The sequence below is a fragment of the Capricornis sumatraensis genome, chromosome 14 (genome assembly GCF_032405125.1).
Source record: "Capricornis sumatraensis isolate serow.1 chromosome 14, serow.2, whole genome shotgun sequence".
In the NCBI taxonomy this organism is placed as follows: Eukaryota; Metazoa; Chordata; class Mammalia; order Artiodactyla; family Bovidae; genus Capricornis; species Capricornis sumatraensis.
This window is the reverse complement of record NC_091082.1, coordinates 57,626,859-57,694,356: the sequence shown is the minus strand read 5'-3', so window position 1 is coordinate 57,694,356 and position 67,498 is coordinate 57,626,859. Positions and strand designations below refer to the sequence as shown.

Below are 67,498 nucleotides of genomic sequence, written 5' to 3'. Positions count from 1 at the left end.
ATAGGGGTGGGAGAAGCAGGCCTTCCTGGGGCCCAGGGCCTTCGAGTGGAGCTAGGGGGCCAGCGTCATTTTGGGTAAGTGGACACCTCTGTGGCTGGCAGAGGGAGGAAGCCCAGGAAGCAGAAGGCCTCCCTACCCCTCTCTTCCACCCTGTCCTGCTCAGGGACCCTTGAGCTGCACAGAGTGACTGCAGACCCCCTGGCCAGGCTAGCCTTTCCCCATGGCCTTCTCCACCCCTGGAAATGTGCCAGCTCTGTGTCCTCTCTGTTCCTTTGTGCCTGGCCCCCGAGAGGTGACACCGGGGCACCTGGGGCCCGAAGGTTGCACTCACGGCAGCATTTGTGATCAGCCAGGGTCCTCTGAGCCCCCAGCCCAGTCAGAGAGCTGCAGCCCCAGAGGGGGTTCACAGAGATCAGAGGTCATCATTTCCTCTCCTGGGTGGTGAGAACAGGAGCCAGCTGGCCTGTCTCCCCTAGGATTCTGCGGTAAGCAGCCCCCCGTTCCCATCATATTCCCTCTGGATGTAACCCCTAGCCGCATCCTCCGTGTGGCCCTGCGGGGAGGATCAGGGGTTCCAGAAAGTGCGGGGAGGCAGGTGGAGTGTGTACCCTTGGACAGTGTCTGAAGGGTCCCCACGGCCCCCTTTCCCAAGGCCCAACAGCTCGGTGCCCCTGCCCTGGCCTGTGCCTGCCCAGAGGCTGTGACCCTGTGCCTGTGGTGGCAGAGGGCTCATCCTTTCTCAGCCCAGGCAGTGTGTGCTGTGCCTGGGGTGCCCTGGCTGGAGGTGGGGGGTCTGCTGGCCTTGACCTCTTGTATGAGGTGAGTCCAGGGAGTGCAGTGAGCCCAAGGCTGGTCTGGGGTCCCCGGGGTTGGGCCTGTCACCCAGCCACCAGCAGAGCTGATGCGGCTGCTGTCAGGGAGCTGCTGGGGGCACTGGGAGGATGACCAGCAGGCTGGCAGCGACCCCTCCTGGGGGTGGCCAGGCAGGGACTCCCTCAGCTGGCACTTGGGGCAGGTCTGTGGGATCCCTTAGGTGCCAGAGGGGCCAGTGGGTAGAAGAGATGCCTGCAGACCCTCTAGGAGGTTCCTCGAGGCCCTCACTCCGTGCAGCTGAGAGCTCAGCTTACATAATCCCCCACCCTGCATACAGGTTGCCGTAAGCGGCAACAGCCAGGTTTGACAATACGAGTTGTAATTGGATTTTAATTTTTAATGTCTGCAGTAGATGAGCTGTGGGCCAATTTGTATATATTCTGCTACCTTGCACTTATTTGGACTACTTCATTAGCTGGTAACTATCCTGCCTGCCCTGCCGGCTACTCCCTTGAAGGAAGAGAGTCTGGGCCCGGGACCCATGGGTGGCCTACCACCTGCTCTCCTCCTGTCACTGCTGGGTCGACTGTCCCCTACTCTGTCCTGCACCCATGTCCACTGTAGCCCCCAGGCCCCACACGCTGGGAGCTGCTGGGAAAGGACAGCCCTCAGGGGCTCAGGGCACATACCCACTGAACCTGCAGATTTCTTGCGGCCCAGCAGGACTTTTGACCCCAAGGGCCACTGGACAGACAGGGCCCTGGGCCTTCTAGGGCTCTGCCTGCCCCTCCCAACTGCCAGACGCGTCCTGGGAGCCAAGGTTGGGGTGGGAGTCAGGACTCCACTGCCCAGTCTCCCAGGTGCTGGGGATGGGCACGCCCTGGGGTATCCCCGAGCCTCCAGACAGACCCTGGCCCTGGGCGGCAGCAGGACCTACACGCCATCGACTCCACCCCCTGCTGCAGCTCTAGGGGTCCCGGGAGGCAGGACGGCCTTCTCCCTGCACTGCCCGCCCTCCGGATTATTCTTAGGTCTGTTGTGTAACAGGCCCGCATCCATGGAACAGGGAGGGAGGGCTCCTGGGAGATGTCTCCAGCGCAGCCGCCAGCCAGCCAGTTTGTCCCTTCGCAGCCCAGTACAAAGGGACGAAGGAGGCCGCCTGGCTACCCAACTCAGCCTGACCCTGGGAAAGGGCCCCGGCCCGAGGGCATGTGCTCCCTGGGGCTCATCTGGCCTGGGTCTATGGTACCTTCCAGACCCTGCAGCTGTGTGTGTATGTGTGTGTATCCCTCTGGGGCAGAGTGGTCTGGGGGTCCACTCTGCTCCCAGTCTGCCCCCCAAGGCTCTTCTTCCTGTTTCTTCCCCACTCTGTGCTCCCAGCAGCCTCTAGGGTTGATCGCAGGGTCTCCACCCCCGCAGATCAGAGCAGCCTTCACGCCTCTTTTCGCAGCTCTTGCTCTGCATCAGACGGGTTCGGCCCGGGGCTCCAGGAGGCTCAGGCTGAATGGCAAACAAGCCCATCCAGGTGGCCCTGAAAATGTGTGGGGAAGGCCCTGAAAGGCTCCCCTAGCCTTCATCCTGTGGGGTCAGCAACCACTTCACTGTCTCCATCCCTGTGGGGCCTGCGGAGACGTGCATGGACCCTGGCTCTTGTACAGGGTTTCGCTCCCAGATCCTGGGGAAAAGGGTGAATGGCTGGCACATTGGGGGAACCCACCACGGGTCTGTCCCACCAGTAAATGGGACCAAGCAGCTGAATGGGTGTGGGGAGCACAGAGACAAGTGAGCCAGACAGGAAAGCTGTGATGGAAGAAGGCGGGGACCACCTGTGGGTGGGTCGAGGGGTGGGCTATGACTATGACCCCGGGCTTCATTTATGACTGAGACCTCAACCCCAGGAGGGCAGGGAGGGCGGTGGTAGGGGCAGTCTCTGAAATGTCCCTGCCCTACTCACGCAGGGAGGGAGAGCCTGGGGGAAACTCTGACTTGAGCGAGGCACCGGTTCTCCTGCCTGGCCTCCCCTGGTCCCCAAGCTGCCTCTGTCCTCTGAGTCATTCTTTAAAGGGGCTCCCTGCCAGGGTGGGAGGCTCCTGGACCTAAGGCTGCTGTGGTCCTTGTCCTGGTGGCTCCCAGACAGTCAGACCCTGGCAGAGGCCTCAAGAAGGTGTCTTATTTCCTGAACCCATGAGCCCAGAGGGTAGCATGAGTGCCCTGGGGCTTCTGGAACAAATGACCACAGACTGGGGGGCTTCAAATTACTGGTGCTATTCTCACACGTCCTGGAGGTGGGAAGTCTGAGGTCAAGGTGTCAGCAGGAGCTCGCTCCCTCTGAAGCCTGCATCCTCAGCCTCAGCCTCTGTCCTCACTCGGCCCAGTCCTCTGTGTGTCCTGTTCTCCTTCTTCTTATAAGGGCACTTGTTGGATTTAGGCTCCCTTGGGTAATCCAGGATGGCCTTGTCTCAAGATCCTTAATTTGATTACATCTGCAAAGACTTTTTCCAAATAAGATCTGGGATGTAGATACATCTTTTGGGGGCCACCATTCAGCACCCCACATTGGTCATGTTGTCTGTCTACCGCACCCACTGGTGGACACCTGTGAGCCAGGGCCTGGATCTCACCTCTCTGGGCCCCCCAGGCTGAGGACGGGGCTGGTGTGGGGTTCTCTGACATATGAGCAGGGCTGCCCAGCTGTGGAGCCCTGCCTGGCTGCCTCCTGGTTTCTGACACCCCCCTCCCCCCGCCCCATCTCTCCTTGGCTGAGACTGACTCCAGAGGCTCCTGGGGGGAGGTGTGGAGGGGGCCCTGGAGGTCCTGGCCTCCTGGGGTTTTGGAGACTGGGTGGGTCCTGGGCAGGGGCTTCATCCTCTTAGTGAATGGCTGCTCCCAGATCCCACCAGCCACTGGTCACAACACTCCCTGCGGGGAATCTCCCAAATGCCCCCGCATCAGAGCCTGACCCCTGCAGCCAGCGGTCTGGGGGCTCTAGTGCTTCAGTCAGCTGCTCTGACCAGGACCTTCTGGCCCTGGTGTGGCCCCTTGCAGCCCCAGAACTGTGTGTAGCAGGCCTTAGGTGTTAGCTGAGAGGATGGAAAACACAGACTCAAGAGAGGTATGGGCTACTACATACGTGTTGTAAACAGAATACCAGGTCAGGGATGGGTGGAGATCAGGTCCCCAGGTAGCTCTGCTTCCTGGGAGCATCGTCTGCTCTGGGCTTGCCCTCCCAGGATGGCTGGCATGAGGGGTGGGAGGGCCCCACCCCAGAGTGGGAAGGCCTGAGTCAGCTCCAGTTCTCCAGCCCCTCTGTGGCCTCGGGCAGGGACTCAACCTCAGTGTCTTCACCTGTGAAATGGGGAAGTAATAGCCTGCAGTGCAGTAAAGGAGAGGCTGTTTGTGTGTGTAGCTCTCTGCCCCACCCGAGCTGGGACCCCCTTGCCACCGCCTCCCATTCGGCTCTTGCCTGAAGAACTGCCCCCCTCGGCCTCTGCTGCTTCTGAGCGCCTAGGGCTGAGCGATGGCTGCTGGTAGCCTGCAGGTCTTGGAACTTGGGTGAGCGTGGCCACTTCTCTGTACCCAGAGCTCAGCAGAGCCCAGCCTCCACCAGGGCCCCTAAGGGAGTATACAACAACTTCCCAGCAGTGACCGGCATCCTGAGGCTGGTCGGAGGGTCTTGTCCCCTTCCCGTGCCGGAGCTGAGGGCCTGACTCTCCATCTGGAGTGAAGCCGGGGCCTTCTGCCCCTCCCGCCTCCCAGGAGACCTTCCGTGTCCTCCAGGCTCCCTTCCTTCCTGGGTGGCCTTTCAGCATAGGGTGTTGTTCTGGGCCAGTCACCAAATGGCCCACTTTTCTGGGAGCTCCCAATCGTCTTGCCGAGCAGTGAGGACAAGGGCCTCCTGGGAGGCCTGGTGCAGCCTTCAGAAAATGGAAAGGGGTGAATCTATAGCCTGGTCCTGAGCCCCACCATCTCCCAGCATTCCTGGACCTGCAGCTCCCCGGGCTGTGGGTTCCTGGGCCGGATGCTGGCTCCCCAAGCTCAGCGTCCTCACCTGTCACAAGGGATGTGGGTGATGGCAGGGTGAGTGAGTTAACCCGTAGCCAAGGTGAGGAGCCTGCCAGAAGGTGGTGATTGCTCCACTCGAGCTGGGACTTCCTTGCTTTCCCCAGGGGACATGGGTTCCTGTCACTCGGCCCCTGGAAGCAGGACCCAGGGTGCCAGGCAGCAGTTGGCAGACAGGGCCTGGTGGTCCAGGATGGAGGCCTCTGTTGGCCTCCACATCGCCAAGGGGCCACGGGCTCCCGACCCCCCAGGTCCCACCATCTCTGGATGGAGACGGAGTGGTGGGCCTGCCTCAGGTCCTCTGGGGGTCTGGAGGCCAGAGCTGTGTGTGCTCAGAGGGGCCACCCCCCACCCCAGTTATTTGAGGGGATGTCCATGGGTTGCAGCCTTCTGCAACAGGCCAGAAACTGTCACCAAGAATATGGCTTATGAAGATGGCTTTGGGGGCAGTGCTGGCCATATACTCCTGGTCCCTGGAAGCTCCCTGCCCCCTGCCTGGTAGCTTCTTTTCAGCCCCAGGAACTGGCTCCGTGGGCCAAAGCTCACCCCTGGAGCTGTAACCCTCACCGTTCCTCAGGAGAAGGGCCATGGGCAGCCCTGTAGGTTGGCGGTGTGGGACCCTTACCCAGTGCAAGGGCCGCCTGGAGAGGGTCCCCTGCACTTGGAGCAGAGAGCTCCCCTGTAACTGTTGATTGAGCCATCAGTGGATGGCCTCTGCCTCCTGTGTCCATGGGCTCTGGGCCCCCAGCCTGGCCCCTGGCCCCCACCGGGGCTGCCGGGAGGGGATGATTCAGGCTGAGCTGGGGGAGGCGCTGGCACCCGGCACTCCCTGTGCCAGTGTCTGTTCATGCAGAAAATATGTTCCGAGCCTGGGATCTTGTCACCCTCCAGAAATGCCAAACCTGGGCAGTGGGGGCTGTGTTCCCCGCAGCCTGGAGGGCAGGCTGAGCGGGGCCCCTCTGGGAGGGGGCACCCCCGGGGACCCCGTGGGGCTATGTCAGTCACTGTCTCACCCCCAGGCACCGTGTCCACTGGGTTTGCAAAAGGAGAGGTGAGCCCAGGGGACAGCTGGGCCTGGGTGCTGGATGGAGCCTTCAGGGAGCAAACGGGAGCTTCCCAGAGCAGTGCTGGGCTGGGGTCCCTGGGACCCACCCTGCATGCAGGAGAGCAGCCTGGTGGGAGGATGTAATCTCAGTTTAGAGGCAGCGCTGGACCTGGAGTGATCCCTGGGGAGAGGGCCGGCCCAAGTGGGATGTGAGGCTGCCCCCGCCTCATGTCGCCTCCCCCCACCTTGCCCTCCCCTCCTGCCTGGAGAGGCACCTAAATAATTCCTGTGTGGGGAGGCTTGGCCAGGGCTGTCCAGTCAGGTCGAGGCCTTGTCCCTCCTTCTAGGTCTTGTGAAACCCCCTTATGTGTATTTTTTCCAGGCCTAGAGACCTTGGTCCTGTTATTGCCCCATTTAAAAGTTGAGGACAGGGAGGCTGGGTGGGGTGACCTGCCAGAGTTCCGGGGCAGCAGGTGGCGGCGTAGGTGAGACCCTGGCGGCTGGTTGATTAGGACAGTCTGTGCCCACAGTAGGGACTCACTGGGTGCTGGTTCCTCTTCCTTTCATGGAAGGGGTCTCAGGGCCCAGTCATGCTGGCTGTGGTGTGGGGGTTGGGACCACTGCTCCTGGCACAAACAGGACCCTCCACCTTCGGTGCTGCCCTCTGGCTTTCCCCCCACCAGGAGGAGAGCTGTGCCCCAGGATCCAGTCCTGCTGCCCTGCTGGGGTTCTCATTCCTGTGCACCCTGCCCCCTGGGGTGCTGGCATCCCATTCCTGCCGACCCCGCAGTGGGCCCTGCCTAGGTGTGCGTGCCCCCCTCCCCCAGCTGGGGTGGGCTGCTGCAGCTGCCAGCGTCCCCAGGACTGTGGCCCACACTGGGCCAGGGGTGGCTGGGAAAGCCCTTTCTGCATTCCTCAGGTGGGGAGGGGTAGCAAAGGGAGCCCCCAGCCCCCTGTGAGCCCAAGGCTTGGAGTCCTCTGCAGCCAGCACCACCTGAGCCTTGCTGGGGGTGGGGGAGGCAGTGAGCATGGGATCTGGGCTGCTGGGTTCCACTCCCCCAGGGGTGCAGGAGGGGATGGTTGGGAGCCCACCCCAGGTCCGGGCACCTCAGCAGCACGCGGCTCCCGCAGGCTGTCTGCTGCAGAGCAGACCCCGTGATCACGGAGCGTTTCTGAGCAACCGCTTTCCAGGCCAGGCCGTGGCCCACTTCTCAGCTGCAGCCGGATTGGCGCAGCGGAATTCCAGAGCAGCAGGTGGCCATCCTCCCGGCCCTCGGGCAGCAGCAGGGGCTGGGCTCCAGCGAACCTCTGCTTACCTAGATGGGCTTGGGGGTGGGGGGTGGGAAGGGGCTCTGCTTCCCCAGAGCAAAGCCAGCCTGTGCCGTTCTGGGTGAAGCTGTGTCCCGAGGGACTGAGCAAATGGACGTCACCGTGGCCTATCCCTATTGCCATCACCCTTCCAGCCTGCATGGGCTGTGGCCTGCGTGGCTGCCCCCCCTCCCCCAGGATGGCTCAATGAGGGGTCATTCCATGAAGGCACCGAGTGTCCAAGTCCCGGCCCCTCATTCTGCTGGAGCTGGATCGGCAATGCCTTGGGTGGGCCTGGCCCCTTTACTGGGAGCAGGTGGCTTGATGGCTGACCTAACCTTTCTGGAAATATTGTGGTTGTGATCCTGGGATGTGGGGACCGTGAGGGCCCTTGGAGCGCCCCTCACGGATGAGGCCCCGAGTGTGGGGAAGGGAGGATTTGGGCACCAGTGAGGTGGGAGGGATTAGGGGCAGGAGAAGAAGGCGACGACAGAGGATGAGATGGCTGGATGGCATCACTGACTCGATGGCCATGAGTCTGAGTGAACTCCGGGAGTTGGTGATGGACAGGGAGGCCTGGAGTGCTGCGATTCATGGGGTCGCAAAGAGTCAGACACGACTGAGCGACTGAATTGAGCTGAGCTTCTCCTGACATGCAGGGCGGGGGGCTCTGGGTTGGCCTCTGCAGTGTCTGGGCCCTGCTGGCCTCTCAGTAGCTGAAGAGCTGCTAGACTGGGTTTCTCAGGTGTAGTCCTGGGGCTGGGGGTGCAGGGAGCTGGCCAGGCCCAGGACCTTCTAGTGTGGAAGTCGAGGCCAGTGGGCATCTGGGATTGGGCACCAGAGGCCGAGTTGGCGTCTCCTCCACCTGCCTCAGGCAGACATGCACCCGGCCTGGGAGAGGCCCACTGCCCCCCAGCAGAGTCAAGGAGAGCCCCCTGAAAGGCCCACCTATACCTCCCTCAGCTGTGGTGGGCATCAGCTGCCCCTTGGGATGGCGGGGGTGGTGGCAAAGGAGAGCAGGCAGGGGCTGAGGGCCCAAGGTGGGGCTGGGCTGGGTCGGGGAAGGTGGAGGTCCAGGCAGCCATGCCTTCCAGCAGAGGTGAGCTCGCCCAGGGTGCTGCCCCCCTCACTGGCCTCCCTGCTGGGGTAGGTAGCATCATCCCACGAGGTCTCAGGGGCAGGGTTGGGAAAGGCTGGGGTTCAGAGCCACGATCAGGAGACGTTTGGGTGCTCTGTCCACCCCTCTGCCCGTGCTGCTGCCCGGGGGCTCCTGTCAGCCCCTGGGGGGAGGACAGGGTCCCCCTCCTGCCTGTGCCCCCATCTTCACCCCTTACCTGTCACGGGCAGGGCAGGCATCCTCGAAGCAGGTTTGTGTGTGTTTGCATGTGCGTGTTTAGAGTATTTTTAAAGCGACTCTGCAGCTGTGCTCAGCTCGGCTACATTCTCCGGTGGGTGCTTGGCACGTGGCGCATTGTGGGGTTATTTTGGGCTTGGCATTATTGGGAGTTATATTCTGTGTCTGTAAGGAAACAGCATCAACACAGGCTGAGTTGGGAGGTACTTGATGCGTCTTAGGAAGCAGAGCCCAGAGTGAGATGGGGCCCTCGGGGGCTATAATAGGGGCAGGGCAGGTGTCTCCCTGGGGCTGCTCACTACCTCTGGCCCATGGGCTCTGATGGCCCTGCCCAGCGAGTCCTTCCCTGGTCCCCCTCGCAGGGGCTGCTCTGCAGAGACCTGCCGGCTTGAGCTGGACAGCCGAGGAGCCGGACAGGACAGGCTCTGGCTGGTGCCCGGTTCTGGGGGACTTTTCTCAGAGCAGGCAGATGGATAGGGAACGACAGAGGACCGGGGAGGGTCAGTATGGCCAGAGGGGGACATTAGGCACAGGGAGGCCACCAACCCATACCCCTCGGGTCTGTAGCCACAGTCAGGGTCAGCCAGCCACCTGACCAAATGATACATCACATCACAGCGCCAGACCCCTATTAGCCTTTGACCTCCTCCACCTGCTGCCCAGGACAGAACAGGAGGTGGGTGGGGGGTGCTTGGCTGCTCCTCCTAGAAAGACACTCAAAGAGCCACAGCTGGTTTCTAGGACACAACCCCCCTAGTCATGCATCAAGGCCCACCCAGCCCCACCAGCCCAGCAAGCCCATCACACACCCCACCTCTGGGGTGCCTGCTCCCACCCCATCATGGCCCCATGCTGCATCTGTGGCCCCCACCCGCAGGAGCTGGGGGCGTCCCGTTGCGGGAGGACACATGGCTGCGTGCTCAGTCCTGACCTCGTGTTCTCTATCATGTGCTCTCCTGTCTCCTCAAAAAGACCTAAATTGCCCCCTTGCACTCAGCTGAGCCTGAAAAAGCCCTGGGAGGTGACTCAGCCGTCACCACTGGGCCCCACTCCTGGTGACACACGAGGTCACTGGGGCTGCTTGGCCCATCTGAAACCTGCAGGCTCATCAGGTGGGGGCCCAGGCAGCCCCCCAGCAGTTGGCCTCCCGTGGAGCCCAGACTGCATTTGTGAGTGTCCCTTGGCCCTGCAGGGCGGGAGGGAAGATGGAAGGTCAGGGCGCTTGTCCATGTGGAGGATCGGGCTGGAAGCCGCCACCACCTCCGGCGCCTTCCCCTCATCTGGGCTTGTCCAGGGGTCTGGGTGGGAGGAGGGCCCTGGCTTGTAGCCCACCTAGTCCTCAGAGGACAACCCGTCCCATCCTTTCCTGGGTTCGGGGAGGGCTGTGCTTGGTGGGCGGAGAATGGGTCCCAGGGCCATATCAGCTCCCAGGTGGGAAAAGACCGTGGGGTTTGCCCTGTGACGGGGGCACCACAGGGTGGTCAGGTCCTTTGTCCAGCCTGGGTCCCTGGCTGCGATCCCCTTTCCTAAGGAGCCATCTCCAGGCTATTGCAGTGGCTTTTGGTCCTGCCCGGATGGTTATCACAGTGGTCAGTCCTTACCCAGGTGGTCTGGGGATAGGACACTCACAGATCTCTCAGGACGGGCCAGGTGGGGCCACCCTCTGAAGCCATCCTGGACCGACGGACTGGTGGCTCCATCCTAGGCAAACAGAAGTGCGGTCTGGCTCTGAGGGGCTGTTCTGGGTCAGCCAGCCTGCAGTCAGTCAGCCGATTGCCCACTCGGCGGTCGGGGGCAGGTGCAGCCACGGGGTGGGGGCTGTGAGGGACCTGGGGTTTGGGGGGCTTGTGCCTCGGCAGCTCTGAGGGCTGTGATATGGGGTTCCTGACCCCTCTGCCCTCATTTCCAGCTGCCAACAGTGGGTCACTCAGAAGTATGAGGCTCAGCTGCTCCCTGGGGAATCATGGTCTGCTGAAGTGGGGGATGCTCCCTTCTTGAGTCTACTGGGTGACTTCCCACCCCTGAGGGGCACCAAGAGATTGCAGGTGGTCAGTGAGGACTCCCTGGAGGAGGCAGCTTTCCTTGGAACGACTAGCCAGAGGCTGACCAGCGTTCCTTCTGTGTCAAGGTGGCACCTGCAGGGGTGGGAGGGTGGGGCCGTTCCCATCCCCACTGAGAGGTGCTGGGGGCTGCTCCCTGCCTCTGCTTGAACACCCTCAGTGACTCACTTGCCGGATAGGCCAACCCTCTTGCTTTTCTTTTTCTGTGCCTTAAGAGAAAACAAACATTTGCATGTGTAGCACTTGATGGCTGCGGGGGCCCACACAATTGCAGGGGTCCTGGGGTGCACAGGGCAGGGGGGCAGCAGGAGGCCAAGGTCATGGCGCCTGGGCTCCCAGTGCTATGTCTGTCCAGGGCTTGATGCCCTGGGCTGTGGGTGGAAACGCATGTGGAGGGAACCTGGGTGGCGATCATCACATGGCAGGGGGGTGACCTGTCACCACCCCAGGTTGTCGTCCCCGGGAGCCTGAAAGCAAAGGAGAGGCGACTACCCAGGGTCGAGGCTCAGGGAAGCTGAGCAGGAAGCTAATGGACACAGGGGCCCAGACTGCCTGTTCTGTGGGCATCGTCCTCTGCACAGAGTAGTGAGAGGGATCCCTCCACATCCCACCAGGCCCTGAACCCTTGGCTGCCTGGTGGGACCCCTGGTCCATTTGGATCTTGGTGTCTCTGTCTGAACGTGGGGGAAAGTATGATTTTCAGGTGCCCTGGTCCTGACTTGTGTGTTCATACCTCCCCCAGCTGGGTGTTCACACCTTTACCAGCTGTGTGTTCACACCTCCCACAGCTGTGTGTTCACACTTTACCTGGCCTGTGTGTTCATACCTCCTCCAGCTGTGTGGCCTCACCTCTGCCCAGCTATGTGTTCATACCTCCCCAGACCTGTGTGTTCACACCTCCCCCAGCTGTGTGTTCACACCTCCCCCAGCTGTGTGTTCACACCTTCCCCAGCTATGTGTCCCCACCTCCCCCGAGCTGTGTGTTCACAGCTCCCCTGACCTGTGTGTCCCCACCTCCCTGCAGCTGTGTGTTCACACCTCCTCCCAGCTGTGTTTTCACACCCCCACTCATCTCTTGAGCTGTGTTCACACCCCCTTCCTGAACTGTGTTCACTCTCCCAGCTGTGGTCACACTTGCTCCTAGATACCCTGCACCCGTCTTGCTGAGGGCATTGCCCACCTCTCTGAAGGAGGAGGGTAATGATTAGGGCCTCACTAACTCCAGTGTGGGGCAGGGGTGTGGAGGGACAGTGGGTCTGGCACTGGCTGAGGCCTCCGCAGACTTGTGCTCTCAAAAACTGGTACCCCCGCCATAGACCTGTCTTTATGGGACAGTCCCGATTTCATTCCCTGTGTCTGCCTCCTGTGTCCCTGGAGTCTTGCTGGGTTTGAACACTTGTGTGGATGCAAGCATCATCCCATTGGTGGAAAGCTGATTGTTGGCAGTGTCATGGTGCTAGTGGCTACCTCCTTGCTTTGGGGCCCCCTCTCCCAGTGACTGGGGTGGCCCTTGGACACTAGGATTTGGTGACACCCAAGGTGTCCTTGCCCGCATGCCGACCATGGCTTCATAGGACCTGGCTTCTCTTTGTAAAGGGTCAGTCCTGAAGGCCCCTTGTGGTCTGTGTCCAGACCGAGTTCAACATGTGTTGTGGGAAAACTAGGAATCTGGCCTGTGTCTCAAGCTTGCAGGGTGCTCTCTACGTGCCTGGAGCCCCTGGGGCTAAACCGTGAGCCCTTCCCTCCTGGCCCTATCCCAGTGGCCTCATCATCCCCCTGCAAGTCATCAGGGCAGACTCTACCCTCATCGTAAATCCTTTCTAATTCGCTTATTCAGCTTTGTGGTTGGAGACGCATGTGCTAATGCCCAGGATTTTTAAATGGCTTCCATTCTACCAATGAACACCCAGCAAGTGGCGGTCTGGATATAGCAATGGAGTAAATTTAGAAATAATTTGGACATGAAATTGCACCTCCGGGAAGACTGGGGCAGGCAGCGTTTAAAGGACGGTTTCAGGCCAGCTCCAGTGACAGGACTGTCTGTTCGTCCTTGGCGGGAGCAGGGCGGAAGCTGATGGCCAAGGAGGGGTCCAGTAACCCCTCCCACTCAACCCCCTCTGGCTCCTCTGTGCCCTGAGCTGAGTCCTGGGCCCAGAACTCATCTCACTGTGGTGAATGTGGTCCAGCTGAAATCTCTGCTTCTGTTCTGGCCTCCTTGTGCCCTCAGACCCCTCTCTGCCTGTCTGGGCCCAGCCTGAAGAGCGGCTCCCCACCCCTGTCAGAGGCGCTCCCCCATGCAGTGCAGTGACCTGTCCTCTCCCAGGGTTTGCAAAAGCTGATGGCTGCAGGGGTCCCCTACTCTGCATACCCAACCCAGGGCTCCTGCAAAGGACCTGGGACTGCTGGCCACTCCTCCACCTTCCCTGAACCGCAAGCTCCCTGAGGGTGTGGGCTGCTTCCACTTCACTCATCTCTCCCTCCCCAGCCCCAAGCGCAGTGCCTGGCACACAGCAGGTGCTTAATAAACATTGGCTGTTGGCTGGGGTGGGGGTCGGTGTGTGGCAGTGGAACAGGTTGGGGGATGGGTGAGGAAGGACAGCCCAGGGACACGGGTGGCCGAATGTGGCCGGAGCATGGGGATGCGTGCCACCTGTGCCCCTCTGGCCCAGGAGGATGTCCAAGGCTTGCGGGCCTGGTGGCCAAAGGCTGGGCTTGGCATGCATGTGCTTCAAATTTCAAAGATGTGTGTAGTTTTAGTCGATGCAAGTGGCCAAGTGGCTTTCCGTCCCCGTGCCCAGGGGCACACTGGTGCCAAGATGGTGCACAGCCTGGCGAGGCTGAAGGGGATGCCCAGGTCCTGAGGGCTGGCTCAGCCTGCTACAGGGTCAATGGTAGGCCGCTTCTGGGGTGTTGGGGGTTGCCTTGGGTGGGCTGGGCCAGCGGCTCTGCAGCCACATTTAGCCTGGAAACTAGCCCACTGTCTTGGTGCCTGGCAGCCATGGCTCTGCCCAGCTCTGCATGAGGGCGCAGAATCTAGGTCAGGTTGGTGCAGGGTGGCAGTGCCAGGCAGTGAGGGCAGTGCTGTTCCTGCGGGCTGTGTCTGGGGGCCGCAGCAGCCTGGGGCTGGGCCCTGGCCCAGTGACCTCGCCAGGACCCTCTGGTGATCTGGGCACAAGGCTGTCCAGGGGGAGGGTTGGGGGAGGTGAGTGGATGTGTGTCGTAGCTGTGGTGCCCGTGCCTGAGTGGGGACTGGGTCCGTGGGCAGCTGGGGGCCTGCACGTGAGGGTGGGGCCTTGGCCATTCAGGCAGAACCTTCTGGGAACTCCTCCTTCCTCCCCACTGTCTGTTTCCTCCTCTCTCTGCCAGCCTATTTTTCCTGCCTCCTCCCACAGGTTGTCCTGAAGTCCTAGGGATCTGGCCACATTGGGGCCTTGGCCCTCATCCTGTCCAGTGACCCTTGAGGAGGCTGTGGCGATGGGAACCTCCCTGGTCAGTGGGACTCCACTGGCCCTGCTGCCCCCTGAATCCACCGACCTCAAACCCAGCTCCTCCTTGCTGTGTGCGACTCTTTTTGTCCCTCTCCTGCCTGGGGACTGAGTGACGGACGATGTTTTTTTCGAAGGGTCGCCTGGCTCTGCCAGGCTTGGGGCCCCAGAAGGCAGGTTCATGCCCTTGTAGGGGCCTGGTGTGGGGGTGTGAGGGGTGGTGGGGATGCCAGGCCCAGAGCAGCACCCTTCCCACCTAGGACGTCTGCATCAGGGTCTCCTAGGCTGTTCACCCTGTACTCCACGATTCTGTCCAGTTCTTGGTTCCTTGGATCCCACTTTCTCAGTCGTCTTCCCAGATGCTCTCTGGAGCTTGGCCTGAGCTGGCCGCACACCTCACTGCTACTTCACACCCTGCCCCCATCTCCTCCCATGGCCTGTGGTCACTCCGGGCAGCTGTGGTCACTCCGGGAAGCTGTGGTCACTCTGGGCAGCTGTGGTCACTCCGGGCAGCTTGGTCACTCTGGGCAGCTTGGTCAGGCTGGTTGCCCTTAATCCTCCCCAGCCAGGCCAAGTGCTCCTCTGGGACTGCGACCTCAGGCCCAAGCCCTGGGCTCAGCTCATCACAGGGGTGATCCCACGAGGGGATCAGGGCCTGAGGGAGCAGGAAATCTTCATGGGGGGCATCTTGGAGCCCAGACAGAGGGGCTGACCCCTGCCTGGCCTCCCTGTGCCACTTAACTCTGCCTCCCCAGCTACTTCCCAAGGCAGGATGTTGCTCAGCCTGTACTGGTGTGTTGAATGCGTATCTAAGATGGTGGGGTGCATCAGGTCACCCATGAAGGCCTCCCGGGCTTCTCAGTCCCTTAACACAAGCCGTAACGTTTACAGAACTCTCAAACCCACCAAGAAAGTGATGCTAAATTGGCTTCATTGTTGAATAATTAATAAAACTTCCCCGGTGCTGCTGCTGGGCTGTGTGTCACTCCCAGCGGCGGGGCTGTCAGTACTGCCTTGTTACCCAAGGGACCACCTTTCCATCTTTAAACAAGCGCTCGACTCCTCGCAGAGGTGATTAAGACATGCGTGCGCGTGCTGGGCCGCGGGGCCCACACTGGAGGCGGCAGCAGGGACCAGTGTGGCTGTTGGGGTGACCCATCTGGAACGGGTGCTGCCTGGGGTCAGGGCCTGGGTCCTGGTCTCTGCTCTGCTTCTGCCTGGCCGTGAACCCTGGGCGAGACCCCTCTGCTTGGTTTTCCTTGTGGAAAAGAAGAGAGGTTGGACCTGGTGCCTTGAGGGTCCTGCTAACTGGGACATTCCGAAGCAGCCTTGGAGAAGCAGAATCAGGGACCCACCAGGGCATCTCTGCTATGTGCCGGGCCCCTGGTGCCTGTGGGCCCTCGGCAGAGCCTCACAGGCAGCCGGGCTGTGGCCGCACGCTGGTGTCCTGCAGAGGGTCCTGGGGCACATCTCCCTGGAGGTTCATGTAGGAGTTGGAAGCCGGAACCTTGAGGTGCCCCATGAAGGTTTCTGAGGGTTTCTTACTCCACCAGTGGGAAGGCGATTCCTCAAGGCTGTCTGCTCCTGAGGGCCGACCAGCTCTGTGGCGGCTGTGGCCCAGGCTGCCCAGCTGTCCTGCAGCCCAGGCACTGCTCAGGGCTGGGCTCCTCCCATGGTGGCCGCCAAGAGGGGTGTTGCACTTGGATCTGTGGCACAAGATGGCCTGGTTGCAGCTGCAACCTCACCTGATGCCCACTGCTCCTCCCTGCCCTCCAGACCTTCATCCGTGGCCTCAGCTGGGGCTCCAGGCTGGCCACCCCCTCAGCACTGCTGGAACTTCCTCAGTTACTGATGGGGAAGCTGAGGCTGGAGGGTCAGGTACAGGTTGCCACAGGCTGTGCTTGGGGGTGCCCACCATCCTCAGGGCACACACATGTGCATTCACATAGGCCCTTGGGGGTCCCCCGAGCCTGTAGAGACCCTGTCCTGGTCATGGCCCAGGTCTCCAGCCTTGCTCAGGGACAGGGCTGCCTGATGCATTTTTGGAGATCAGAGGTGTAGGACCTCTTCTGGCAGGACCCCAGGACAGAGGCTGTGCTGTCCCCTTTAAGTAAACCGTGAAACTCTTAAGTGGGAGGTGGGTTTAAGGCTGTGGAAGGGCACTGGTGGGCCATGGGAGCTGGGGACCAGGTTCTGCCCTCTGAGACTCTGCGTGGCCCCACCCCTCTCCGAGTCTCTGTCCAGTCTTTAGAGCCCCCCACCCCCAGCAGAGACAGAGCTAGGTGGAGACACTCTAGTGTCAGGGGTGACGGCAGTACACACACACGACGCTGAGCATGGCGTCAGCAGGAGGCGACCCCTGGTGTGTGTCGCAGGGGGATCAGGGCCGGCTCAGGTCTGGTCAGGGAGCCTGAGGCGGGGAGGATGGGCTTGGCAGGGTCCTGAGGTGGCCCTGGCTATCAGGAGCTGATAGTGAGTGGCTGCCCCCGTCCAGAGTCTGGTCCTAGGGGCACACGTGCAGTGTTTCCAGTTCGGGTAGGGAAACCACGGTGACACATGAGGTCTGCCCAACTTGCAGGCCTGCCTGGAAACCAAGGGCTCTGGGTCCAAGGCGCAGGCTGGCGCCCATGTCTTAGGGCACAGTCTCCTGGCTCCTCCCAGCAGTGCTTGGGAACCAAAGATTGGACCCAGCTGGAGCTCACGGCCAGATCCAGCCTCAGACTGGCCCCTGCCGGACACAGCGTTTTAGAGCTGGGATGCGGCCCCGCCCCAGAAAGTGGGGTAGAGAGGTCACAGTGCTGGGCTTGGTCCTCCTCAACTGTTCTGACCTGTGGGCCAAATGCACCGCCCAGCTCTGGGTGTCCAGGTCTGGGCTCCGTCCCCAGGGCTTGGGAAGCCCCTTTTTCCTTGTAACCCAGGCCTGAGCAAGGCCCTTGGTCCCCCAGTCAACCCAAAGCAGGTTGAGGCAGCCGGGCCTGATCCCAAAGCAGGAGTGTCACACATTGGAGGGGGGCAGGGGAGAGGGCAGTGTGGCCAGCCTGGAGGACAGAATTGAGGCTCACAGGCACAAGACACCCACCCCAGAGTGGGGGCTCAGGCAGGGGCCCTGAGCCCACTCCCCATCACCTGACTGTCCTCCTGTTTGCTTCTTCAAACAAGAAGGAAATCAAACTCCTGAACTGGGGACTGGTGGCCCTTCCTCCACGTGCAGCCCCACCCACACTAGCCAGGCCACATCACATGCTCCCAAAGGCAGAATTTTGCTTAAATGCCCAGAAAGGAGATTTAGGAGATCAGAATCTTAAGCAAATTAACATGTGCAGCAGGCAGCTTTTAATCACCGCCTTTAATCGCAGGCCCCAGTAACGGAAATCATCTCTCTGGGCTGAGCTCAGTGGGTGGGGCTGGCGACACCAATGGATTATTCATTAGAACCTGAACTTGAGTTTCATCCGGCTGCTCCACAGGGGAGGGCTAAGGGGCCTTTGGTCCACTCCAGGGAGGCGCGCTGGGCTTTCCGAGCCCCTGCCCCAGGGCCCTGTGGTTCGCCGACACCCCTGCCCCCTTGTCCTCCACCCGGCGCGTTCTCCATCTCAGGTCCGCCTTTGGTTTAGCCTGTCATCTCCTCTCCCTGTTCCCCACTTCCTGCCCCGGTTTCTCCCCTTCTGAGAGTTTGGGGCTGCTGGCCCATCCCCAGTGGGGACTGGACTTACCAAGCCCAGGTGTGGCTGCTGGACTGTCCCTCCTCGCTTTGCTCCCTGCCCTCTCAGGGGGCTGGGCGGGTGACCCTGGGCCCTCCCTGGGTAGGGTCCAGGGGGTGGTGGTGACAGCCCATGTGGCTTCATCCCCCATCCGTACTTACGGGCCTCGCCTGGCAGGAAGCCATCAGCCCCTGGGAAGGCCGTGGCTCAGAGAGCCCTGAGGAGCCCCCAGTCCTCTGCTCAGGCCCTATGCCTGCCTGGCCCCAGGCCGGGCACCCTCATCCCTGTAAACCTCCCCAGGATGCCCCTAGGCTGTGGGTCAGCCTTGCCAGACGGGGCTTTGGGCAGAAGCAGCAGCTTTCAAAGCAGCATCCTAGGGAGAGAAACCACTTGTGTTGATCTGGGAAATGTTTCCCTGCGATGGTGCTACAGCAGGTCGAACTGGAGCGCTACGGGAGAGGCAGGCTTTGCTGGGGGTCAGGGCTGAGGTGGGGGCGCTGCTCCACACTTGCCCTTCTGACTGTGCCCCTGCTTGGCTCCTGGCAGGGCCTGCCCCAGGCAGCATGCTAGGGGGCTATTCTCTGGTACCCTGCAGCCCCACCACCTACCAGACCACACAGACTTCAGTAGGCAGGGGAGGGGACAGGAGGGATTTGGATGCTAAGAGACTGGGCTGTCACCAGGGGCTCCTGGACCCTCACTGTTGTCATCCTGCACAACCCCCACCAGGACAACCAGTGAAATGTCACCCCTGAAGTGCTGAACCTTCATGGGGGCCCCTTGTGGGGGTGGGGTGACTTGTCCTGGATCTGGCCCACCTGCCTGGGAGGGGGCTGTGCAGTGATGTAGGGGATGCCAGCTGGGACCACATTTGGCTCCTGGGGGAATTGCATGCAGCTGCCCCTTCTGGCCCGGAGGATGGGAGTGAGGTCAGGGACAGCCGGGGTGGTGCCCGAGCCTCTGCTGGAGAAGTGCCTCCCTCACGCCCACCCCACCCCCCATCCCTGCCCAGGGTGCTCTGTCCCACTCTCTGTGGTTCCCAGCCTGGCCGTGGCAGTGGCAGTGAAGGGTTAAGGCGGGCGGGGCTCCCGCGGGAGGGGCGGTCCCGGCAGCAGCGGCAGCTCTGGCAGCACTCAGCTCGTTGATCGGGCATGGGCGCGCGAGGGGCGCCCGGTTCTGACGGACTCACGGGGCCAGCACGCTGCCTGGGGACCCCTCAAGCTGTTCTGGTAGCAGTGGGGGTGGCGCCTGCGGGCCATGGAAGCACCTGGGGACCCCGGAGGGCTCAGCCTGGACCAAGGTAAGGGGTCAGGAGGGGCTGGAGGAAGGCTGCGGTCAGCTCCTCGGGGAGCCTAGGACCGGGTGCTGAGATGCCCACTGGGGACCCTCTGACCCCACGTGGGCAATGTTTGACTCCCATCCACCCCCTACTCCGATCGAAGATCTCTGGGATGACCCCATTCGCATCAGTACCCACATATCCCTCCCTCTGCTTGCCACTTGACCCACGTCGTCCCTACTTGTGCTGGCATTCCACTCCCATGGGCAGTGGGAAAAGGTGCCTGGCAGAGCCAACACAGTCCCCAGCCACCGGCCTGCCCCCAGTGGGCAGAAGCCTTGGTGGGGGAGCAAGTCTGGGGTGTCCTGACCTGAAGGACTCTGGGGCTGAGCCTGTTCACTCCTGCCCCCATCCAGGGTGGTGGGGGCAGCCCCAAGCCTCTGTCAGCACCATGGACAGGGCAACGGTAGCCTCTGCCTGAGGGACCTGCCCATGGTTACTAAACTGGCACCTATATGGGCGATTTCCTGCTCAAATATGTCATGCTGTGTTGACCTGGGGGCCTGGGCACTGCCCCGGGCAGACAGCACAGGTCAGCAGGGGTGGCAGGAGTCCTCTGAGGCTGCCCGGAGCTGCCTGGCACAAGGAGCTTGAGTGTAGAGGGGCCAAGTGCTGGGGTGTCGGGGTTTATCCTGCAGGGATGGGATGGAAAGAACTTCTCGAAAGAGGGTCTCTGTGTGTCCCCAGTGCAGCACTTGGTCTGGACCAGGGGTAGGAAAGGCAGGGAGGGACGGGGGCCAGCCCCACGGCTGCAGCAGGAGTGACTCTGGCCAGACAACACAAGAAGTGGGGTTCTAAGTTAAGGGCTGGGATTCCAAGGACAGCAGGAGCAGCCTTCTGGTGACTTGTCTGGATCTGGTTGTTCTAGACCCAGTTTGTTCTGCCCTCTGATTGGCATGGGCATGAGGGAAGGCTGGGGGTGGGGGGAGCCTTGGAGAGCCTGTGTAGAAGGCAGGGGCTTTATTGCCAGCAGACTGAGCGTGGGTCCCTGGTGGTGCCTCTGATGAGCTGTGTGACCTCAAGCAAGGCACTGGCCCTCTCTGAGCCTCTTGTGGAAGAGAAGGACAGCATGGGATTGCCCTCATAGGGTGGCCTTGAGAAGAGTGTGCCTGGCCTGTGTGGCTACTCCAGGATTGCCTGTCCCCTCGCCTGCCCCTCCCCCCACAGCTGAGTTACCTTTTATGAATGAGGACAGTGTGGCTGGTGGCACAGATGGAATGGTAGTACAGTTCCCAGCCTGGCTGCCTGCTCATGCCGCCCTGGGAGCGCCCACTCCCTGACCACAGCCCCCAGGGCAGGGCAGGGCTTCCATGGCTGGGGGGTCCCTGGGGAGGTCTTGACCTAGCATGTTCCTGCCAGTCTGACCTGCGGGGAGCTCTGGCCTGGCCCAGCCTCCATCAGAGCCTCTGGGTGCAGGGTGCCCACTGCAGACCGTGTGGATGTGGCTGCTGCCATGTGGCCCCAGGACCTCAAGGTCGAGGCAGCCCCAACACGGCCAGGGTCTGCCACCAGCGAGGGAAGAGCCTGGTCCTGGGAGAGGAGTGGGCTGTCAGCAGCAGGACCCACTGAGAGCCCACCCTCCGTGCCCCATCCTCGGGGCAGAGGGCTCGGCCAGCTCAAGTAGGGGGCACGCAGCGTGGCCCTTCTCTGCCCTTCTCTCCCTCCCAGGGAGAGAACAGCCTCAAACGTGCAGCCGAGGACAGAGCAGATGGCTGGAGTCTTGGGTCCAGCTTCCATCTGCACAGCTAATGAGCGGATGGCGGTGGTTTGGGGCTCCTGGAAAGTCCGTGGCTCGGCCCCCTCTGGGAAGTGCTCGTCTCCTGGGGTGGGGGCGGGCGGTTGAGGGACTCGAGGCCCCTCCTGTGCGGAGCCCAGGCCGCTCCACATCACTGAGGGGTGTGGTGGGAGGGGCGTTGAGGAGGGGGATGAGTAATCGGAAACGTCTGTTTCTACCCGGGACTTCACTTTCTGCTCCGCTGCGTGGGCTCCCACCGGTTGGACGGTCTTCCTGTGTGGGGCAGGCCGGTGGGTGTGGGCCTCCAGGTGGGACAGCGGGCTCCCTCCCCAGGACAGGCTGCTTCCCCACTCCTGGGAAGTGTGGGGAGAGGAAGTGGGCCAGGGTTTCCACCCCCACCAGGCAGCCTGTGTGGAGGGGCTCAAGGTGGGGCCTTGTGCACCAGCCAGTCAGCCAAGGAGGGAGGTGAGCTGCTCTGAGTCCACCTGCTCCCATTGCACCAGGGCCCCTGGACCCCCTCTAGCTCTGTGTCCCAAGGGTGGGGAACACAGGCATAGTGGCCCAGGAAGTCTCCAAGCCATGAGGAAGTCACCCCCATCAAGTCCTGGGGGGTTTCCTCAGCTTGCTTAGATCCAGGGACCCACAGACACGCTTCAAGGTGACTCAGGGTGGTCTCTATTTCACATTGAACAGGACCCAGCCTGTCCCAGGCCTCGGGCTGCCTCAGCCAAGCTCTATTTCCTTCAGAAACTCCTCCTGGAGGTCGGGGCCCTGTGGTGGACCTGCCAGAGGGCCAGGTTCAGCGTCCTCCTCGGTCAGTGAGTGGCATGAGTGTGGGGTCCACCAGGCCCCCAGGGTAGGAGGCAGGAGTGGGCTGTGGGGCCAGCCCCCTGTGGGGAGGGTGGGCAGCTTCAGGAAGTCAGACTCTGGGGGCCCACCCGATCCTGGAACATCTTCTTGGTGCCTAGGCCCCAGGGCTCTCGAGGAAGCTGCCTGGAGGTGGCCGCTGCCCTGGCTGGGAAGCATGGCTGGGCTGGGGGGTGGGCCCGGGCATCTTGTTTCTCTGCTCCTTCATGGCTCTGTGCCCGCTCTGCCCGGTGGCCATCCAGCCCCACCAGCTGCTGTGCGGCCTCCCCACGGGGCCTGGGTGGGTATGGGGTGGGGGCAGGAATGGCTCATCAGTACACAAGGACCCCTCCCTCGGAGCTGCCCCCCCCAGCCCGGCAGGAGTTTCCTCTCCTCCTCCCAGGCAGACCAGGTTCCATCTGGTGACTTTTCAGGAAAGTGCCCCCCCTCCAGTGCCGCTGTGAGCTGCTCTCTCCCACTCCAGCTGCTCCTGTTGGCTCCCCGGGGCCCATCCTGATATGTGCTGGTCCACCTGGCATCCGGCCTTGCCCAGTGATGCCACGAGGGGACTCGGGAGCACCAGAACATGGGCACTGGGGCGCCTTTGAGGGCTGGAGGTCATGAACACTGCTGGCAGAGTCCTCTCCTGAAACCTGTGGAATGGGATGAGTGCCACTATAGCTGGGCAGGGGACCTGGGGCTGGCACTGTCTCTGGCTGGTGCGAGGCGACCCTGGCTCTGCTGCGTAGGCAGAGGAAGGCTGAATGTTGGAAACCCCCAGCTCCTGTGGTGCTCAGATGGCTCCAGGACAATGTGGGGGCACACTGTGTGGGAAGGGGCTTCTCCAGGGGGCAGGTGCAGGGCACTGGACACCTCCTGCCCCAGAAAGTGTCCTGTCCACCCTGTCCACTGCCACAGGAGGCTGTGGGACAGCTGTGGACAGCTTTGACCCCCGTGAGTGCTTCAGCTCCATCTCTCTGTTGGTTGGTGGACAGAAGGTTCCCACGGGCCCTCCTGAGACTGATCCTGGCAGGAACTTGGGCCACCAGCTGCAGAGGGAGCAGGGTGGTGGGGAGGCTGCTGCTGTCCCCGCCCAGAGCAGAAGCACCAAGGGCCTCTGGGCAGGTGGAAGGGACAAGCTCAGTCCGACTGGCCTGCTGGATGGAGCAAGACTGGCCGTCAGTCTGTCCCCATCCTCTAGAACACTCTTGATCCCCAGCTTCCTGAGATCCAGTGCACAGGCCAGCAGAGGGCGGGTAGTCAGAAACAGCCCAAGATGGCAGAGCAGGGCCTGGCCACTCACCCCCTGCCCACTCTGACCTTCCTCACTGCCCAACTGGGTGAGACACCAGGGCCAGGCCCCCGCCCACCAAAGGCTCCTCTTTCCGCTGCAGGACCGAGCTGCCTGCCTGTGGGAGGGGTCCTGCGGGAGGAAAAGGGCACAGCCTGGTGACAGTGTCTCCCTCCCCGGCAGCTGCCCCCACCACCAGCCCTCAGCCCTATCCCAGGACTGTCGGGGGCCAGGCCCAGGCCTTGCTGACCTAGCGAAGTGACCTTTCAGCTCCACTGCCTGGTGTGGATCCCGCAGGCTAGCCTGGGCTCTGTGCCCCCAGGCCCTGGGCACAGCTTCCCCGAGGTCTCGCCTGGGAGGGTGGACTTGAAGGCGCCAGCTCACACTGCCTGGTAAAATAAAAATAGTTGGGGAGGAGGCTCCCAGACGTGCGGGGGGTTGCGCTGCTTCTAGGCGTTTAAATAATCTCCGCCATATGTGAGTGGGCCCGTCCCTCCCTCCTGGAGGCGCCGGCCAGGGGCTGAGGCCCCGTGGGCGCTGGAGCCCGGCACACTGGCCCTGTCCGCCTTCCCCTTCTCCAGCCGAGCACTGTCTGAGCACCCACTGCATGCTGATCTGGGCCCGCCATGCAGTGTGGGGAGAGGGTGGAGGGCTGAGGACCCAGTGGGGGCCTGCAGAGGGGGCAGGGCCAGAGCAGCCTTGGGCCTGTTTGTCCCACTGTCACTGACTACACTGAGCAGAGTGGACGCAGGAGTGGCCTGTTCAAAGGTTCTTCAAGAAAGTGCAGAAGCCTCAGAGAGGGAGGGGATGGAGGCAGGCAAGCAGGAGGGATACAGGTTTGCCCCCTGAAAGGGGAGTGGATAAGGCAGGTGCCCCGCTTGGAGAGCCTGGGTGCCACAAGGGTCCGTGTGCATGCATGCGTGTGTGTGTGTGTGCTCGCGCCAGGAAGACTGTGGGTGTAATTTGTGGGTTTTGTTGGAAGATTAAATTGATTTTCCAGTCTTCCCAAGGGGGAGGTGGAGGTGCTGCCTGCCGTGTTAGGACAAGATCGATCTTGGCCATAAAAACAGAATTAAGCCAGAGCCGCCCAGCTTCTGACCGGACCGCGAGGGCACTCCCTCCTCAGAGCAGTGGCCGCCCGTGTCCCGTGGCCGCCGTCCTCCTCAAGGCTTGGGGAAGGAAGGAGTGAAGGGCTGGGGGCCACCTTCTGACAGCCGGGGGAACAGAGGCGGGGGACAAGGTGAGGCGCCTGAGGCCTCCACTTCCTGGCGGGTGCCGAGGCCAGGTGTCCCGGCCAGCAGTCCTGCTGTGGGGCAGCGACTGAGGCGGGGCGGGCCCCCGGGGCCTCTCCTCCGGGGGTTGTTGTGGGACTGAGGGCACTGTGCTCTCTCCTGGCCTCAGGAGGTGCCCTGCCCCCCTGTCTGCTGTGTCCTCTGGCCAAGGTCCCTCAGGGCTGCAGCTGGAGGTGTTGGTGCTGCCTCAGGAGGCTGAGCCTTAGAAGGTTGGACAGCCGGGCCAGATGCTGACTCCTTGTCACCTCCTGGAGCTGGCTTGGTGGCCTGGGCCCTGTGCCCACCCACACTTGAGTGCCAAGTCCCAGCCAGTGCAGGGGCAGAGCAGGACGGGCCCAGACTTCCTTGCCCAGGAGGTGGGGGTTGCAGAGGTGAATACACACGGTCCTGTCAGTAGCTGCAAGGTGGATGAGGAGCCTTGAAAAAGTCCCTGGGGTCACAGGACAGAGGACTCCAAACAGTGGAGGGGGTTTCTCAGGTCCTGGGCCCCAAGTGTGACTCTGAGGGAGTGAAGGGTGGGACTGGCTCAGGTGACTGTGTGGGCATGGGGTCCCAGATGGTGTTGCCAGCCTGGTGCCCTTGCTGGGGGTGGGTGGAGAAGCAGGGAACCCAGGCCTCCTGGTTTGGGGGACTGAGCCACTTGGGCTTGGGGCCTGTTGTGGGTTCGAGTCCAGCTTGGCAATTAACTGGGGCGTAGCTTTCACACCTAGTGTGCTCAGGTGCACATGGGGTGAGGCAGCAGCCCCAGGGGAGGCCCCCTCAGGAGCCTGTCCTGCAGTCTTGGGGCCTTCCTGGCTTTGCACAGTGGCTGCAGTCCTGTGCCCACCTGTCTCATGGAGCATCAGGGGTGGTGTGGGTGCCCTGGGCAGTAGAGGAGCCCTGGCTGCAGAGCCCAGAGTGAGGCTGGATTAGCCTGACCTCATCTGCCTGGTCAGTGCAGGATTATGGCCTGGGGCAACCATGAAGATGCAGGGAGTCTGGGAGGCGGGAGTTGTGCCCTTTCCCAGGGGCCTTGACCATGAAGATGGGGACCCAAGGCCCCCAGGTGGTGGTAGGAGACCCTTGATCAGCTGAGAGCCCAAGGGCATGACCTGAGCGGGGAGCCTTGGAGGGGATGGAATATGAGGGCACCCCCAGACTGCAGCCAGTGAGGCTCCCCATTGAGCCAATGAGGACCCCAGCAAGTGTCCCAGGCTGCCTGGTTTCCGGTGCCCTCTGTCCCAGTCTCTGTGGCCCAGGCCTGGCCCTGACTGTCTGTGCTGGGGAGGGAAGGCTGACACACTGCCTGGGAGCCATGGGTTTTATGGCAATGAGGACTCAAGGGTGCTGGCCCAGCACTGTCGCTGTCCCTGTGGGCCTAGGTAGGGGCACAGGGTGGCTGGGGCTAATGGGCCAGAGACAGGAGGAACGTGAGGTCCTCCCCGAGGTCAGCTGCAGTGACTCAGTGGGGTTCTGCCCTCTGGCCTGTGCCCCATTGTCTGCCAAAATGGCCTGCCCTAGGAGCCTGACACCCAGTGGTCCCTGGCCCATGAGAGGAGGGTGTGCCTCCTGCTTCACCTCTCCTGCTGCCCCAGAGCTGCCCACAGAGCAGTCGGCTTCTTCTGGGCTTGGTTGCCCCCAGACGCCCTTGTCTGGGCCTGAGCTGGGTGGCCTTGACTAGGCCTTGTGTCCAGTCAGCAGGCAGAGGATGGTCCTTCCTGGGCCCAGCCCTCCTCCCTCAGGACAGGTTGGTCGTGAGCCAGGCGGCTGACCCTGGCCACCCCAGCCTCCGGGGCAAGGCCTCCCGCATGGGAAGGGTGGGGTACACCGCCTCTGGGGGGCCTGAGAGTGTGCTCCAGTGGGTGGTCCCTGTGAGGATCATCACCCCAGGCCTCCCAGCTGTGTTCTCTGGGTCCCCAGGGAGACCACTCATCTGTCCTGCCTGTCTCTACTCAGCCGGTTGTAGGGGCTGGTGACTTGGGGCCTCAGATGACACTGCCAGTCCCTGCCGGTCCCCAGCTGGGAGTTCCCTTGGCCTAAATCCTCTGGCCAGCTGGGCCAGATCCAGGCTTGGATTAGCGCAGGGGATTGGGCAGAGAGTGGGCGGGGCAGGCAGTGGCGCTGCGGCTCTTCCACCTCCAGACCCTGGGTCGTGGCTTCTCCCAGGACCCCTCTGTGGCCCTGGAAGGGGGGCGGACTGGCACAGGGGCCATCAGAGACAGCGGGTGACAGTCAGGCCAATGCCAGAGGCATCTGGGAGCAGCCTTGCCGGGGAGCTGGAGGCCAGTGAAGAGGGAAAGAGGGAGCCGAGGAGAGAAGGGGGCCGCGTGGAGCCCCGGGGCTGCCCACCACCACCTGACCCACTGCCTAGGTAGGGTAGGGGGCTCCGGCCCTCCCTGGCCTCCGTGAACCCACCCCGGCCATCATTGGGGCATGTCCGTCCCCTGGCCGCTTACCCCCAGCCGGACCAAGGGAACCGTGGCCTGCCTGGCGGAGGCCCTCCTCTGGGTCGGCGGGAGCGTGGCTGTGTCCCCGCAGTGGCAGCTTGGCCCACTAGGTAAGGGGGCTGGCCTGTCTGGTTGGTCGTCTGGGGCGGGGACTGGTCTGCTCCTCCCTGCCAGAGCCCTGCCCAGCACCAGGGTCACTGGAGTTGGGAGGGTGGGGCCGCTCCTCGGAGTGTGAAAAGCTTGGGAGCTCCCACCACCCCCCATCCAAACCTGTAACCTCCCAACCCCTCGGTTTCCCTCTGAGGGTCTTGGGGCTCTGACAGCATCCCCTGGTCTGCCTCTCTGAGCCCCCCACCTTGGGGTCTGGAGGCTGAACCCCAGGCAGGCAGTGGGGAAGGAAGGGGTGGGGGAGTCAGGGGCAAGGAGGGGCCGAGGGCATGGTCCTGGTGGATGTACTGGCTGGACACTCTCTAAGGGGGTCCCTGGTACTTTGGGGTCAGTGGCACCTTCAGCCCCAGTGGGGCGAGGCCAGCATGCTGTTCAGACACGTTGGCCCTATAGAGGCCGACAGAGTGGGTGCCCTTGATTGTGGTGAGACTCAGGGCGGGGGGATGGGACAGTAGAGTCTGTCCCAGTGGGGCTGGCCTGTGGAGAGCCCAATCCAGGTTGGTCCGTTCCACCAGGTCTCTGTCCAGCTGGGGGAGTGGGGCCTGGCCCAGTTGTTCTAGGCCCCTGGACTGTCCCTGTCCTCACCCCCAGCCTCCTCCCTTCACCTGCTACTATGTCCCCATGGCCACACCATCCCCTCACCTCCTGGTGTCTCAGCAGAGCCCACTGCCTTCTGCACCCATCCCCACTGGGTGCCCCTGCTCCCCCCGCCCCGCACCCCCCCCCCCCCGCAGTCCACCATGCCTGCAGCTCAAGAACAGAGGTTGGCTTCCTCTGAGAAGTTCCCACTGCTTGGTCCTTGGGGCTGGTACTGCCACAGGTCTCCACACCACCTGAGGGTCTCTCATCAGGGGACCTCGTGGGTTAATGACTTGGTGCTTCCCCAGAGGGCACCTCCTGGTTCTGGGCCTTCTGTAAGCAGCTGTGAAGGGCCCAAGGAGGGCTGGGATGGTCCTGTCCCCAGGACTTCAGGAGCCTGGTACCTCTCCAGCCCTGGGGCCACTGTCCTGACCAGTATCCCCTCCCCTGGGACATGGGAGATGTTTGGGCTGCAGACAGAGGCTGAATGGATGGAGGAAGGAGGGTTGGGGGGGAGGCAGTTAGGCCCTGTGAGGAAGGTGAGGGCTCAGTACCTTCTGGGACCTGTGCTCTTGGGTGCACCCTCGGCCTCATGGACCTGGCTGGGCAGAGCTGGTCCGAACTCTGTGTGGACTCTGGCTACTGAGCAGGGTCCCAGATTGAATCTGTGACCTGAGGCAGCCCTGAAGGGGTCTGAGTTTGGTTCCCTGATGGGTTGGGGGTGGTCTCTGCACCCCGTGAGCATTTGGGGGTGCACCTGAGGCTGCAGTGATCAGGGGGCTGCTGCAGCACTCACCGGTGCTCCGTCTGTCTGTCTGTGTCGGTCTGTCTGTGTGGCGGCTCGGTGGGCCTCCAGTGGAACGATGTATGAGTGCCATGCAGGCGGGGACGCAGATGGTGAAGCTCCGGGGCAGCTCCAAGGGCCTGGTCCGCTTCTACTTCCTGGACGAGCATCGCTCCTGCATCCGCTGGCGGCCCTCACGCAAGAATGAGAAGGCCAAGAGTGAGTTGGCTGGTCCCGGGGGGGTGGCAGGAGACCCTCCTCATGCAAGAATGAGAAGGCCAAGAATGAGTGGGACAGTCCTGGGGCAGGAGACCCTCCCAGAGCAGCCACCAGGCAGTGGGAGGGGTAGCAAGACCCTGAACCCTGAAAGTCCCCAGGCCTGAAACATGGGCTCAGCTGGCCTTGGAGAGCCGCAGTGGCCTCTGGATGCAGTCAGGGAGGGAGGGCCCCGGCCTGCTGTCCACCCAGCAGATCCTCTGGGGCTCCGTGGAGACTGGGTGGCACCCATGCCCTGCCCTGTGCCGGGTGCTGGGAGGGGCTAAGAGGCAAAAAGACCTTTAGTCTGGCCCCCTGGGCACTCTGAGGACAGGACCCGGTGCCCAGTGCTGGCCCAAGCAGCTTGGGGCATGAGCAGCCGGCAGGGGCATGGAGGCTGCAGGGCTGCCTGGATGGGTCAGGAGGGTAATGAGCTGTGAGGATTTGTGCAGGGACCTTGCTGGGGGTCCTGCTAGTCAGGGAGGGACACGTGAGCCCTTGCAGGTGACAGAGGGGACTTTGCCGCCCCTCCTCTGGCTCTGGCAGCTGGAGACATGCAGATGTGCCAGGGCAGGGCCTGAGCCCAGTGGTTGCTACGGGAGCTGCTGCCATCACGGGGCCCAGGAGAGACGCGCTGTGGAGCCCCCTAGCAGGGTGTCTTGGAGGAAGGGGCTGGGACTGCTCTGAGCCCTGGGGAGGTGGAGTCACCGTGAGCCGTGCAGGCAGGAGCCCGGATGCTCCATCGGGAGGCGCTGTTTCGGTGCTGGGCTTGCTGTGGGAATTTAGCCCACGTGACTCTGGTCTTTGGGTGTGAGGTCGTGACACCACCTAATGGCAGGATAACTTCATGTCATGCTGAGTGATGAGAAGGACACCAGATGGCAAATAGAGGGGAGAGGTGGATAGGGTCATGGTGGCCCCTCTGGGGAGGGGGTGGTAGGTCGAGGCCAGCAGGCTTAGGGTGGGGGAGACCAGCTGACTCTGGCCTTGGAGGGGTCCTTGGGAGAGAGGAACGGGGTGAGAGGCAGCTATTTCCTGACCGTCAGCATCCCCTAATCTGGGGGCCCTGAACCTCTGGCTCCTTGCCAAAGACGTGTGAGCCACAGGGAGCTGGATGGAGAAGCAGGCAGGACAGGCCCCCTCCAGGCAGGGCGTGCAGGGGAAACAGGAGCCCCTGGGGAGGGGGCAGTGAGGGCAGAGGACAGAGGAGTGAGGCCACCCTTCACAGTGTAAGTTGGGGAGGCCCACCATTACTGCACCAGACAGGGTAATGCCCAGAGTGGTGCCAACCCCGCCTCTGGGAGCAGGCACCGGGCGCTGGGTGTAGAGGCAACAGGGGCCAGGCAGAGCGTGTGATGCTAGGGGTCCCTGGCTGTGCCAACTTCAGGGCACCTGCTCCCAGAGGGGCTGCTACCTGTGCCCTGTTATCTGTGAAAGGACCCTGCTGGGTGCACAGGAACAGACCCTAAGGATGACCTCTGAGCTCATCTCTTCCTGAGGATTCATTCTCTGAACACAGGCTCCACGGAGCTCCAGGCACTGTGGCCAGTAATGAAATTCTTCCTTCAGCCTGATCTGGCGCATGCCAAGCGGGACCCCACCGTCCCTGGCTCCCACCTGCTGGCGCTAGAGTTTATCACAGAGATTGCCACAGGCTCTCGGCCATGCTGGCCAGCAATTGCCTTCCCAGGATGAGAGGCAACTGGCCGGAGCTTGACAGATGGAATTGGCTTGTCTGGTTCTCCTCACTCCAGATGCAGAGGACAGACCCAGGGTGGCTGGCCAGGAGAAGGCGGCCCTTCTCTTGGGGAGGATGGACCTCTTTCATGGCCAGAGGCAAGGTGGGCAGACCCCAGGGTCAGAGCAGAGAGGGAAGAGGTGAGCTCACCAGCCCCAGCATATCTGTGATATTTCCTTCTCCCCAAGGGTGGGAAAGATTTCCCTGATGCTGGGAAAGATTGAGGGCAGGAGAAGAGGGCAGCAGAGGATGAGATGGCTGGATGATATCACTGACTCAGTGGACATGAGTTAGAGCAAACTCCAGGAGATAGTGAAGGACAAGGAAGCCTGGGGTGCTGCAGTTCATGGGGTTGCAAAGAATCAGACACGACCAAGCGACAGAACAGCAACACCCCAAGGGCCCCTTGAAATGCCCCCTCCCCTAGCCTCAGACAGGAGGGAAATCCTGGGGAGGGCTGTGACCGTGCTGCACCCCTCTGCCTCTGCAGTCTCCATCGACTCCATCCAGGAGGTAAGCGAGGGGCGGCAGTCTGAGATCTTCCAGCGCTACCCTGACGGCAGCTTCGACCCCAACTGCTGCTTCAGCATCTACCATGGCAGCCACCGGGAGTCGCTGGACCTGGTCTCACCCAGCGGTGACGAGGCGCGCACTTGGGTCACGGGCCTGCGCTACCTCATGGCCGGCATCAGCGACGAGGACAGCCTGGCCCGCCGCCAGCGCACCCGGGACCAATATCCTTGTGTGTGGCGGGCGGGAGGGCCCCAGGACGCACCCTCGCTGTCCACCTCGGTGGGCTCCCCACCCCAGCTGGCTCATGTATTTGGGGAAAGGGGCACTGGGATGAGGTCCTTCACACCTCCCTGCCCAGGAATGGAAGGGGAGGGGAGGTATGGCTGGCCCTGCTGGACCCACGTTGGTCCCTAACTTGGCCCCAAAGTGGCTGAAGCAGACATTTGACGAAGCCGACAAGAACGGGGATGGCAGCCTGAGCATTGGCGAGGTTCTGCAGCTGCTGCACAAGCTGAACGTGAATCTGCCCCGGCAGAGGGTAAAGCAGATGTTCAAGGTAAGCCCAGACCCAGGTGTGTGTCGGGAGCAGCCCCACCCTCTCCGAGCTGCAGAGGGTCCTGGGCAGTGCCGTCTGAGCTGAAGCAAATAGCAAGGCAGCAGCTGGTCTAGACCTTTGCGGGGGCGGTCAATCAGATACCCCAAGTTGCCTCTGGCTGTGCCGGTTCCCTGCAGCAGCTCCCAGGGCCTCCCCTCGCCGATGGACTGGGCACGTGGCAGGTGCCTGGCCGGAAAAGGAAACCACTCACAGGGCCTGTACCCTCGTCCCACCCCACCCCAGGACTCCCCAGCCCCGATGGGGGGCAGAAGCTCTGCCTTGCAGGCAGCAGCGCTGGTCACCCACTGCCTCCCCTGTGGTCCGCTGCCACTGATGTTAGCAGTTATGAAAATGCATCCTCAGCTGAGCGGCTGCCTTTATTGTCTGTAATGAGTTTCTTTCTTTCCGGAACCCCTGCTGGGATTGGGGAGGAAGGCAGGTGGTGTCAGCGGGTCCTGGTTCTGGGTGGGGCTGGGCCAGCAAAGCCTGCCCTCATTCAGGACTCGCTGTCTCACTGCTGCTGGGGAAAGGGTTCTGTGAGCTTGAATGAGGCGCCATGCCCCAGCACACATGCACACATGCACACATGCATACGCACACACACACATACAGAGAGAGACACAAACATGTGCATACACATGCATGTACACACGCACACAGAGAGACACATGTGCACGCACAAACACACATGCACGCACACAGCCAGCTGCCCCTCCAGGCGCAAGCCCTGGCAGCTCCCTACTGGGCTCCTGTGATGGACAGGAGGTCATGCTCGGCTGGAGTGAGGGGAGCTGGCCAGCTCAGAGTGTGTGGGTCTGTGTAAATAGCAGGGGTGGGAGGGGGGCATGGTGAGCTGGATAATCTCAGATGCTGGCTGAGGACTGGGGATCTCACATGGCCCATCCTGAAGGCCCAGTGGGGACAGAGCCTGCCTGGGCAGTGAGGAACTGGCAGGTGGCTCAGGCTTGCAGAGCCGTACTCCCACCTCATTCTCTGCCTGCTCTGCCTCTGGGAGCAGCTCGGGGATCAGCAGTCCCTTCCAGAACATGAGGCTGTGCCAGGGGCCAGGCAACAGGGCTCAGATTGGCCTCGGAGACAGGACGAAAGATGAGTGTACCTCATGGAGTGGGCACAGGCTTCTGGCACCTTAAGGTCAAGTCCTGGCTTGAAAATGCCCCCGCTGGGAGCTCCAGGGAGCCCACACCCCTGGCCCCTCTGGGCTCAAGAGGGTCACACGCAGAGCTCCCTGAGCAGCCCCAGGCCAGGTGGTGTCTGGGCACTGTCTAGACCATTTTGAGAAGCACCTGGAGATGGACCAGCAAGAGAAAAGGACTGGCGAGGATCTTGAGAGAGTCCAATGGAGGCTGTCACCAGGAATGCTGACCTCAGACCCTGGGCAGCTCTGCCCCCAGTGGCTGTTGTCCCTGGTGTCCCCTGAGCACCTGGGCCTCCTGGCCCATCTGCGTGGGGCTCTACATGGGCGCTCAGGGACCCAGGGAAAGAGGGCTAACCTCCATCCAGGCAAAGCCACTCTGATAATTAACATCAATTTTATTGTCGAGAAAGCTCAATGTTTTTTCTATTGCCTGGAACTGCCCTAATCAAAGGATAGATCTGTGTGGTGGGTAAAGAGAGGTCTGAGCATAATTTCGTTAAGTCTAAAATAACAGTGGAATGTGGGTGAGGCTGGTGTGGCCCCTGGGCCTCCTGCATGATGAGCACACTGGGTGGCTCCAGGCCTGGCTCAGCAGCGTGGCTCCGGCCAGTGTGTGCTTTCAGCCACGGTGGTTTCCTTTCGTGGATAGGAGAGTGGCTGTGGGACCACGTTGGAAGCGATTCCTTGGGCCGAGGGGTCAGAGCTATCCCTTTGGGTCCAGAGGGCCTCATCATCCCAAAGGGTTTTCAGTCATGCCTTGGGCATGCTGTCCAGCTCAGAGCCCATAGGGAGGCCAGATGACCCTGTGGGTGGACACTCAGCATATGGGCATCTCTGCCAGCTTCAGCCTCGGCCCCAGGAAGGGCTCCCAGCCCAGCTCTGTCCCCAAGAGGCCCTTTGACTTGCAGGGCGTGTCCCACCCGCTCTGAGATGCAGGGCTGCCCTCAAACGGCAAACACGGGGTCCTCACTGGTATCTGCTTGCCTCAGCACAGGTGACTCTGGGCTGGGTCCTGTTCCAGCCATGGCATGGGCACCCCACCTGGGTGATTGCTTCTGGAGGGAAACAGGATAGCTGGGCGCCCACCTTGATGTCAGGCCACAGGGTCAGGAGAGGCAGGGCCAGACTTCCTGAGAGCCCCACTCTCTCTGGGCTCGGGGACTTGGGTGTGGCTGTGGCCCCCTGGCTTGTGGGTGATTCTCCTGATTCAGAGGGGCCTTTTTGCAGCCGTCCCAGATGGTGTGGCCACAGGAGGAAAGACGTGCAGACTGCGCGCAGGGCTGGCGAGCACTGCTGTCCATGGTGCTGAACCTGGTGTCTGTTTTTTGCCAGGCAGTCACCTCCCCCACCCCATCCCCACCCCCACCCCCACCCCAGCCGACAGGCCAAGGACCCGACCTCAGCACTCAGGGCCTGACTGCCCCGTAGCACCTCTGGCATCCTCTGGGCAGCCTAGACTTCGTTACTGAGTGCCTTGTCCTCTGAGTCTGCCCCTGGCCTTCACTCTTGGTGTCCCCAGAATCTGACATCTCAGTGCATGCTTCCTGAGCTAGTGGATTCATGAAGGAGCCTGTGGTCTCATTAGCAGCCCAGTGGGCTTGCCTGGGGCTGGGGTTCCTGTGGGTATTGTGTGAGCTGTTCGCTGAGAAAAGTGAGGACAGTGGCTGAGATCAGGGGCCTGTCATCTCTGCTGAAGAGATGCTGATAGAGGCTGAAGTTGGGGATTTCTGCATGCCTGGTGGCCCTGTGCCTTTCTGATCGATGGACGACCAACTGTGATTACAGATCACAGCCCAGTATGGGCACTGGGTGGATGTTGTTGGCTGAAGGTGGGGGGACATTGTCGGGTTCAGGTGCAGGTTGACTTTGGAAGGCTAGGAGAGGAGAAAGTAGGGTGAGATCTGTGTTAATGGATCACGTGGTGGCTTCTTGGGGGGAGAGGCAGAGTAAGGATGCTGCTGTAGGGCTTGGGGAGCATGATGAGCCCTCCACGAGCCTGTGTTACAGGCAGTGATGTTGGGAGGGGGAAAGGTGATTCTTGACTCAGGGTTGCCTGAGGAGTGGGGGGCTTGAAGGCCCCCTCTCAGTCGAGGCCCAGGATGGGACATGAGGGGATGCAGAGACATTGCGTTACAGGAGGCGGACACGGATGACCACCAGGGGACACTAGGCTTTGAGGAGTTCTGTGCCTTCTACAAGATGATGTCCACACGCCGGGACCTCTACCTGCTCATGCTCACCTACAGCAACCACAAGGACCACCTGGACGCCACTGACCTGCTGCGCTTCCTGGAGGTGGAGCAGAAGGTGAGGGCCCCCCAGCAGGAGCCAGGCTCCTGGTCAAGGTGGCCTCCCCTCAGCCTCCCTGGGCATTTGAGACTGTCCACAGTGTGGGAGAGGAGTGGGCACCAGCCTGGCATTTGAGGCCATATACTGGACTGGCCCAGGCTCTCATTGGCCACCTTGCCGCCAAGCAGGTGGGGAAGGAGGACAGCTCGGCTCTGACCGTGCCCCAGCCCAGAGCTTGACCACAGCCCCGATTCTAGCGTCGAGCATTTCCTGGCCTAGGTTCCATGGCCCAGCCTTCCCACCTGGGCTCACACCCCCAGGGTTCTGCACCCATTGCCAACTCACTCAAACATTTGTCCAGCAGACATGTGGATGCCTGTGGGGGCCAGCCGAGTATGCCTGCCCACTGTCCTAGACCGCAGGCAGCTCCATCCCTCCAAGAGGCATTTTCTAACTAAAGCTCAGGGCCCAGAAACTCAGGGGTCTGGGTGGAGGCCAGGTGCTCCCTGCTCTGGTGGACAGAGGCTGGAAGTCCGTGGAAGGGGAGGGGAAGGTCAGCATCCTCTGAGGAGACAGCACTCACCGAGGGAGTGGGGAATAGGGGTGCTCAGACACAGACCGCATAAGCACTGCCCCAGGCTGGTGGGAGAAAGCCATGGGGATCAAGGTCCAGGCCTGTAACTTCCTGGGACTCTTTCAGAGCCACTTTTGGAGTAACCTTCAGGCACCAGCTGCCTTGCCCTTCTGGGGTCAGACTCCCTGGTCCCAGGACTTCTCAGGGCCCTCATCCCACCTGCCTCACGTGCAGTGTCTGCTCATGGTGATGGCCTGGGGGTGACCACCACTGGGAAGGGCTGGGGGCTGGATATCGGGAACCAGGAGTGGCTGTGGACTCATCCTGGGTCTGGGTGGTGTTCACCTTGGACCTCTTGCCAGTGTCCTGACCCGGGGAGCTGCCCCCACACTGTGCTCCTGGGTCCCCTCCCCCCAACTGCCATCACACGGTTTGCTGAGGCCTCCCTTCTGCCTTGCTGATGGGGACATTGGGGTTTGCCCAGGCAGGAGAGGTGGGTACCAGGCTGGCTGTGGGCAGTGTTGGCATGAAGCTGAGGGGCAACTGTCCCAACAGCTTGCATACCTAGGGGTGGAGGAAGGGAATGGGGCCCAGTGTAGGAAGGGCAACAGTGACCCCTTGCTCCCTGACCTTTGCCCTAAGCTTTCCACAACTCTCCCTACAGTCTGGGGCCCAAATCAGCTGGGCGGTTTGGCCTTCTGGGTCTGCAGCTGCTCCAAGCTCTGACCCCATCTGTCTACTCCACTATCCATACCTGCCCCAGATTCCTGGGGGTGTCCAGGAAGCCCTACTGGTGGGCCTGTCTCCAAGAGCTGGGGGTTCCTCGGGGCTGCACTGTGGGGCCCTAAGAATCGCTCAGCCTCTGACATGGGGCCACCTGGGCTTGACTGTTGTGTGCAACTTTCTTGAGAAGGACTTGGGCAGATGGCAGGAGGGGCCAGCTGAGCCCCCTCCGCTCCTCCAAGAGGGACACTGTCCTGGCCCTCTTGCACCTTCTCATACCAGGCCTCACTCCTGCTAGCCCACCCTGAGATCCCCAGCATGGTGTCAGTGGGGGATGGCCCAGCTGATGAGGCCAAAGACCCTCCCCCTGGCAGGGATCCTTAGCCAGTGCCGGCTCTTCCAAAGCCAGGGGACCCTCTGTCTTCTGCTGGCCATTGAGTCCCAAGTCTTGTGACACTAGGGGTGGCCAGTGAGCCCCCCAGTGGGGGGAGCACACTACGAGGAGCAGAGTCTCAGCCCCGCCATGTTGGCCCCTGGGCGATGCAGTGGTCAGAGGTGGGGTGGGAAGGTTGGCTGTGGTGGAGGAGGACGAGGGGCTGCCTGAGACCAGCTTGGTCTCAAGCCCCTGCTCTGGCCTAGATGACGGGCGTGACCCTTGAGAGCTGTCGCGACATCATTGAGCAGTTTGAACCTTGCCCAGAGAACAAGAGTAAAGGGGCAATGGGCATTGATGGTGAGTGGGTGCCACCCTGGCCCAGCTGTGCTGCCAGTGGGGTGCCAAGGGGGCCACATGCCATGAGGGTGGGTTGCCTCGAGCTGAGCCCAGTGCGGGACTGGCACACGGGGGCTGAACCCCTCGCTGCCCCTCCACCCATGCTGCTCCCCACAGGCTTCACCAACTACATGCGGAGCCCCGCCGGCGACATCTTCAACCCAGAGCACCGCCGCGTGCACCAGGATATGGCGCAGCCGCTGAGTCACTACTTCATCACCTCGTCTCACAACACCTACCTCGCGGGCGACCAGCTCACATCCCAGTCGAGGGCGGACATGTACGCCCGGGTCCTGCAGGCCGGCTGCCGCTGTGTGGAGGGTGAGCGCTGGGCTCCGGGGCCCTGCACCCCCGCTCAGCCCTGGGGCCCTCTCCAAGGAGCCCTGTGTCTGGCAGGGGCTGGCATAGGTCTCTCTTGGTGTTAACTGTGGAGCAAGAAGACTGCCTCCAGTTAGAGCCCATGGGCTGTGGGTCCCTGGGCCTGGTGGTCCAGTTCCTGGAACCCACTGAGGTCTGCCTGCCTGCAGTGGACTGCTGGGACGGGCCTGATGGGGAGCCCATCGTGCACCATGGCTACACGCTGACCTCCAAGATCCTCTTCAAAGACGTCACTGAAACCATCAACAAGTACGCCTTCATCAAGAATGAGTGAGTGACTGGGACTGAGGGGCTGGCCCCGGGGGGGTAGGTGGGGAAAGGAATCAAGGGGTTCTTCCTGCCCCTCCCCCACATCCTTTCTGGGGAGCAGTGGTTGTAGTGGCCGAGAGGCTGGTTTCGGGCTTTCTTGTTGAGGATGAGAGGCAGGGAAGGGGTGGAGGAGGGGAGAGGCGGTGGGTGCAATAGCAGCACGGACTGGGAGGGGCGTGTGTGTCAGCAACCCCACCCCCACACACTCGGTGGCAACACCAGGTGTCAGACGCCTCCAACAGTGGCTCTGGCACTGACTGTCCTTAAGAAGCTACCCTGCGTCCAGACTCACTTCGCTGTCACTCAGCTGTGGCTATAGACACTATTGAACAAAATCCAGTTTAGTTTCTGAAAATAGAAGACTGCCTCCCCACACTGTTAGTTACCCCAAATCAGTGAAGTTCGCAGGCGAGGGAAGAGCTAATTGAATGACGAGAAGGAGACTGACTTAAGAACTAGAAACAGAGGGGTTCCTCTGGGAAGACCTGGCCCAGGCTCTGTCTCAGAAGGGGGTGGGCATGGGGGCCCTCTGCAGGACAGCCTGGCCTCTGGAACTGCAGGTGCGGGGGCATCCTGGGCAGTGGGACTGGGACACACAGATCTCCTGAATCTGCCAAAGAGCCAGGGGCCTGCTGGGGTCTCAGGATGGGGCTCACACCTCCCATGCCAGCATCATATTTACAGGCACTTGGTTCTCGCCTGAGAACTGAGGTGAGAAGCACCATTGTCCCAGGTACTGCCTCCCTGCATCACAGGATTCACCCATCTCTTGTTCTAGTTTGTGACTTCTAGGTTGGGGTCACTTACATTTTCTAAAAGGATTATGTTGCCTTTTGACAAAAATCCAAGTAACTGTGCACATGACTGAAAAGAATAAATCAAACAGCTGAAGAGCCTATTACAAAAATGTCCACACTGCTCTCCTTACCTGTACCACACAGGTCATAGCTGTGCCAGGCTGGATCTCCCTCCTTACAGGGCCAACCCTGGGCCCCAGGGCCACACACTGGACAGTGTCTCCAGGATCTCGGTGGTTGGGAATCTTTCTCACAGTCTGTCCATTGCTCCACATTGCATCTCAGTTCAGTCTACATCATTTTTTGACCCCATTTTATGACTTGCTTGAATGTTTCCTTTTGTTTTCCCTGGAGTTTCTAATTGCCTTTGATTTTTTTTTCTTATGGGGAGAAGTACATGTCTCCTTTACCCACCCTCAAGGTCTCCTGGTTCCTTCCTCCACACTCAGTTGGTTTTAAAAAAATTTTTTATTTATTTGTTTTTGGTTGCGCTGAGTGGATTCTCTTATTGCAGTGGACAGGCTCCAGGGCACTCAGGCTTCAGTAGTTGTGGCTTGTGGGCTTGGTTGCCCCAAGGCATGTGGAATCTTCCCAGACCAGAGATTGAACCCATATCCTCTGCATTGGCAAGTGGATTTTTAACCGCTGGGCCACAGGGAAAAGTCCTCACCCTCCTAGAGTGGCTGGCAGACACATCTCTCCTGGGCTCCTATGAAGAGCCCCCCTCCTCATGCAATGTTGCAGGTGACCTGCAGTCCTACGTGGTGGGACTTGGCCTTCCCCCAGCCTCATCCTGCTCCTTCCATCTTGGGGCCACAGGTACCCAGTGATCCTGTCCATCGAGAACCACTGCAGTGTTGTCCAGCAGAAGAAGATGGCCCAGTATCTGACCGACATTCTTGGGGACAAGCTGGACCTGTCATCAGTGAGCAGCGAAGATGCCACCACGCTGCCCTCTCCCCAGGTGCTCAAGGGCAAGATCCTGGTGAAGGTGAGACCCTGCCTGCCCTTCCCAGCACCTGCATCCTGCTGAGCCTCTGACCTCCGACCTCTGACCTAGGGTCAGGGCAGGACAGGGCTCTGCTTCAGACTAGCTGGGGTTCCACACCATCTGTGATAGATTTGAGGGGTCAGGACAAGACCTGCCCCTGCCCTGGCCTCCATCTCCCCAGGGAAGTCCATCAACCTGGAGCCCTCAGCATGCACACCAGGGCATGTCCTTCCGGTGATGCTGCTGCAGGGCTGGCCCTGCCCCTGGCCTGAGAGCCACAAGCAAGCTTGGGAAAGGCGCCCCGCCTTACCTGCTGCTCCTGTGGGAACTGGCCTCCTAGCACTTTCCGCAGGGCCCCTCTCATGGCCCACCTGCTCCCCCAGGGCAAGAAGCTCCCAGCCAACATCAGCGAGGATGCTGAGGAGGGCGAAGTGTCTGATGAGGACAGCGCAGATGAGATCGATGAGGACTGCAAGCTCCTCAATGGGGATGTGAGTGAGGAGGGGGGACCTTCTTCCCAGATGGGGGAGCCACAGCCCTGAAGGGCCAGCTCATGTCCTGATTGTGGGATGGAGGCAGCAGGAACAGAGGGGCATGGGGCAGCTTCAGGGTAAGTTGCACAGCTGCCAGGTTGCTGGGCATGCAGTCGGCCTGGGCCACAGGGGTCCCCCCTGCCCAGCCACCCCCCCACAGGATACAAACCCTGAGTTCCCAGTGAGCGACTGTCACCTCTTTTCCCAGCATCGTGAGACTGGGGCAGTGCTGAGAGGCTGAGGAGTCAGCACCAGCCTCAAGCAGCAGAGGAGTGGGCCATGGGGAGGTGACCACGGGGAGGTGAGGGGTCCTCTAATTAGCATCCTCCCTTTTCTGGGCGCTGCTGAGGTATTATTTCTCCCTGAGGGGCCATCGGATGAGAAAGCAATTGTGCAGAGCTCTTGGCCCTTCTGGCTAATTGTTTTAGAAAGCCCCGAGGCAGTGGATTCTTCCCGCTCTGGGTGGGCCTGTGCATTTCCCTGCCTGGCCCGAGGCAACGGTAAACCCTACATCTGCACTGGCCCCCTTGCACCCACTGTACCCTGGGTGTCGGGGTGCCCAGATACCCTGCCACACTGGGGCTGCTCCCCACCCCCATTCATATCCTCCAGACACAAGGTGGCTGGTGGTCGGTTCCCGATCTTGAGCTGCCCTGAGCGCATAGTGGCAGCTAGGCGCCCGTGACTCGTCTGCGGGTCCCAAGGCAGCGTGGTGCAGCTGAAGGAGGCGGGCGTTGGAATCAGACGGGCCTGGGCCTGCTGGCACTGTCTGGGGCCCCAGGACAAACTGCACACCTACTGTGCACCCTAGGGGGAGCAGGAGGGGTGAGGACCAGCACCGTGATGCAGGAGTGAGCCTGTGGTCAGTGCTAAGTGTGAGAGGAGAGGGGGGGTGGCACTGGCCCTGCCGAGACCCCGCATGCTGTCCACACTGCCGCCGGAGGCGGGGGATGGAGGCCAGTGATTGGCTGCCTCTCGCAGGCCTCCACCAACCGCAAACGTGTGGAAAACATTGCCAAGAGGAAACTGGATTCCCTAATGAAGGAGTCCAAGATTCGGGACTGTGAAGACCCCAGTGACTTCACCGTGTCCACGCTGCCCCCACCTGGCAAACTTGGGCACAAGGCAGAGGCCAAAAAGGTGAGAGCCCTGAGGCCATGAGGGGGGTTGCCTGCAGCTGGCACGTCAGGTCTCTGCACACCCACACACACACACACCTACATCCACCTGCACACACACACCCATGCGCACACACACTGCCCCTGGGGCATATATCCACCCTGGCTCCTCCAGGAGCTCACACCTGGCTCTTCCGAGTCTCACCTCTAGAGACCTGCAGCCGTCAGTGTCACAAGGCGGATGGCCACAGTGGGGCCGCCCCATTGGTATGGATGACGGTTTGTCCATAGAGGTCTGTGGGCAGCTCCTCTAGCCCCCACCCTCCCCACCTGTGGGCAGGGGTGGATGGCAGCCCCCTAGGCACTTCCAGCCCCTCCTAGAAGAGGACTTGGGCGTGGCCTCGGGGGTCTGGTGGTGATTGGGAGGAGCTCAGAGCCCAGTGAGTCCTAGCAGCTGTCCAGCTGCCCTCTGCCTGGAGGCCCCCAGCCTCAAAGGGAAGCGTGGCTGAGCTCTGGGAAGTACCTTCAAAGGGAGAACAGTCTGGGGTCTGTCAGGGCAGACGTAAAGCCTGCGGGCCAGGCTGGGCTGGCCAGGACCAGCAGCTGTGGGGCCGTCTGGAGGGACTGGCCGACACTGGAGGAGGGTCACATCAGCAAAGTGGCCTGGGGGGATCTCCGTGGGGGCTGTGATGGGCAGGGTGGCTGGCCTAGGGCTAGGAGGGTGCCAGGTGGTCCTGCAGACCCCATTTTGCAAGACAAGACACATCTGGCTCTGTGTGCTGGTGGGAGGGACTGATGTGGCCCTGCTGCCCACACCCCCCACCCCCAAGGATGGAGAGGGGTGCTGTCTCCCTGCCAAGCTGGGGTGCCAGGGGAGGGGGTGGTGACAGGGGATTCCGGCCCTGGCTGCAGCACTTCTTCAGGATGCTGGGCCAGCATGCACCTCTCTGCTCTGTACCTAGATTCAGGGGGACTGCTGTGCTGGGTGACCACGGGGTTTCAGGTGAGGGTTATCGAGCCAAGAAGTGTGTCAGCCTTGCGGGCTGCAAACACCGTGAACACAGATTCCCATGCCTCTGCCAGTTCATGGGTTTCCTGAGAGCCTCCGTTACCCAGGGTCTGTGGCTTGGGCTTTGCACCAGTGCCCCTCCATGTAGCTTACCAACTGGTGGGAGACAGGACTCCCTGGAGGGTGGAAGAGGGGACTGGAGTCAAGAGAGCAGTGGAGTTGGTTGGGGGGTGACTCCCGGGAGCTGCCAGGTGCCCCCTCTCTAGCACGTGAGCAGAGAAGGCATCCAGGGGGATGGGCCTGTGGCTGTCTGTGCCCCTTTTTGCTGGGCTTGAGGGCCTCCTATCCCTTGCTCTAGATCCAGGCTCCCTGCCTGGTGACCAGAATCCAGACCTGAAGGGCTCCACTCATCTGCTTGGTGAGGCCAGCGGACTGAGGGGGGAGCATGTGCAGGGGCGCCCCCAGGGGTGTGTGTACAAGCTCATACGCAGAGTGTATACGTCTTGCTGAAACCCCTCCCTGACAGGGAATGTCGCTGCAAAACCAGCTCCTGCCATGGTGTGGTAGGCACACCCTGAACAAAGCTGGGAGAGTTGTGGGGGCATCTGTGGAAGGGGCTGGGGGGCAGCTGGTGGTGGCTGCAGTGAGTGGCCTCAGGGACACAGGCACAAGCTTCCAGCCACTCCAGGAGTGTAACTGAGCTTCAGCATGGGCTTCCCTAGATGTCTCAGCAGGTAAAGAATCCACCCGCAATGCAGGAGACCTGGGTTTGATCCCTGGGTTGGGAAGATCCCCTGGAGAAGGGAATGGCTACCCACTCCGGTATTCTGGCCTGGAGAATTCCATGGACTGTATAGTCCATTTTGTTGCAAAGAGTCAGACATGACAGAATGCCTTTCACTTTCATGGATGACAGCTTTGGGCTTCAATGACAGAGGACAGAGGTGGACAGGCCACAATGTTGCCAGGACTGGGCCCCCCCGGTGAAGGGGGCAGGGACCGGGAGGGGAGCTGCTCATACGTGTTCTGTAAATGGTGCTGAGGAGGCTTGGTCCTGTGGCTTCAGGAGACTCGCTGCAGCCCCAAGTGCAAGAAGTGGACGGCCACAGCCCTGGGGACTGTCTAAAGAGGTAACACCTCTGCAGCTGTGAGAAGCAGGTCAGGGCTCCTGAGCTTGGGATCCTCGAACGAGGATTACATAAGCAGGCACTCCACGGAATATTCCAGACACACTGACGGTATTCATTATGCAATCACCATCCATGGAGAAGAACTGGGCACTTAGTGAGTTTGGAGTGGGACATTGTGGGGAGCTGATTCATCCAGGCCCCTGCTTCTGGCAACCGCCTCTGTGTACCCTATGTGGGTGGGGACTGTGCCTCCTGAGGGCCTGGGGCAGCAGCCAGCCCAAGGCCCAGCTACCCCCTTCCTCCAGGCCCCTCTCAGCTTCCCCTGTTCCAGGAAGGAGCCACTGGGAGGAGCTGCCTGCCCATGCCCCTCGGCCTGGTCTGAGGCTGGGCTCACTCGGCCCCCTGTCTGTCTCTGCTTCCAGTTCGAGGAGGACGTGGAGATTGGGGAGGAGGCCGGAACCAGCCGTAGGAACAGCCGACTCCTCGTGGGCAGCTTCTCCAAGCGCAAGGTCTGCCCGGCTCCCAGGCAGGGAGCCTGCCCCTATGTCCCCCAGCCAGAGGTGGGGCGGGGGCTTCTTCAGCCCTGAGGGTCCTTGGGATTCCTGGCTGCCTTCTTGGGCTACAGGTGCCAGGTGTGGAGTCTTGGTCAGGGCTGGATGGAGCAGGTGTCTCGATGGCTCTCCCTTAGTCAACAGTGGCCAATACCCAGAGCTCAGGTCCTCCAGGGCCTAGGTTGAGCAGGGCACTGCAGAGGAGGGGCAGGCCCAGCTGCAGCGTGGGTGCCAGGACCCCAGGTCAGCAGGTCCTTCCTTCCCCAAGCCTGAGGCTCCACCCATCTTGACTCTGCCCTCCTTCTGCACAGAAAAAGAGCAGCAAGCTGAAGAAGGTGGCCAGTGTGGAGGAGGGGGACGAGGACCTGGACTCCCAAGGCAGCCAGAGCCGGGGGTCAGTGCCCACCTCCATCCTTGGCCCTTGAAGAGACGGCTGCATCGAATGTGCTGAGGCCGTTGTTCTGGCAAAAGCAGGCATCATATGCGCGGGCTCAGAGGCAGCATGGAGGCCCAAGGCAGCAACCCCAGGGTGCAGGGCCGGCAGCTCCCTGTGCTCCTTTCCTTAGGATTGGTCAGGGTCGGTGCTCTTGCGGGGGTTCAGCACCTGCCCCTGCCCCCAGCGTCCCCTCTCAGTGCATCCATGTGTGACCCGAGCCCTGGAATACACAGGCACGGTGGGCGCCTGATGGACGCTCGCCAGAGCTTCAAGGGGAGGAGTGCGACCCAGGTCCTGACCCCAACAACCCCCTTCTGCAGGGCCGCTAGGCAGAAGAAGACTATGAAGCTGTCTCGGGCCCTCTCAGACCTGGTCAAGTACACCAAGTCTGTGGGCACCCACGACGTGGAGACAGAGGGTGAGGGGTCGCTACAAGTGGGGCTCTGGGAGGGGCGGGGGCCATTGGGATGAGGGCAAGGCCCTGGGGGCCCTCGGGGACGCGGCCACTGGGGTGGGGCCGTGGAGGGGGTGGGGTCATTGAGGGGCCCGGGAGGGGCGGGGGTCTGGAGGTGGGCGGTGCCACGGAGGGGCAGGGTCATTGGGAAGGAGTCCAGTGGGGGTGCTCCCAGACCCGGTGCCCTGAAGGTACCTGTTCGGCCCACAGTGGCGTCCAGCTGGCAGGTGTCCTCCTTCAGCGAGACCAAGGCTCAGCAGATCTTGCAGCAGAAGCCGGCGCAGTACTTACGCTTCAACCAGCACCAGCTCTCACGTATCTACCCCTCCTCCTACCGCGTGGACTCCAGCAACTACAACCCGCAGCCCTTCTGGAACGCCGGCTGCCAGATGGGTGGGTGCCTGGGCCCTGGGGCGGCAGAGGAGGCTGGGCAGCGAGGGAGATGTGGCCGGGTTCTCCACAGTTGCTCCGCTTAGCTCTCTTGCCCCTGACCTGGGAGAATCTTGAAGGTATCCAGTCACACTCACTAGGATGGCACTGGTGGGGGCTGCGGGGGTGGGGGCCTTAGGACCCCAGGGTAAGGTGGCAAAAGACCCAGTCTGGCCAAGCTCTGCCCCTGTGCAGGGGCCGCTGTGCAGGCTCTAGGAAAGTCCTGCTGGATCGCAGGGCCCTGGTTGTGCCCAGTGTGACCCTAGCAGACTTGGGCTCACTGGCAGTGCAGAGGTGGGATGCGTGCACCCCGCGCTGACCCTGCGTCCTTCCTGGCAGTTGCCCTGAACTACCAGTCGGAGGGGCGGATGCTGCAGCTGAACCGGGCCAAGTTCAGCGCCAACGGCAGCTGTGGCTACGTGCTCAAGCCTCAGTGCATGTGCCAGGGTGAGGAGGACACAGTCCCGGAACCCCCACCCTGCTGGGATCTGGAGCCCCTCCCCAGCTTGCCCCTACATGAGGGTCCCCGGGTGAGGCGCCCCGGAGCGAGGTTGGCGGGGCACTTGCTGCTCCTTCTCAGACCCTCGGCTTCTCCTGTGTGTGCTGAAAGCAACCTGTGGATCTTTTCCTGCTGTCACCCTGGACCCTATCACCGGGCACCCAGTCACCCATCCAGAGGCAGTGTGGCCTCGCATCCACACTGAGCCCCTGTGGTTCACCCATGGAGGAAACGAGCTGGGCGTCCATCACGGGGTGGTCACAGAGGTGACCGGCCCCTCGGCACCCCTGCACTGGAGCGCTGCCTCCCCTCCCCCTCCTGCACCTGGGACTCCGTCCGGTCGACTGGGGAGAGGTGGGAGTGGGTGCCTTGGGGCTGCCCCAGAGAGCCGGTGGAGGGCTCACCCTGCCTGCTCATCCTCTTACCCTGGCCCCCCACAGGCATCTTCAACCCTAACTCTGAGGATCCCCTGCCTGGGCAGCTCAAGAAGCAGCTGGTGCTGCGGATCATCAGTGGTCAGCAGCTGCCCAAGCCACGGGACTCGATGCTGGGGGACAGAGGGGAGGTAGGCAGGAGGGCCTGGGCAGGTGGGAGGGCCTGGCTGTCGGCCTGGCCCGCGGTGCTACTCTGCCCTGTGTACCAGATCATCGACCCCTTCGTGGAGGTGGAGGTCATCGGGCTTCCGGTGGACTGTAACAAGGAGCAGACCCGAGTGGTGGATGACAACGGTGAGCATTTGGGTGGGATGGGGGTGCAGGAGGGGCGTGGGCACCCAGAGGCCAGCCTGTGCCCCTAGGCCCCATCACAGCTCCTGTGCTGGTGATGCTGGTCTGACCAGGTAAGGAAGGTCAAGGGCTGCAGCCTGTAACTCACATAACTGCCCAGGCTGCCCTCTCGGTGGGGAGCCCAGTGACAGCCACCTGGCCTTCCAGCGTTGCTTCTCTGTGCCAGCAGCCAGCCCAGGAGAAGCTGCTGGGGGAGGGTGTGGGCCCAGGTGGTCTCTGGGTTGGAGCTGTGATGGGGACAGCCTGCCTGAGAGGTGGGGATGGGACAGAGGTGACAGACACCTCCTCCTGGTGGCCTCCAGGATTCAACCCCATGTGGGAGGAGACCCTGGTGTTCACGGTGCACATGCCCGAGATAGCGCTAGTGCGATTCCTCGTCTGGGACCACGACCCCATTGGGCGTGACTTCATTGGCCAAAGGACGCTGGCCTTCAGCAGCATGATGCCAGGTGCGCAGGGGGCCCGTGAGGGTGGGGGAGGGCAGAGCCTGGGGCCAGTGCCGCTATAGTGAGTCCCCTGAGGGCCAGCAGAGGCCTCTAGGAGGGGGTGAGTTGGCTCCTGCCTAGCCTGGGCCTGGGGACACCGAGAGCGCTGAGGAGGAGAGTTCAAGGCCACAGCACTGTGTGGCTGGATGGGGGAGGGGAGCTCTAACCTCAGCTCCCAGAGGAGGAAAAGATCCTTGCAGCTGAGGCAGTCCTGGGAGGCTTCCTGAAAGAAGCAGAGTCCCCAGGACCCGGCTTGTGGGTTGTAATCAGGGCCTTGGGACCTTTAAGTAGAGTGTGAGGCTGGGGTGAGCATGCCCCCTGCTGTTTCAGGCTATCGGCATGTGTACCTGGAGGGGATGGAAGAGGCCTCTATCTTTGTCCATGTGGCCGTCAGTGACATCAGTGGTAAGGTGAGTGCCACCTACAAGGTCACTTGTCGTAAGGGGCATACCAGCCCCACCCTACCCCCTCCATCCTTGTCCCTGGTGGATATCTTGATGGGCCTGTGTCTCCATCCAGGAAGGGGTTGGCGGGGCTCCCGATGCACCTCCGCCAGCCCTACCTCTGAGACATACATGGTCCTTCCCAGGCACCCCTGGTCCCTCCCGTCTCCCCTGAGTCCCCCTCTACTGCTTGGGGCCCCTGGTTCTCTGTCCATCCTTGAAGGTGTCTGCCTGGCTTTGCCCCCTGTCTTCCCCTCACCCCAGCACATTTACGCCAGGAGTGGGTCTGCTCCCACTTCCCCAGTGTGCAGAGGCCAGGGGTCCCCAGTTCTGTGTCCGGGGCCCAGCGGGGCTGTAGGAGGTGGACTGTCAGGCACACACGGGGGTCTGCGCGTCTCCCAGCACTAACCGTCTCTCTCCTGCCTCGCTCCTCGGCCCCGGGTGCTGGCGGGGGCCCCGCAGGCCTCGCAGCTCCATCGTGTACCCATGGTCGCCCTGTCTGTCCTGTGTCTCCGTCTCCTCGCTGCACGCCTGCTGTCGGTGTCTCACGGCCTCACTCTGTCTCTTTGGTCTTGCAGTGGGCTTCTGTGTGTCCAAAGTCTACTTTTAGAAGCACAGCTCTGTTAGGAGCTCGAAGGTACCCCAGCGCGGGGGCGGCGTGGCCTGCCCGCCCCCACCTGCATGCTCAGGCCACCCCGTTAGCATCTGTGATTCCTGATAGCATTTTGCAGACTGTCAGCTCATGTGATGTGGGTTGGGATGTGGTTCTGGGTCCCGTGGGCCATCCTCAGGCACAGAGCAGCATTTACGAGGTAGGTCCAGGACTTCAGCCAGGCCTCCCGTGTGTCTGCCCCAAGGTCCGGCCCATCTCTTCCTGCCCCTCCCTAGGTCCTCTAGCTGCTGGCCCTCCTGGTGCCTGTGCTCTTCCCTCCCCCTCCTTCTGTGTGCACCGCCCTCCCCCCGCTCCCCCCTCCCCCACTGCCTGCGTGCCCCTGTGATCTCTCTGTGCCTCGATGCCCCGTGCTGGGGGCGGGGAGGAGGGGAGAGGCCCCAGGAACCAGGAGCTCTGAGCTTGAATTCTGGACCTTCCTCTAAATGACTTTCTCGCCAACTCTGACCAAATTGCTCTGGATTTGGGATCTTGAATCAGGAAGCTGATTCAAGTGCTGGCCACTAACACCTCCACCCTGAAGTGCCCTGTGTCGTGGGCACCATGACTGTTTGCAGGGTCTCTGCATGCGAGGACCCAGTCGGCCTCTCTGGTGTTGACTGAGACACTTGCCGGCTGGTCCTGGGGACCCTGGCTGCCCTCCCCAGGCAGGGAGGCTATGGGGAGAGGCCTTGCAGGGACTTCTTGGGCTCGGCTACCCCGGAAGGCCCTGGGCCAGCATTGGTTCAGGGGGCATCAAACGAGTGTGGGCCCTGCTCCTGAGGCCCCATGACCAGAGAGCAGGCTAAGGCTGGAAGCATGGCCTGGTAGGATCCTGGAAAGGCCTCCTGGAAGATGCAGCACTTCCAGGCAGTGGGCCGGGCAGGGGACTGGGCGAGAGCACGGGGCTGCACCTGGCTGTGCTTGCTGCCTCGGCCACAATGCTTGGGGTGGGTGAATGGGACCAGGGCTGCTCCACTGGGTTCTCACTCCGCTGCACTCTCTGCACCAGCCCTGTGGCAGCCTGCCCTCAGAGCTGGGGGCCAAGGGCTGGAGGGGTGCAATGTGCAGTGGGCACAAGGCTGGAGCCCAGGTCTCTGCTTAGGAGACCCTCCAGCCCTTCCTGGGACACTTGCCCTGAGACCTGCAGCCCCTCCGCCAGCGACCACTCAATCCACCCTGTGCAGGCTGGGTTGAGGCTACAGATGCAGCCGCCGCTGACCCTGGTAGAGACCCCCTTGAGATCCTCCTCCTTAGGCTCGGCCCCGAGTGGTGCCCCAAAACGAGCTGGTCCCTCGGGCTGCACCCTGTGGAGCTCAGCTGGACGGGGCTGGGCAGTCTCCAGCCCCCAGTGTCCGGCTCTCCCCTATGTGTCTCCTTCTCTTGCAGGTCAAGCAGGCTCTGGGCCTAAAAGGCCTGTTCCTCCGAGGCCCAAAGCCCGGCTCCCTGGACAGTCATGCTGCTGGGCGGCCCCTGCCCCGGCCCTCTGTTAGCCAGCGGCTCCTGCGGCGCACAGCCAGTGCCCCGACCAAGAGTCAGAAGCCAGGCCGCAAGGCCTTCCCAGAGCTGGTCCTGGGCCTGCAGGACACGGGCTCTGAGGGGGAGGCTGGCGATGTGGCACCTTCCAGCCTTGGCCCCACCCCAGAGGCCCCAGCCCAGGAGGAGCCAGGCAGCCGCAGCCCCCGAGGTAAGGCGCCGGCAGAGAGGAGTCCAGAGCAGGAGCGGCCCCCGCGGGTGCCCACAGGCCCCGGGCCTGCCGGGATGGCTGCCACCTGCATGAAGTGTGTGGTGGGCTCCTGTGCCGGTGAGGATACCGAGGGCCTGCGCAGGGGGCGGCTGCCCAGCCCGGGGCCAGAGGGTGGGCACTCGGCCATCAGCCAGCAGCCCCGTGCCTGGGAGGACTCGCTGGGGGCTCCCCACGCTGCCCCTGGGAGAAGCAGAGGGGCCCCCAAGGGCTCCAGGGCCCGGCAGCCTGGGCCGGGCGGCAGCGGCTCCGTGTCCTCGGACTCCAGCAGCCCGGGCAGCCCCGAGGGGGCCACCCGCTGTCCCGAGGGTGCCCGCAGGCAGGCTGGGGCCCTGCAGAGGGAGATGAACGCCTTGTTCATTCAAAAGCTGGAGGAGATTAGAAGTAAATCCCCCGTGTTCTCCACCGGTAAGACCGGATGCTCCTCGGCAGCGTCCCCATGCTGGCCCCGCCCCGTCCCGCATGGCCTGGCCAGCGTCCCGCTGCGCTTCCATGTCCAGAACTGTGGCCTTCGTGTGCTCTCTGTGCTCCATCAGCTGGTCCCGTGGGCCCCGCTGCCCCCAGCTCCCTGTGTGCCTACGATGTGCCCTGTGGGCCTGACACCTCTGAGGTTGGGAAGTGACCCCAGGGTAGGGACTGGGGAGTCTGAGCTGGGCCCTGCTTGCCGAGACCTGGAGGCCCAAGCATGGCCTCTGGAGACTAGCTCCAGTGCCAGGCCCAGCCTCCCTCCTTGGCCTGACTGCCAGGACCCGGGGCCAGTTTCCAGGCCTTTCTCCTGCCTTTCCCCAGCCCTGGCCTGCACTGCAGTCCTCTGGGAAGACTGGCCTGGGCTCCTGGAAGGGGCTCGGAGCCTTGACACCAGGGCTTCAGCTTGCAAAATATGAGGGGAGAAGATTGCAGGTGACCCTCAGCCCCAGGGACGGGGACACGTGTGAGCAGCTCTGTTTTGGACCTTCCCCTTGCCCCTGCCCTCAGGGGTGGTCATGACAGACCTGTTTGTGGCCCCTGGTCACAGGGAGCAGACCCAACCTGGGGAGGGTGTGCTAGAAGCTGAGCCTCCCTCCTGCACGTGCCCAGCCTCCCCTCCTGTGTCCATGGCCAGCCCCACACCTGCTGACCACCCTGTTCTCCTTTCTGTCCCCACGCTGCCTCCCTAGTTAGGAACTGAGAGCAGCTGAGTGCCAGGTAACAGGGCCCGGCCCCAGTATGCCCTGCTGCCCTGGCCTTGGGAGGCCCCTGCCTATGGGCATAGAACCCAGTTCCTTCCCCAGCAGCAGTAGAACCAAAGGGTGGGCTGGAGGGAGGGGGGCGTGGGGGCAGCTGTATGCATGTGGAGGGGCCTGAGTGCGGGCATCCTGTGGGCATGCAGCCCCGGGCCACCCCCAACACAGGCCTCTCCCTCTCCCCCACAGAGCCCCGCCCCTTCTCCATGCAGAGGTCGGTCTCCTCGCTGTGCAGCCTGGAAACCATTGCCGAGGAGCCAGCCCTGGGTCCCGGGCCCCTACTGCCAGGGGCAACTCCCCCCAGCCATGCCCCTGGAGGGCCCCAGTGCTCTGCAGGGCCCGGCGCCCACTCGGCGAGCCACCCAAGGGCGGCTCTGGAAGCTCCCAGGCCCTTCCAGCTCCGGACAGGGAGCCAAGAGAGTGCTGAGCCAGCCCCGGGAAGCAGGCAGTGGGCATGCAGCACTGGGGGCCCTGCTGGGGCCTGCAAAGGGGCCCCCAGCGGCCATATAGAAGGCAAGGGCCACCCCCGGGCTCTGGGCCATGTGCCCAGAAGGGCCAAGAGCGAGGGGCAGGTGCCCTTGGAGTCTCTGGGTGGACAGTGGCCCCTGGCCGGGCCCTGCCCCGCTGTGTCGTTGGACGCCACTGGTGGGGACCGGCTATGGCAGCGGCTGGAGCCAGGCAGCCACCGCGGCAGCGTGTCCTCATCCTCCAGCCTGTCGTCCAGTGACACGGTCATCGAGCTTGCCCTGCCGGGCCTGGGCCTGGGGCTGGGCTGCGACAGCCTCCCAGGGACCCTGGCAGGACGTCTGCCCCTGCGGCCCTGCTTGGCTCCATTTGCCCGCCTGGACCCACCTGCTGTGACCAAGAGCAAATCCAACCCCAACCTGCAGACTGCCGGCCAGCTGCCTGTGGGGCTGGACGGGCTGCAGCCCCTGCCCCTGGCCCTGGGGCCACCCTGGCGCTGCCTCCACCTGGCAGGCCTCCCGGACTGCACTGTGGCTGCCAAGTCTAAGAGCCTCGGGGACCTGACTGCGGACGACTTCGCTCCCCGCATGGAAAGCCTGAGCTGTGGCCTGGGCCTGGCTGGACAGAGGCCGGCCAGGCGGAGGGCGCGGCCGGATGCCCTGACGGAGCAGCTGCGCTGGCTCACGGGGTTCCAGCAGGCTGGGGACATCACATCGCCTACCAGCCTGGGCCCTACTGGGGAGGGGGTGGCGGGCGCCCCGGGCTTCCTGCGGCGCTCCTCCTCCCGCAGCCAGAGCCGTGTGCGCGCCATCGCCAGCCGGGCTCGCCAAGCTCAGGAGCGGCAGCAGCGGCTGCGGGGTCCACAGGGGCCCCCGGAGGAGGAGCGGGGCACGCCTGAGGGTGCCTGCTCTGTGGGCCAAGAGGGTTGTGGGGATGTGCTGGCCCCTTCCAAGGGCACCACCCACCAGCCCTTAGGTGCTGCCGCCACTGGCCTTCTGCTCCGATTTTGACCAGCCCGGGTGCCCACCGGCACCCCCCCGCCCACTGCAGTCCGGGCCTTGGCAGGCCAGTGTTTGCTCAGGATGGGAGGCTGCCCGCCTGTCCCTGGTGTGGCTGTGCCCTTTAGCCCCCGCCCCTCCTCCCGGGGAGGAAGGGACCCCCGTCCCAGGACCAGGTAAAGGTTCCATGACCTTTTAAGATTTACATACATATAGAGGGATATTTAAATTTTTTAGAGACAAAAGCTTCTACAATATGAAAATGGTGCCGTGTCCCCACTGTTCCCAGACTCAGCCGTGTGGCGTGTGCGGGCACGCGTCTGCCCGGTCCTGCTGTGCCAGGCCTGGTGTGCTTGTCAGGCGCCCAGGGTGACCAGAGCATGGCCGTCCCCACAGACTGCTGGCTGGCTCTGCACAAACCCTGCTCTGTATGGGACGTTGTATACGCTTGTAAACTCCTGAACACAGCTCCAATAAACACATCCGTGCTTGCCCACGTGGGCTCCTGGCTCACTCCCTCTCTGGCCACGTACCCAGTGTTCCTGTTCTCTTACCTCTGTCCATGGATGGTTTGGCTGGACTTTGCCCAGGGCCAGGGCCACAACCCCAACTACCCTGTAGCCTGCCCCCCCACCCAAGCCCTGCTTGTCTTCTCGGGGGCAGACGCTGGCTCTGCTGGGGACCCTGGACTGAGGCCCCCAGAGAAGTTCTGAGCACACGCTTCCAGGACTGCCCCTCCCTGGAGAAGCTGGGGAGCTAGCAGGGTCCTAAGGACGTCTGTCCACTCTTCCTGCTGAGAATCTGGCTGGCACAGGAGCCAGCTGAGGTGTTAGGGGCCACTCCAAGCCCCTCTGCAAGGGACAGTGCTCCTGGGGTACTGGGGTGGCCCCGCCCAGGCTCAGCTTCAGGAGGCCATGGGCCCGCACCAGGACCAGCTCTGTGGTCTGGGCTGAGGCCCTGGAGGCCACGGGCCAGGAACAGTGTCTGAAAGGCTGGGTGCTGGTGGGTGTGGATGACCTGGGGTGGGTGTTCTCTTGCCATGTCCCTCTGTAGGCCCCAAGAACCTGTGCTGGTCACTTGCCCACATTCAGCAAAGGCCTGGGGGTGGGCAGCTGTACTGGCTCCACTTTCCTCCCCCCAGGCCCCACCAGGCCCCTGGGGAACTGGCAAGGCTGCCTCCATCCTCCGGTTGGTCAGAGGGGCTCAGCCTGTGGAGCTGGAGCCCAGCCTCGGGAGGCAGGGGGCTCCAAGGCAGGGCATCTGGGCTCCCAGGGTCTCTGGAACAGTGGTGGTGTGGACATGAGGGACATAGCCTGGGCAATCTGTGGGGCTTGTTTAGCCCCAAGTGGGTGCTGCCTCTGTGGCCAGTTAACTTCCAGAGGCTGCCCTGGGCTCTCAAAGGCCCAGGGCCTTCTGCTCCAGCTGAGAAAGGGAATGGGGGTCGCAGGAGGAGCAATGGGCGGGGCAGGTGCTCAGAGCCCTGAAGCCCTCACTGTGCAGCCCCTCAGGCTGCTCTGGCCTGTCCAGTGATGCTCCGGGGCCCAGCTGGACAGGTGGAAAGACCTGTGAGGGGTCATGACCCAGGCCAAGTGGGGCTCTGATCAGACCCCTGGAGCCCTGCTGGGTGCCCTCTGCACAGGGAGCCCCAGACCAGCCAGGACAGTGCTGCCCTCCCACCAGGGAGAAGGGAAAATCAAGGGGTGGCCTGGGCAGAAGAGGGGCCAGGGCAGACCTCACAAAGGTAGCCACAAGAAGCTGAGGCGTGCCAGGGGTTGAGGGGAGTGTTGGGGTGGAGCTGGGGGAGCCCTGGAGGAAAGGGCCTCTCAGGGACCACACAGTGGGCAGGCCTGGCTGGGCCCTCTGCTCCCCCTGGCGGCCACTCACAGGAAAGCTGGCCCTTCTCTGCTGACCCAGTTAAGAGCTCTGAGGAGCACCCAGAAGCAGGGCCAGACTCAGGTCACCTGGGGTGGCTGCTGAGGTGTAAGACATGTCACATACCTTGGGGTTTGGTGTAGGTCCCCGACCACAGAGCTGAGGCTCCTGGAATGGGGCACAGTGCCCCAGCTCCCCAGGCCCAGCAGCACAGGTTGTGAGGGGGTCTTGGGGAAAGAGGACCGGGCTCCGGTCCCTGCAGGGACAGCCTCACTGGCCTTCCTCATCCCGCCTGTCCTCACGTTGCTGGGTTCTCCAGCCACCCTGGGTGCTGGGCAGTTGGTCCTTCCCAGTGCAGAGGGTTGTTCTGAGGCCGGAGCCTTGGCAGCAGGGCCTCATGTAACTCTTCACTCCCGAGACCCTGGCACACGCAGGCAGCCTCGCAGCTCCTCCACACCCACTTCTGCAGTGACCCATCTGCAGCTCATGTCTGGCAGCCTGAGGGATGGGTCCGGAGGGAGAGGAGTACCCCCCAGAGCTGGGCAGGGCTCTGAGCCCGGACGCCCACATGGTCAGAGGTGCTCTGAGCAGGAGAACGGACCCATCACCAAGCCCAAGGGCCCTCGAGGGTCCTCGAAGCCAGGGCCTCCTCTCAGCAGGCTCTTGAGTCAGGAGAGCTGCTCAGAGCCCAATCTGTCCCTGGAGCCATGGAGGGCAGGCGTGGGGGGAGGTCTTCTCCAGACACTCTAGAGGCCACCTAAGGAGAGACCCCATTGCCGGGCTTCCCAGGAGGGTGGACGGGCCCCTGTCACAGGAAACAGCAAAGGCACAGGCGCTCCGTTCTCACTCTGGAAACTCTATTTGCTGCGCCCCGACCTCGGCATCCTGTCAGAGGCGGATATGTATATATATTTATATATATATATATATGTATATATATATAAAAGATTATTTAACAGTTAAATAGATTCCAATACGAATGTCTCATGGGACAAAAGTTGTGTCTTCCACCACGAACACGGCAGCATTAAAGGAACACTGAGCCCAAGGCCATGAGCACTGGGCCCACCCCGGCGCACCCAGCTCCGAGTCACTGAAGCACAATATAAATATTTTGATTTGAACACGGTTCCCTGTTGCAGTCGAAATACATTCCTGACGCGTGACCAGCAGAGCAGCCCAGGGGCCGCGCCTCACTCAGCTGGGACCTCATACTTGAAGATGACGCTGAAGAGCTGGCCGCCCAGCCGCTCGGCCAGCCAGGAGTTCTTGATGACAGCCAGCTTGAGGCTCTCGCAGCACAGCGCCGCGTGGTAGTTGGTGTGGACGGCACGGCCCATGCCCTCGATGACCACCAGGTCGGCACTACGCTCCCGTACCAGCACGGCCAACCCCTTGTCCAGGCGGCTTTGGGGAGGAAGGAGGCAGTGAGTAAGGTGAAGGCAGGGGCCTCGAGCCCTGCACTGAGTCACACCCCGCCTCCTGCCAAAGGCAGTGACCCTGAGCCCACCAACTTTATGGGCCCTGAGTCCAGACTGCTCCCCAGACAACCAGCCAGGCAGCCGCCCTCCCAAGACCTGGGGATCAAGGCTTCAGGGACCCGCGGCAGCTGCACTTTCATTTCTACAAGGTGGCTTGTCCTGAAAACTGGGCCCTCATGATGCTTTTCTATTTACATAGGGTTTTATTGTTCCCCCCACCCAGGGAGGGATGAAGTCCACACTTGAGAGGCGTCACAAGAAGAGACGGAGAGGCTGGCATCCAGAGCCCAGACATGTCACCTTTACATGGGTGGTGCCACCTTCTAGGAGCCCTGGAGGGAGAGCCCTACAGCCATGAACTGATTATCCGAGGGCGACTACCCCCGGTGAAGATGGCCCCGCCATTTACAGGGGGACAAAGGGCCCCTGCCCTCTCCGCCCACCCTCCCAGGTCACCTGCCACCGGGCTGCGGCTGGCCCTGCTGACTTCTGCCGAGCCCAGGGGGCCTGGGAGTGGAGGGCCACCTACCTGAGGTCCAGGCATGGGGAGCTGGAGCCTGTCTGCACCAGCAGGAGCCTCTCTTCTCCGAGCGCCGAGCTGCCAAGCACAGGGGTTGGCACTGTGAGGTGACGCCCCAGGAAGCTGCCCCACTGCACCCCTGCCTCTGCCCCCTCGGGGTGCCGGGCCCAGCCTCCCACCCAGCTTACTGGATGACGGGGTCCATGGCTGCAATGCGCTCAGCCACAATGAGGGACTCGCCGTAGGTCACGTCGTTCAAGGCGGGTCCCGAGTTGCACGCCAGGATGACCTGTGGCAGGACGCCCAGCTCTTTAGCAACCATGATGGTGCCGGGCCAGCCTGGGCTCACCTGCCCGCCCCGCACTCCCCACCCTGGGGGTGCTGCTGGCCAAGAGCATGGCTTCTGGTGACCTCTCACAGCCTGGACAGCTCTCAGGTCAGGCTGACCAAGGTCAGGCTGACATGAGCCCTGGAACCCGACACATGGGGTCTCTTCCTCTCCTCCCGCCATGCCGCCGCCTCCCTGGCACCTACCTGCGCACGGAGGAGCCCAGGGCAACGCCAACCCCACCGGGCGCAGGCGCGCAGGGCAAGGGTCCTGCCGCGTGGCCCCTACACTCACCTCCGTCCCTCTAGAGAGAAGCTCCCTGACAAAGGGGAAGACTCCCAAAATGACGTCTACTCCACTGTTATCTGCGAAAATTAAGGCACATTTGTGAGGGGGCCCCTGTAAGACAAAACCAGGACGTTCAGTTGGGAACAGGCGCGTCCAAGCGTTCCAGACACCTCCACAGTCCACTCCCCACGGCCGGGCAAGGGCTGCCAGGTCTGCCAGCGCCGGGGGCATGGGGCAGCCCCAGCCTCTTCCAGAACAGCTGGCCTGAAGGACCTCTGAGCTGAGGCCAGCGACCTGATGTCTGTCCTGTGGGAGTCAGGCTTGGAGCAGGGAAGTCACCTTGTACTCCCAGCTTGGGGGTGGGGGGAGACTCTAGGGAGCCCTTGGCTTACCCCGGGTCCCCACCCTGGGCAGCTCTATGCCCATCCCCTGCACTGCTTCCCGTCCTGTGAACCCTGCTCAGCCCCCTGCCCCCAGGCCCCAAGGGCACAGGAGAGAGGTGTGGCAGCTCCGTGTACCTTCAGTCTCTGCAGCCATTTGCCATAGGAGTCCACGAGCCAGGGCCGCTCTGTGGGAACAGGGACGAGGTCACCCGCTGCCCGTTTCTCACCTGCCCCTGGCTTGGTTGGGACGTGTGGCCCCCGCTACTCTCACCCGAGTCCCCGGACCAGAGGCGAGTCCCAGGTGCCCCTACCTTGCAGCTTCTTTTTTGCCTCCTCGAACCCAAACTGCGGGTCAGACTCAAGGACACTGCACAGGGAGGAAGACACAGTCACCCAAAGTCCAGACCTTAGCTTAGCCCTGACCTCAGCCCCCAATCTCAGCTCCCTGACTGTAGCCTCTGACCTCAGCTCCTCCCTGATCCTAGCCCCTGACCTCAACCTCCCTGATCTTAGCCCAGACCTCAGCTTCCTGACCTTAGGCCCCAGACCTCAGCTCCCTGACGTCAGGCCCCCGACCTCAGCTTCCTGATTTTAGCCCCGACCTTAGCCCTGGCCCTCAGACCTCCAACCTCAGCCCTGGCTGCCCGTGGCCCCGAGCTGGATGAGCGCACGGTCACCATCACTGCTGCCGCGTCTGCTGGGGAGAGGGAGGTGGTACAGGAACCTCCGTGCTGTGGCCGTAGACCAGGCCCTGAGGAGTGCTGGCCACCAGCCTCGCCCAAGGGGTGGCAAGGATGTGGGCACGGAGGGAGGCAGCGGGTCTCCAAGGAGCCCGGGTCCAGCAGCACCCATGGTTGGACCGGGTGAGGCCCCTGCGTGGCAGTGCCGCTTCTGCAGAGATGGAGGTGAGCCCAGGGAAAGCAGTGAATGGGGGATGGGGGTCCTGGGAAGCGCACCCCGTGACCCAGGGCTGCTGAACTTGGTGAGGGACGTGCTTCCTCCACACACTCCGTACCACCTCCACCTACTCTACATGGCCACTGTAAATGTGGAGTTTCCCACTGAAAAAACCCCGACGCCTGCTCTACTATGGATGGGAAGGCTGACCCCTGTGCCTGTCCCGTCCACTCCTGAGGCCACAGGTGTCCAGCAGGGCTTGAGCTGTACCCCATCTGCTGAGACCCACTGCTGGTGGACCAAGCTGAGCCAGCTGAGGCAGGGGTTGGGGCCACCCAGGGCCACATGGTGCCGAGGGACTGCAGCTCTGAGCCTGAGCTGGAAAGAGGGGGCAGGACAGGCCAGGGGCGGGGAGGCACCTACTCAGAGACAGCTTTTGCACCCCAGTCAAAGACGTTGCCAGCCAGCAGCCCCTTCACCAAGGCCAACTGCCTTTCCTCCCAGTCCAATGCGTCCAGGGCACTGACCACCCTCTGGAAACACTTCAGCGCCACACCATTGTCCTTCTGCTTCACCTGCGGGGAGACGCGCATGAAGACATGGGCCAGCCTCCCCCAGCCCCTTGCACCTTGCTGGGACCTGCAGGAATACCACCAACCGTGGGCCTGCCCTAGAGGACAGGAGACAAAACAAACCCAGGCCATGTTAGTTTAAAAATGGCACTGACTCACAACAATGGGGGTGAGAAGAGCCAGGGGCACTGGTGTTGGTGCAGGTTTCAACTGCACCCTGAGGGCTGAGGCCCAGGGGTGACCGTGCCATGGCCAAGGGCAGGGCAGAGCAGAGAAGAGCCAGGGCGGGGGCCCAGATCCTCATGGGCACTGCTGATCTGACCATGAAACCCTCAGCACCCAGATCCTGTCCCAGACCCTTGTGTGCTGGGGAGGGGTGGGGGGCAGAAGCCGGTGTGTCATGCTGGCCCTTGACCCCTCCCACTGCTCTGGGGCCGCCCACTGCTCCTGGGCATGTGGCCTCCTGGTCAAAGAGCCCAAGGAGGCCTCCAGGTCGCCCGCCAGGCCCTGGGAGGCTTGTCAGCAGGATAGATCCTCAGGAACCAACTCTGAGCTTCCGGGCTGACCTCAGGAGGCACCATCGCCCACACCCATACCAGCTGCTCGTCAGACCCACAACTCTGCTCTGCTTAGGCGGTCACCATGCTGCCTGTGATCAATCCACAGCTGATGCTGCTGACAGGCCGCCCAGGGCTTCTAGGGGATGAGGCCTCACCAGGGCGACTCTAGGGTGCAGCCTGTCGCCAGGACTCCACACCTCCCCACAAGCATGTACCCACTCACTCACAAGAAGGGAGTACTCACCTTGGAATAGGGGTCTGGGAAGTTAAACTCATTCAGACAGTGCTCTCTCGTGTCCAGGAGGCTGCGCACAGTCAGGGTCCCATAAGCACTGGGGACAGAGCCAGGTGGAAGGTGGCTGAGTGGGCTGGACAGCCAAGTACCTGCCCATCGCGCCCTCCACCCTCAGAGACATCCTCAAGGTGTCAGATGACGATAGGAGAAGCCCAGGAAGCCAGTGGGTGGTGAGGCTGAGTAGGCACCGGGCTGTGCTTAGGGCCCCCAAGTGTGGGGGAAGGGCACCCAGCTTCCGGAACCTGGCCTGGGCGGGTGCAGGGGCCACTCACAAGGGCTGGTGCCGCAGCGTCTGCAGCTTGTTCCAGTACTTCTGCCGGAACTTCTCGGCCCTCTCGGCTGCGTCCACAGAGCCTGGTTGGCTTGCCACAGCACGTTTTACGACCTATCAAGGACAGGGTGGCCAGTGGTGCTTAGGACAGCCCCAAGCCCATGGATGGCAGGCTCACCGGCCTGCCATGGCAGCCACTGGGGGCTACCCCTGCCATTTGGAAATGGGGTCGCCTCTGCCCTGAACCAAAGCTCATGTTCATGTCCTCCGATACGATCCCCGGGGCCCACCAGCCACCAGCTCCCATCTGGCCAAGGGGATAGGCAATTCTGGAACATCTTCCGAGTCTGTGTGGGCAGGGTGGGACCCTTACTCTGAGGACAGATCCCATGGGCCTCTCTCAGGGGCTCCATGGAGAAAGAAGTGCTCCTAGAGGGGCTCTGTGGCCTTGAGATGTGACTAGCCTAGGTCCCGGGTCCAGCCCCTGCTGCTCCTGTGCCTCTGCAACCTTCCTGCCTTCTCAGGAAACATGGGTTGCCGGACGAGCCCAAGAGGATGAACTTCGCTGACACCGTGTCCCAACCAGATACAACGCAGAGCCATGTTTTTGAACTATAAACAATGCCGCAAATAAATGGCTCCTGGAAAAGTCCCTGTCCTTCACCTTGCCTCTCATGACCCCTTGGGAACCCGAGGTATTCAGAGATGGCCATGTTCAAAGGCCCACAGTCACCTTTCCTGACGGCTGGGTGTCTTACTCCTGGGGGGATGTCCAGCTCCGTCCCTATCCCTCACCCCACCCCTACCCCACCTGCTCTGGTCCTCACCCCATCCAGGGCCTCCTCGAAGCAGGTGAGCCAGTACTTGCGGGCCAGGGCATCGTCTGTGAGGTCGACCGTGTCAGGCACATAGGAGGATGGGTCCAGAAGGAGAGGCAGGTTGACCAGTGGCCTCTCCAACCGGTCCATTTCCAGCAAGTCGAACTGGAAGGATGAGAAGCAGGTAGGTCCATCAGCCATGTCTTTTCAGAAAAATTAAACCCCGCTCCTGCAAGTTCAAGACCCGGCTTCTCTGCACAAAGGGAAGCTGTCCCGTGGTAAGTGGACAGCCCCGTTCCCCCCATCTCTGGGCCCCTCATGTCCTCTCTCAGGTGGGTGTCCCCTCCACTTGTTGGGCCTGAGCCTGACACCCTGACCTCCTGGACACCCTCTGTCTTCCTGCTGCACCCCATGTGCTGTGCTCTAAGTTTAGGACCCTGTACACACAGCCACCTGTCTGGTCCTCACCTCTCCTACTGGGGGTGCCACTGCCACCGTCCTCACTCCCTGCCCAGCGGGCCCGTCCTGCAGCTCCTGCCCAGAGCCAGTTCTCCAGCAAGGACACACTGCCCCCTCCCGAGGCCCCAGTGCCAAGCCACTGCTCCCACCATGCTCTGAGAGGGCCTGGACACTTGAGGCTGAGGCCAGTGTCATGGGAATAAAGGGTTCCATGTACTCAGCCCTGACCTCAGATGAGAACTGGGGCGGGCAGCCATTCCGAGGCCACAAGAGCGAGCTCAGGCTCCCCCGCCAGGTGCTCCCACAACCCTCCAGGGAGCTGCCCCCGAGGAGCGCTTCTGACCGGCCCACTAGTGGGTTGTGGCAGCAGGTGTGCTTGGAGCCAGGGATAGTCGGGATGAGAAGAGTCACCCCATGAGGGAAGGACTGGTTTCGAGGATGCCCCTGAACATGTGTTTAGCAGAGTAAAAGCTGCTGTGTTCCCAAGGGGATCAAAGGTGGTGGCCTCCAGCTGGGCCGGCCTGCAAGGGCACCCCCACCTCCCTGATGGGTGGGAGCTCAGATCTGAGCTGGACCTCATCTAGGCTACGGATACTCAGAGAAGCGGCTCCAGGACACAGTGGGGATACCCACTCCCACCCGCAAGGCTGCAGGGAGCCCAGCACACCAGATGGGCGCAGGTCCTGGAGCGTGACTGTGTGCACGTCAGGGCTGGCTAAAGGGTTTCTAGCCTTCCCACCTGCCCATTTAGTTTTGCAACCTGGAGAGCTGGGATCTGCATTGCCCGCCCTCCGAGAATCAGAAACGGGGCCTGGAGGACGTTGGGCCTTCCTCTGAAAAATCAGTCACAGCTCTGACCAGGCCTGGGCCTCACCACCCCTGCCCTAGGCACCTGAGCTCAGAAAGGACCCAGCTACCCTGCATGGCTGGGCTGGGTGTGAAGGACGCAGTGTGGAGCACAGGCCTTGCCTGGGAACCGGGGCTGCCGCATGTGGGGGGTTCCCCCAGGAGAGGGACGTGGATGAGCACATTCTCACCATGTTTATGCCAACTTTTTAGAAACTGCATCCACAACTGAAAAGCAATCTTCCCTCCAAACAGCCCACAGGCTTGACCTGAAGGAGGCGTCCCGACCCATGTGCCCAGACCCAGCTCCTGCAGGCTTGGCCTGTCCTCCTGCCCCACGTGGTTCTCACAACCGCTCCTGGGCTATTTGGGATGTGCTGTCAACAAGCCAGCAACAGCGTTCAAACAGTGCCCTGGGCCCGGGTGGGCCATGTGGGACCACCCAGTCCCACCTGGAAGCCCCACTCCACATCAGCTCCATAGGCCTCAGCCTAAGGGAAGACTGAGCAACAGGCAGTATTTCCCAAGGACAGCAAGCTCTGCACACCCGGGACTGCCGTGGAACTGTCATGCAGAGAATATGACCTAAGAGAAGGGGCCCCACTGGGTTTTCACTTGATTGTGCTGTAAACGGGCCAGAGCTCTGGGGAGAGATCCCTAGCCTCCCTAAACTTTATCTTTGCTCTGCAAACACGGGATGGACTGCATGGCTCTGGAGCTCCAGCTAAATGTCTGAAAAAGCTGAGATGTTATAGAAGGAAGGAGGAAAGTCAGCTACAGGTACAAACATCACTCTTCAACCCCCAGAGTATGTGGTTTGAGACCGGCTTGCACCAGGAAGGGGCAGGATTGAGCCTGGCTGCAGCAACACAGGGCCTCTCTTGGGGGACCACGGAGAGTCCACAGAGGTGGTGCACATGGGACCCAAGGCCCCTGACTCCGTACTCACAGTGCCGCTTCTTGCCCGCTGGGTGGGGCAGAGCTCGGGTGATGAGCTCATGAGCCCAGAGCTGCCGGCGTAGTTTTCTCCCCAGCTGTACTGGTTTGGGTCTGCAGGACAAGAGACCCAGCGTCAGGGGGTGAGCAGCTCAGCAAGCTACAAGCCGGGGGTGGCTGGACCACAGCTGGGAGGACCAGCCACTGAAGGTCTCCCTGGCGCCAGGCTGTTCTGTTGTGCTATTTCTCATGGGCTCAGAGACCTGGCAAGATAATCACTGAGACCTTTCCAAGCTTCTGAAAGGTCTCCCTGGTTATCTCATTTCACATAAGAAACTGGACTCAAGGACACAGTGAGGGTCAGCCCATGCCACTCTGATTGGCGCTGATCCCAAAGAAGCCTACCCTGCGCTTCTGGGGACAGAATCACACCTGCGATTCCTTCACGTGTCCTTCAAAGAGGACAGACCGGAAGCACATCTCAACAGCTGGAGAGATGGTGGCAAGGGGCCAAAGGGTGCAGGAGGGCCAACGTCAGGTGTGTGGAGCCTCTGCATGAAGCCCGCCATGCACGAGGACCCTGTGGGCTGATTACATGGCATCCACGTGAGTTGGTTTCCACTGGCTCCTCAGCGATCACAGGAAACGTTCCTGCCACTGCTGGGAGGGGCCCATGAAGCCCCCACATCCCACTCACAGCCTCCCCGAAACCTCCCCTTCTGGCATTGCCGGACACGGGCCAGGACCCATAGCTGGGCTGCACTCACTGTCTTGCTCGGCTCCTTTGAGAAAGGCTCCGATGGCGCCCAGGTAGCCTTCGTGCCTCAGGAACAGCGCCTGGACCTCCCCCTGCCATAGAAACACCCCTGAAGCCAGCCTCGCACATGCAGCGCTTAGCCCAAGAACATACATCCATCTGAGGCAAGAGGCCTCCCTCCCAACACGGTGAAGGCTGCACACAGTGCACTGGCCCCCGGGACTGTATGCACACATGGAATTTAAAAGCCCACCACCTAGAGCGTGTGGGGCATTTTCCACAAAAACAGACAGCCACCCAGTTTCCTGTGCTCACCAGGTATGACGTGCCCCCATAGTGCCCCAGCCTCAAAGCTCACCCAGAGCTCTCAGTGAGAGGCAGTCCCTGGACCTCAGCCTTAGCAACACGCCAAACTGAGGCGGCCACGGCGCCCCAAGCACAGGACACCCAAAGCTAGAGGGTGGGAACGGGCTGGGGGCCAGGGTTTGGGGCACTCAGTTTCTGGTCCTGCCTCGCTGCCCACTCCCCTCAGGCCTGCTAGTTTTAGACACGATAGAGGGGAGGCTGGGCTGAGGGTGGGCAGAGCCGGGAAGGCAGCGGAGCCTGTTACCTTGGAGAAGAAGTTGATGCTGTAGGTGATGGTGCGCATGGTGACTGGATGACCGCGGATGAAAAAGCCGCCGAAGTACACACGGTCCAGGCAGTGGAGCCTGGCGTAGAGGCAGGCGAGCTGCCCGATGTCATTGCTGATCATGTGCAGCAGGCTCTTGGCCATGTCCTCCTTGGAGAACTCTGGGGGACGGAAGCAGCGCGCTGGGCAGGCAGCCGGGCGGGCGCTGTGCGCCACGGTGAGTGAGAGCAGGCGCGGGGCCAGTACCTTGGTCCGCGGTGGCAGACTTCCCGAAGCTGCTGGCGATGAGGTTGCCGCTTAGCCCCAGGGTCTCGTGGGCCCCTCCATAGATGTCCTGAACCAGCATGTCCACATTCGTGTGCTGGCCTCTGGAGGCCAGCTGTAGCAACTCATCAAACTTCTGGGGGACAGAGCAGATGGGGCTGTCAGGGACCGCAAGCTGGGGGAGCTCCCCTGCCAGCCCCACAGCATATGAAAGATGCCAGCCGCCAACCAGGGCCATCTCAAGACATGGCCCTGGGGGCGCAGGGCAGGGGGAGGTGGGCATCCTCTTTGGAGCACCCAGCCGGGTGATGCTGTGGCCACTCAGATGCCCATCCTCCTGAGACTAAGTAACAGGAAGAGGCTAAGGGGAGAGCCACTTGCACACAACCCTCACCAAGCACAGGCCCTAACCCCACAGCCTTCAGCCCTCTCCGGAGGGAACTGGAGCCAGAAGCATCCAACCCCAGTAGCCGAAATACCTTCGTCTTGGTGAGCAGAGCCCCAAGCCCCCAGAAGGTGCCGCCCCCTATGGAGCTGCCGCCAATCCACTCGAACCTGTCCTCCGTCTCCACCTGGTGCAGAACAAGGGTAGGTGCGTCAGCAAGCAGGCCCCCAGCCACTGGCCAGCAGGTCCTGAGGCCAGCGGACGTGGTGACTCGGGGTATCCCCTACCCAGGTGACAGCCCTCTTGGAGGCCAAGTCTAGGGATGCTTGGCAGGTGCTCGTGGTGGAAGCAGAGCTGCCACCTCCCCACAGACAGCCAGTGTCCAGCACTCTGCCTGTGGCCCATGAATACCAGAGCCAGGCCCAAGTATGCCCGTGTCCCTGTGCCCAGCACAGCTCTGACATACAGCCAGGGCTTGACACGCCACTGTGGAAGCCCCACCCTCTTCCACAAGCCAGGCCAAACCTTCACGATAGAGACCCCTGAGCCGATGTTGACCAGGAGATATGGGAAGATGTTGGGGTGGTTCGTCTGAAACCGGAACTCAGGGTCGGAGTCTTTCTGGTACACGAAGGCTTCGTGTGGGATGTTCTTCAGCACAAAGTTGCAGCCCTTGATCAGGCAGGTCATCACATCCTCCTTGTCAACCCTGAGAAAGAAGGGCCCGCTCACTGGAGCTGGTGTGCCCATGGACCCCAGAGCCTCCATCCAGTGGGCCAGAGAGCCTCATATCACCACTGGAGCGGGCAGACTCGGTCTCGGGGTTCCCCTCTCTTCCTTTCAGCCCTCGCCCCACCCTGTGCAGTTCCCTTCCTGACGTTTGGCCACCCAAATCCCGCTGCAGCTGGCCCAGAGCCTGACCTCAGGCCCATGGCCCCCTGGCAGCTCCCCAAAGTCTCACTGTGGTTATGGGGCCTCAGGAATCCCCAGAGCAGGTAGGAGGGGGTGTATAGCAGCTGGGCCACTGCGGTCACTACTTCAGAGCCCGACCCGTGAGCCAAGGCCAACCAGCCTCCGAGCTCTCATCGCACCCCATCCCAAGGTCCACACTTACTTCAGCTGCAGCTTTTCTTCGATGAGGTCTTTGAACTTGTATGCCCCACCCCCAGTCGCCTGGATGACCTTGGTCTCAGTGTTGACGAGGTGGTCTTTAATGAAGTCCAGGCAGGCTTCTATGTAGGTGTTTTCGAACTTTACAAAGTGCAGCCTGGCGGTTACCTCCTCTTGGACGGAGATCTCATAGGGTGGCTCGTGGTCCTGCTCTGTGTCCTGGGGAGAAGTTGGGGGACCGCGTGTGTGCACTGCCTTGGGGAGGGGGCAACGCTGAGACTCAGCCCCAAGCACCCACAGCAGTGCCAACGCAGGTGGGAGCCAGGGGCATGAGCGGGGGCAGAAGGGGAGCTAAGCTAGGAGGCACAGAAGGGTGTCAGCATTCAGCAGGGCCAGGGCCTGCCCAGGCCCCTCCCAGAGCTCACCTTGCCTGAGTGGTCGAAGGACCGCACCTTGGCGACTTTGTGCTGCACGGTGGAGTAGTAGGCCAGCTTGGTCAGTGACCCGCCTGCGGGGGAGACACGGACGCGGCAGATTCAGGAGCGGCTGGAAGGGACCTGAGGCTGCCCCTCCACAGGCCCCTGCCAGACCTGGGTCCTGCCCACGAGGTGTTTGGTGCTACTTGAACTTGAAAAGCCTGCAGGGCACCAAACAGAGGAAGGGAGTGAACTGTGAGACCCCAACCCTTTGCCTTCCTTGAAAAGAAAGGTCTGTTCTTCCTCGGAGCCCAGCTGAAGTGGAAACTGTCTGTCTGTCCTCGAGGAGCAAAGAGACAGGGCTGCTTCTGGGTGACCTCGGTGACTGCTGGTGGTTTAGGAAAATTCGGCACACTTGACAGTCCAGGGAGAAGCGGTGGAGGAGGTGCTAAAAGGAGCATTTCTCAGGGTGGCCAGGTCGGGGAGGGGCTGTTTTCACCAGGAGCATGGAAGGAAGGGTCCCGGGAGCAGTGGCCCGAGGCCTGGGCTCCCGGGGAGATCGGCAGCAGGGCTCGCTAATGCCCCGGCACGTAACCGACACCGCAGCATCAGGAAGCAGATGAGGCCTTTGGGCAAGTTAAAGAGATGCCCAGAGTCAGAGAGGAGGCATCAGGGAGGCTCCAGGTGATGCAGGGCTGTGAGAGCAGCCAACCACACACAGAGTAGAGAGAGGCAAAGGCTCAGCTCTGCAAAGCGACTCCGGAACAAACTGCTTCTCAGAAGCCCCGACAAAAACGAGGAGGAAGCCCTCATCGTGAGAGGAAGGTTAAAATCATCAACAACCATTGTTTTGTGACACGACACCAAGGGAGCATACAGGAAACGCTCAAGTCACACACGCATCTGGAAACGCCTCTGTACCCAAGGGTCACGGCTTCCCAGGTAACAAAAATCAAAGCCCCATTTCTGAGACCAAGCGCACTGTCCTGGTCAGAGCTGCTCGCATGGCAGCGGGGACAGGGCCTCCAGAGACATCCTGTGAGCCAGCCTCATCAGGCACGGAGGGGCCCACATCCAGTTACT

At 62.0% G+C, this 67,498-nt stretch overlaps 2 protein-coding genes across 2 annotated transcripts in view; one reads left to right on the top strand and one right to left on the bottom strand.

The window, feature by feature from the left end:
* The first annotated feature begins 26,740 nt into the window (after positions 1-26,740).
* PLCH2 (phospholipase C eta 2) lies at positions 26,741-52,338 on the top strand. Its single transcript, XM_068985751.1, has 22 exons — positions 26,741-26,864; positions 28,358-28,504; positions 30,769-31,022; positions 31,219-31,347; positions 34,679-34,849; positions 36,768-36,861; positions 37,018-37,221; positions 37,428-37,548; positions 39,204-39,375; positions 39,759-39,866; positions 40,890-41,048; positions 43,597-43,674; positions 44,028-44,110; positions 44,473-44,570; positions 44,817-44,999; positions 45,375-45,482; positions 45,975-46,099; positions 46,178-46,262; positions 46,622-46,768; positions 47,135-47,214; positions 49,286-49,583; positions 51,053-52,338. Exons 1-22 carry the CDS (start codon positions 26,741-26,743, stop codon positions 52,336-52,338), a joined length of 4,254 nt encoding a protein of 1,417 aa, XP_068841852.1.
* Positions 52,339-55,205: 2,867 nt separating this feature from the next.
* Positions 55,206-67,498, bottom strand: part of PANK4 (pantothenate kinase 4 (inactive)) — a 15,250-nt gene continuing 2,957 nt past the window's right edge. The window contains exons 2-19 of the mRNA XM_068986000.1: positions 66,425-66,507; positions 66,004-66,218; positions 65,415-65,598; positions 64,984-65,076; positions 64,487-64,640; positions 64,220-64,401; positions 63,620-63,701; positions 62,866-62,966; positions 60,621-60,776; positions 59,795-59,907; positions 59,472-59,559; positions 58,519-58,670; positions 57,510-57,565; positions 57,334-57,383; positions 56,822-56,926; positions 56,388-56,488; positions 56,209-56,277; positions 55,206-55,605 (exon numbers count right to left, since the gene is read on the bottom strand). Coding sequence (XP_068842101.1) covers positions 55,392-55,605; positions 56,209-56,277; positions 56,388-56,488; positions 56,822-56,926; positions 57,334-57,383; positions 57,510-57,565; positions 58,519-58,670; positions 59,472-59,559; positions 59,795-59,907; positions 60,621-60,776; positions 62,866-62,966; positions 63,620-63,701; positions 64,220-64,401; positions 64,487-64,640; positions 64,984-65,076; positions 65,415-65,598; positions 66,004-66,218; positions 66,425-66,507 — 2,198 coding nt within the window. The 3' untranslated portion in view covers positions 55,206-55,391. The remainder of the gene's footprint in view (positions 55,606-56,208; positions 56,278-56,387; positions 56,489-56,821; positions 56,927-57,333; positions 57,384-57,509; positions 57,566-58,518; positions 58,671-59,471; positions 59,560-59,794; positions 59,908-60,620; positions 60,777-62,865; positions 62,967-63,619; positions 63,702-64,219; positions 64,402-64,486; positions 64,641-64,983; positions 65,077-65,414; positions 65,599-66,003; positions 66,219-66,424; positions 66,508-67,498) is intronic.

Bases quoted from the DNA above. Each gene is read 5' to 3' on its own strand.
- PLCH2 (XM_068985751.1), top strand. From the start codon at position 26,741: ATGTCCGTCCCCTGGCCGCTTACCCCCAGCCGGACCAAGGGAACCGTG. The intron at 34,850-36,767 runs GTGAGGGCCCCC...GCTCTGGCCTAG, and splicing joins TCCTGGAGGTGGAGCAGAAG to ATGACGGGCGTGACCCTTGA. The intron at 46,100-46,177 runs GTAGGCAGGAGG...CCTGTGTACCAG, and splicing joins TGCTGGGGGACAGAGGGGAG to ATCATCGACCCCTTCGTGGA.